Source organism: Alnus glutinosa, chromosome 11 (assembly GCF_958979055.1).
Source record: "Alnus glutinosa chromosome 11, dhAlnGlut1.1, whole genome shotgun sequence".
NCBI lineage: Eukaryota > Viridiplantae > Streptophyta > Magnoliopsida > Fagales > Betulaceae > Alnus > Alnus glutinosa.
In genome coordinates this window covers 10391694-10442500 of record NC_084896.1, presented here as the reverse complement: position 1 = coordinate 10442500, position 50807 = coordinate 10391694, and the positions used below count along the sequence as shown (strand labels likewise).

Here is a 50807-nt window from a genome sequence, read left to right as displayed (position 1 = left end):
ACTAATATGTTTTAATGCAGGTACATTTTGGCTAAGGAGCATACAAATCACTCAAAAAAAAAAAATATTTGTGAGTAATTTTAGCATTAATTTTTTTTCTTTATTTTTGGCTATAATAAACTTGGTGCATTTAAATTAATTTGTTTAAAATCTGTTTCTAATTTTTTTAATAGTTTCATATAATAATTGTGGATTTAGAAATTAATAATGGTCTATGCAAAGCTGTTAACTTTGTTGGGTTTGAATATCTATTGTTGTGTAATTTTATGTATTTTGATGTGGTTGGTCGTTATGCATGAAAAATATTCGTACAGTTGTGGTATTTTTTTTTTTTTTTTTTTTTTGTAATATGTTTTACTGTACTACGAATTGGTGTGTGGATTATTATTTGTGGTAATTATTTTATTAACTTCATCATAAAATCAATGATCCAAACCAATAAAATATAAATAACTATGCGGTACTATTTCAACAATTTTTGGGTTTTTTAAGAACAAAGAAAAAAAGTTTAATTGTTCATTTTCAGGTAATTTTTTTACAAACAAAAAAAAAAACATTTCAAAGTAAACTCGCTATCATTTTATAATAAAATGATCGTATCCAACGATTATTGGATAGATACAGAAAATTAAATTTGGCCACCGTCTACCATTTATAATAATTCTTTTTATTATTCAATTTATAACAAACATGTAAACAATAAACCCTAAACCCTAAATCAAAACCAATATAAAAATCCCTATGATCAAATCTCAAAACCAAACCCCTAAGCTTTATACTCTAAAAAACAAGCAAAAACCATAAACCCTAAACCCTAGCCCAAAATACCGTTCACCCTAAAAACCCTAAACCCTACAAAAGAGTGAAATTTTTTTATTACTTTTTTATTTTAGTTAAACCCTAAACCCTAACCTTAAAACCCTAACCCTAAAAACTAAACCCTAAAAACCTAAATCCGAACCTTAAAACCCTAAAACCTAAACCCTAAACCCTAAACCCTAAACCCTAAACTCTAACCTTAAAACCCTAACCCTAAAAACTAAACCGTAAAAACTAAACCCTAAAAACCTAAACCCTAAACCCTAAACCCTAACCTTAAAACCCTAACCCTAAAAACCTAAACCCTAACCTTTTTAACCCTAACCCTAAAAACTAAACCTTCAAAACCTAAACCCTAATCCTAAAACCTAAACCCTAACAACCTAAACCCTAAACCCTAAACCCTAAAACCTAAACCCTAACCTTAAAACCCTAACCCTAAAAACTAAACCTTCAAAACCTAAACACTAATCTTTTTAACCCTAACCCTAAAAACCTAAACCATAACCATAAAACCCTAACAACCCTAAACCCTAACCCTAAAAACTAAACCCTAACCTTTTGAACCCTAACCCTAAAAAAAGAAACCTTAAAACTCTAAACCATAAAAAAAGAAAGACGAATATTAAAAAAGAAAAAATTAAAAAAGGGAGAGATCTCTTTTTTTTTTAATTACTTTTTATGGTGAGGTAAACCCAAACCCTAACCCTACAAACTAAACCCTAAACACCTAAAACCCTTAACCCTAAAAATATTTTTACCTAAACCCTAAACCCTAACCCTAAAAACTAAACCCTAAAAACCTAAACCCTAACCTTAAAAACTAAACCCTAAACCCTAAACCTAAACCCTAACCTTAAAAACTAAACCCTAAACCTAAACCCTAACCTTAAAAACTAAACCCTTAAAACCGAAACCCTAAAAACTAAACCCTAACCTTAAAAACTAAACCCTTAAAACCGAAACCCTAAAAACCTAAACCCTAACCTTAAAAACTAAACCCTTAAAACCGAAACCCTAAAAACGAAACCCTAAAAACCTAAACCCTAACCTTAAAAACTAAACCCTTAAAACCGAAACCCTAAAAACTAAACCCTTAAAACCTAAACCCTAACCTTTTTAACCCTAACCCTAAAAACTAAACCCTAACAACCTAAGCCATAACCTTTAAACCCAAACCCTAAAAACTAGAACCCTAAAAACCTAAACCCTAACCTTAAAAACTAAACCCTTAAAACCTAAACCCTAACCTTTTTAACCCTAACCCTAAAAACTAAACCATAACAACCTAAGCCCTAACCTTTAAACCCAAACCCTAAAAACTAGAACCCTAAAAACCTAAACCCTAACCTTAAAAACTAAACCCTGAAAACCTAAACCCTAACCTTTTTAACCCTAACCCTAAAAACTAAACCCTAACAACCTAAGCCCTAACCTTTAAACCCAAACCCTAAAAACTAGAACCCTAAAAACCTAAACCCTAACCTTAAAAACTAAACCCTTAAAACCTAAACCCTAACCTTTTTAACCCTAACCCTAAAAACTAAACCCTAACAACCTAAGCCCTAACCTTTAAACCCAAACCCTAAAAACTAGAACCCTAAAAACCTAACCCCTAACCTTAAAAACTAAACCCTTAAACCCTAAACCCTAACCTTTTTAACCCTAACCCTAAAAACTAAACCCTAACAACCTAAGCCCTAACCTTTAAACCCAAACCCTAAAAACTAGAACCCTAAAAACCTAAACCCTAACCTTAAAAACTAAACCCTTAAAACCCTAAACCCTAACCTTTTTAACCCTAACCCTAAAAACTAAACCCTAACAACCTAAGCCCTAACCTTTAAACCCAAACCCTAAAAACTAGAACCCTAAAAACCTAAACCCTAACCTTAAAAACTAAACCCTTAAAACCCTAACCCTAAAAACTAAACCCTTAAAACCTAAACTCTAACCTTTTTAACCCTAACCCTAAACTAAACCCTTAAAACCCTAAACCCTAACCTTTTTAACCCTAACCCTAAAAACTAAACCCTAACAACCTAAGCCCTAACCTTTTAAACCCAAACCCTAAAAACTAGAACCCTAAAAACCTAAAACCTAACCTTAAAAACTAAACCCTTAAAACCCTAACCCTAAAAACTAAACCCTTAAAACCTAAACTCTAACCTTTTTAACCCTAACCCTAAAAACTAAACCCTAACAACCTAAGCCCTAACCTTTAAACCCAAACCCTAAAAACTATAACCCTAAAAACCTAAACCCTAACCTTTTTAACCCTAAACCCTTAAAACCTAAACTCTAAACCCTAAACCTAAACCCTAACCTTAAAAACTAAACCCTTAAAACCGAAACCCTAAAAACCTAAACCCTAACCTTAAAAACTAAACCCTTAAAACCGAAACCCTAAAAACTAAACCCTAACCTTAAAAACTAAACCCTTAAAACCGAAACCCTAAAAACGAAACCCTAAAAACCTAAACCCTAACCTTAAAAACTAAACCCTTAAAACCGAAACCCTAAAAACTAAACCCTTAAAACCTAAACCCTAACCTTTTTAACCCTAACCGTAAAAACTAAACCATAACAACCTAAGCCCTAACCTTTAAACCCAAACCCTAAAAACTAGAATCCTAAAAACCTAAACCCTAACCTTAAAAACTAAACCCTGAAAACCTAAACCCTAACCTTTTTAACCCTAACCCTAAAAACTAAACCCTAACAACCTAAGCCCTAACCTTTAAACCCAAACCCTAAAAACTAGAACCCTAAAAACCTAAACCCTAACCTTAAAAACTAAACCCTTAAAACCTAAACCCTAACCTTTTTAACCCTAACCCTAAAAACTAAACCCTAACAACCTAAGCCCTAACCTTTAAACCCAAACCCTAAAAACTAGAACCCTAAAAACCTAAACCCTAACCTTAAAAACTAAACCCTTAAACCCTAAACCCTAACCTTTTTAACCCTAACCCTAAAAACTAAACCCTAACAACCTAAGCCCTAACCTTTAAACCCAAACCCTAAAAACTAGAACCCTAAAAACCTAAACCCTAACCTTAAAAACTAAACCCTTAAAACCCTAAACCCTAACCTTTTTAACCCTAACCCTAAAAACTAAACCCTAACAACCTAAGCCCTAACCTTTAAACCCAAACCCTAAAAACTAGAACCCTAAAAACCTAAACCCTAACCTTAAAAACTAAACCCTTAAAACCCTAAACCCTAACCTTTTTAACCCTAACCCTAAAAACTAAACCCTAACAACCTAAGCCCTAACCTTTAAACCCAAACCCTAAAAACTAGAACCCTAAAAACCTAAACCCTAACCTTAAAAACTAAACCCTTAAAACCCTAAACCCTAACCTTTTTAACCCTAACCCTAAAAACTAAACCCTAACAACCTAAGCCCTAACCTTTAAACCCAAACCCTAAAAACTAGAACCCTAACCTTAAAAACTAAACCCTTAAAACCCTAACCCTAAAAACTAAACCCTTAAAACCTAAACTCTAACCTTTTTAACTCTAACCCTAAACTAAACCCTTAAAACCCTAAACCCTAACCTTTTTAACCCTAACCCTAAAAACTAAACCCTAACAACCTAAGCCCTAACCTTTTAAACCCAAACCCTAAAAACTAGAACCCTAAAAACCTAAACCCTAACCTTAAAAACTAAACCCTTAAAACCCTAACCCTAAAAACTAAACCCTTAAAACCTAAACTCTAACCTTTTTAACCCTAACCCTAAAAACTAAACCCTAACAACCTAAGCCCTAACCTTTAAACCCAAACCCTAAAAACTATAACCCTAAAAACCTAAACCCTAACCTTTTTAACCCTAAACCCTAAAAAAAGAAACCTTAAAACTCTAAACCATAAATAAAGAAAGAAGAATATTAAAAAAAAGAAAAAATTAAAAAAGGGAGAGATCTCTTTTTTTTTTAATTACTTTTTTATGGTGAGGTAAACCCAAACCCTAACCCTACAAACTAAACCCTAAAAACCTAAAACCCTAAACCCTAAAAAAAAAAATAACAAAACCCTAAACCCTAAAAAAAGAAAGAAGAATATTAAAAAATAGAAAAGAAAAAGGTTCGAGATCGCTCTTTTTTTTTTAATTTTTTTTTTATTACTATTTTATTTTAGTTAAACCCTAAACCCTAAAACCCTACACCCTAAAAAACCATAAACCCTACAAATATTAAAACCTAAACCCTAAACCCTAATCCTAAAAACTAAACCCTTAAAAACCTAAACCCTAACCTTAAAACCTAAAAAGAAAAAACCCTAACCCCTAAAAAAAGTATGAAAAAATGATACTTTGAGTTAACTGTTTAAAACAAACATTAAACAAACAAGCACTTTATTTGCTGTAATCAAATAACATATTTCGTTTCAGACTGTTAACTCGCGTACAAAGGAATATGGACAAGTCGTGGATGTCAGCACCTAGAGGTACGACACAGTATAACGACGGGTGTAGAGCGTTCGTGGCATTCGCCGTTCGTAACTGTAGGTCTGCTGATGGCAAAATTTAATGCCCATGTAAGTACTGCCGGAATAACCAGCGGCACCCCCCAGATTACGTTCTTGCCCACCTGACAGGGGGGAAGGGAATGTGCACGGGATACGGTTTCTGGTATATGCACGGTGAGACAACCCTAAACCCTGCTGTTCCTGTTCGGGGTCACGACCATCCCAGTGTCACAAATACGGCTGCATGTGGCATTGAACATGTAGAAGTCACAGAACAAGGCGGAGACCTGGAACAAGGTGGTGACATGCACGCCATGTTGCATGACGCCTTCGGCGTGCACGATGCATCAGATACCGATCATGTTGGCCAGCCCGGAGAAGTAAATGAAGGAACCTCTCGGGACTCCATCGCCCGTTACACCATCTCTTGCGGGACAATCGACAGTTGGCGAGGTCACGCCCGGGACTGCACCTCGTGATCCGCAGCGACGTCCTCCAGATTTGTAGATATTTTGTATTTTTTTTTGTTAGTAACGAATAACTTTATTAAATCAAGATTTTCAAATTTGTTGATATTGTTGTGTAAGTAGTTATTATTAGTAATGAATATATTTATTAGTACATGGTATTCGAATTTTTAAATATTGTTGTTTTGATTAATTTGTTCAATTTGATTTTGTGATATTTTTGGATGAAATAAATTTGCAGAATTTTAGTAAAAAAAAAAATATATAAAATAATATATAAAAAGAATATATAAAATATATATATATATATATATATATATATATATATATATATATATATATATATATATATATATATAAAGAATATTTATATAAAATATATATATATATATATATATATATATATTTTATACTGCGGCCAGTTGGCCGCGTGTACATTAATACACGCGGCCATCTGGTCGCGTGTATAATAATACACGTGGCAAATTGGCCGCGTGTATTAAAATACACGCGGCCAACTGTGCAGTTAGTGTCACATTGATCCGCCACGTGTATTTACGTGGCCACTTGCACGTGGCCAACAGTTCGCCACGTGTACAGTGACTGTACACGTGGCGAACTGCAAGTGGCAAAAAACAATTTTTTTTGTAGTGCTATCAAACTTCACAAATATATGCCAAATTGATGTATCAGTTAACATGTAGGCACTAATACAAAAAAAAAAAAAAAAAAAAAAAAATACAAAATACAAAATAAAAAACACAAAATACAAAAGTACAAAGTGTCTAAAATTGCATCCTACGCGCCCTTAGAGAAACAAAATCATCAAGTATCAAATCTGAATTGAAACTTTCAGAAATTTCATTTTCAATGTAGACAACTAAATTATCTGCAAGAAACTCATCCTCCATTTTGTTACGAAGTCTTGTTTTAACAATCTTCATAGCTGAAAACGCCCGTTCAGTAGTCGCCGTAGACACTGGAAGAGTCAAAATAAGACGAATCAATCTATCAATAAGATAGTATATCTCTGATTTTCCTGTCTCTATCAATCCTCGACATAATTCCGCAGTGGAAGACAAGTTTTTTAATTTTGGATGATTAAGCACATCAAGTTCAAAATGCTTCAACTGATATCTCAAATGAATTTTCTCTTGCTCAGAAAAATCAAGAGAGTAGTACTTCTCCACAAGACTACAAATATCATCAATGTTAAAGGATTTATAAGCATCATTTGGATTCAAAGATGAACTAAGTGTCAAAAGTTCTATTGCTCCTTTATCAAATCGACTGTTGAGCTCTTGCAATTGAAAGCCTATAGTAGCATTGAATATGTCAAAATGATAATGATGCTCGACCGTGATGTGATCCCGTTGATGACGACCTCGACCTTCAACATAACGAGCACTCAAATCTGGAATGTCAATTTCAAATTTCTTGGAGAAAGATACTACTTCCTCAAGCAAATTATCCCAATCTTCATCTCTCAATTTTTGGAGGAGTGTTTTTGTACTAGAAACTAGCTTCATAGCATTCAAGATGTCTTGAGATTTTTGCTGTAAATGTTGACAAAGACAATCGGTAGTACCCATGATTTTCATCATCAAATGTAAAATGAATATGAATTTGAAGGATGTAATCATTTTATAAGCAGCATTAGCATCCCCACGTTGAGAGTAAGTAGATCCTCCTTTGATAATATTTTCAAGCACTGAACAAGTAGGACCAAACACCCTTATTAGGCTACAAATAGAATGATAATGAGAACCCCATCGAGAATCACCAGCTCGTTTCAAAGTGCCAATTTGGTTAGCTCCTTTTCCAGTTTCTAGTTCATCAATAGCTATCAAATGTGCGATTTCTGCTGCTTGAGCTGCTTGTAGTTCATCATGACGTTTACATGAAGCACCAACCACATTGATAATGAAATTCAAATTTGAAAAGAACTCATGAACATAAACTACCTCTCGAGATGCAGCAACTAATGCTAATTGCAATCGATGAGCAAAACAATGAACATAGTATGCACAAGGACAATCACTAAGAAATAATGCTTGCAATCCTTTCCATTCACCACGCATATTGCTAGCACCATCATACCCTTGTCCACGAATACTTTGAATATCAAGACAATATCGAGAAAGAACATCAGATATATTATTTTTTAAGGTCAACGCCGATGTATCTTTAACGTGAATAATATCAAAGAAGCGTTCTTGTATAAATCCATCTTTGTCAACAAATCTCAAAACAATAGCCATTTGTTCTCTCTTAGACTCATCTCGTGCCTCATCAACAATAATGCAAAATTTTGATTTACCAATTTCTTCACGAATTGCATCTCGTACCCTCTTTGCCAAGACATGTAAAATCTCTTTTTGGACATGATGTGAAGTATATTTCGCATTTTGTGGAGCATTTTCTAAAACAACCTTAGCAACATCCTCGTTGTAAATGGAGATAAGTTTTATCAACTCAAGAAAATTGCCACGATTTAATGAATCGGGACTTTCATCATGACCTCTAAGAGCACATCCCTGAGATATTAAATACCGAATAGAATCAATTGAAGTCTTCAATCGCAATCGATTGTTCATTTTTTCTTTTGAAGTTTGCTTATCTATCACCTTATCAATATGTTGAGATTGATTCATCAAAGTGTCACAATACTTAACAGCATTATTATGAGGTGAACATGGCCCATTTCCCATATGGACCAAAAAAGCACAATTCATACCATCATTAACCTTCTTCCAATTACGAAATCCGTCAATAGTAAATGCATTAGCTCCAAACCGTCCCGTTGGCTTTTTACAAAATAGATAACAGGGTAAACAATAAGCAGCATCTTTTGTAGGAGAGTATTCTAACCAAGGAAACATTTTATACCAAGATGATTGAAATCTCCGACGATTTTTTCCTTTTCCTGAAAACGGATATCCAAGACTATCAGGAGGAATGAATCTATATGGACCGTCTTTAAGATAAGCATGTCTAATTTCATCCTGTTGATTAACAGGATATTCCCACATTTGAGGACGTAACCCTGGATCATGTTGTAGGGTAGAAATGTCAACTAACTCAACTTCTTGAAATTCAATTCTTGGCATCTTAGAAGCAACTTGCTCAGGAGCTAAAGTTTGATGATTAGATGTTGAGGAAGACGTTTTAGAATTTGAATCAGCATCTTTTTTCTTAAAAAATGCATCAATTGTTTTTGACTTGCTCATGTTGTAATTTAAGAGTTTTTGGAAACCTGAAAATTTATTTATCTATTAGTATTAAGACTTTTCACACTAAACAACTAATGGCCTAATGACACATACTCTAATGATATTCTAATAAAATTATTAGCATATTCTGATAGCTATTAATCTAACAAATTAACAAACAATAGCAAATAACATACCTGAGAGTGGCAAAAATTCTACTGAAACTTGTCACTTGGCCAGTTGAACCAATCCCAAAGTATAAAGAAAACCTTATAAAAAAAAAAAAAAAAAAATGACAATGTTGTTCTCATCAGAATAATAAATAAAAAACTATAATAAAAAAGATGAGTCAATAAAATTATATATGCTTCAAATTGCAATTTGCAATGACCGTAAGTAATAAAGAAAAGCAATACAAAGAAAATTAACTTAATAAAAAAAAAAAAAAAAATGCGGTTGTGGGCCTGACAAGTCACATGACTCACATTGCAACAATTCAAACAAAAAAAAAAAAAACCTGAAAAGAAGTCAACAAAACAAAAAGGCAAAAAAAATAAATCTGAAAAGTCAATAAATTAACAAAACAAAACAAAAAAAATAAAAAATAAAAATTGAAAAGTTACAGAAGTCAACAAAATAAAAAGAAAAAAAAAATATGAAAAGTTAGATAAGTCAACAAAAAGAAAAAGAAAAAGAAAAAAAAATCCTGAAAAGGCAACGTTGAAAAGTCAAGATAAGTTGGAAAAACAAAAGAAAAAAAGGAAAGAAAGAAAATCAACAAAACAGAAAGAAAGAAAGAAAGAAAGAAAAAAAAAAAATCTGGTAACGTTGAAAAGTCGTGAACCTCTCAACCACATATTTCGCCCCTTATCTAGTTATCTTGAAAGAAAAAAGCAAATGAAAGAAAATCTGCAGTCTATTATTCGTCTCATCCACTATGCCCATTGCCCAGTACTAGAAAAGAAAAGAAAAGAAAAAAAGGTAGATGGCTTGCTTAGTGCTTACCATGCGAGATATTGCCGACTGCAGTTTGCCGAGGAGCGAGGAGGTGGTGCAGATGCCGGAGGTCAGAGAAGAAGATTTGTATTATTGGCTTAATGGCTTCTTATGGTTGGCTTTTGCAGATTTGTATTTTTTTTTCCACAAAATTGTTCGTTCGACCGTTCCTTTTCCTGAGCAAGTGAGAATTTAATGATTGTTGTTGGTTTTTTTTTTTTTTTTTTTGATAAAATTTTCTTTGACGGTTGGTTTTTCCATGTAAATGTAATTTTTTTTTTCCCGTTTGTTATCAGCAGGAGGGGCGGGCTAGCATCAACATTTTTTTTTCTTCTTTTTAATGTAATTTTTTTAAAAAATATCTGTAAAAAAAAAATTTCTCAGCCATTTAGGTGGGGCGGGCGCCCCTGCCCGCCCCCCTTTGTCTCCGCCACTGACTGTGTTAACAGTAGTAGTACCAGGAACATAAGACAAAAGCCGAGTGTGAGGAATGTCATACACAGCCTCAAAAAGGGGTCATGCGAATGGAAGCATGCAAAGTTATGTTGTACCAATATTGCTTAGGTTGGTCTTGAGTAAAGCAACGCAAGTGGTTCTCAAAACACTTCTTCACAATCTCAGTTTGCCCATCGGTTTGAGGGTGATAACTTGTACTCATGCACAAAGTAGTATCCTGCAACCGAAATAGCTCTTTCCAAAATGCACTTGTGAAAGTAGGGTTTCGGTCTGAGACTATTGAAGTGCGCATGCCATGTAACTTGAAGACATTGGCAATGAAGGCACGTGCCACTATGGCTGCTGTATAAGGATGAGGAAGAGAAATAAAGTGACTGTATTTAGAGAGTTGGTCCACTTCCACCAAAACCATCGAATGCCTTTAAGAAGTAGGTAACCCCTCCACAAAGTCTAGACTAATATCAGACCAATTTTTTTTTAATGGGTACGTACCTGTTACCACAAGTCTCCAATTAATTAACTTTAAATTTAATTTTTACCTTCAAAAGATTTATAATGTTAGGTTTCTGATAAAATAATTTATCATAACACAAACAACTTTACGTACTTCAAACCGTGTTGTTCAAGTTCGCTCTTGATTCTATGCAAAAAAAAAAAAAAAAAAATCCCACCGCACAAATTTTCTTCTTTGAGAAATTCTTCTAACTTATGTCAAATTTTGGATATAATAGAGGCTCTTTATTTATACACTAGCTAAAAACCCTCAATCAAAATTTTAATTTAATTATCCCTCCCATAAAAGAATAAAACTTAATTCCCAATTAGAATTCCATTAATTATGTCTTCATGTGAATAAAATATCAAACACCTTCACTTTGTACTTAATTAAACTAGCTCTATACACTAAATCACATGTGTCATTTGGACCATACTTTAAATATTAGAGAATATCTTACATTTACTACATATATTATTATTATTATTCACAAGTAATTAAACCGATCGAGGTGTAGAGAATGTTACTACGCTGTGGCAGGGTCGATACAATAAAAATATATATCTTTTGCCTTAAATGAGTCTCTACTACTTCATCTCCTTGTTTCTATTTTGGTTTTTGCTTTCATTTATTACTTTCATCCTTTTTTTTTTTTTTTTTTTTGAACAAATGTATATGCCATCATATATTAATGAATAAAGTCCAAGGGTAAGGACAAAACCAAGAGGTTCAAGACCCCAATATCCTAAGCCAGATAAATCTGACTTGAAACAGCAACCTGAACAATACAAATCGTTACAGGGACAACAATGAGCCACTATTTACATTTAAAGCACAACTCACAAATAGAAGAGGACAGATCTAGCACCTAGGCCAATAAATAGTCCAGTAACTTTTAAGCATCACAAAGGTAAACCGTGAGAAAACACTAAAAAAAAAAACGAAATAAAACACCCTAAACCAGAAGCACAAATCGGGACCGGCGTCGGGTGGCGCCGTCGCCGGCGACGGCGCGTGTGGCCACCAGAGACCTTCTCAATAGCAAAAATCCGCTAGAAGACCTCGGATCCACTAAAAAGCCCCCAACCTCGCCGTGGAAGACAAGCTGTGACACACATGCGCCGGTCCAGGGAGAGACTTCCCTGGCGCGTGTAGGCCACGCGCTGAGCGTGAAGGACCGACACTGCCGTGGCTAGAGGCTGCTAGACCGGAAGAAGCTGGAGACCACTGTGGTGAGGCGCGTGTCTCGGAAGAACCCGCCGAAGTGAGCAGATCTGACACCAAAGAATGAAACTCAAACAAAGAAAAACAGGTCAGAAACTCCGCCGGAAAAAACACACTAGAGAGCCGCTTCCCAACCCAAATCCCGTTTTAGTCTTCTGTCGGGGAACAACAACCACTACCGGATCAAACCCGGGGGAACAAAAACTCTAAAAACCTAATGGCTGGAGGAAAACAAACACTCCACTGGTACTAGCCAGGGAGGAACGAAAGACCATCCCAGCCTAAAAGGGCAAGGGGGAGGGGGGGAAAAACACCACCGGGGGAGGGACGCGTGAAACCTCTCCCCCCCTCCCAGGAACAAAACTCTCAAATTTTTTTTATCTTTATATATATTAGGAAAAAACATATTTTACTCTATCAAAGTTGGACTATTTTTCTTTTATTTTTTTATTTTAATTTTTAAAAAGTGGCAATGTATACCCATTAAATTTTTGAAATTGTTAATATTGCCCATCTATAAGCCATTTCCGTCTTTTCTGATGGAAAATGACCCACATTTTAAGGGAAATGTCCCAAAAATGCCCATGGTAAAGTGTTAAAAAAACAATAACAAAACAGTTAAACCCTAAAAAAATTAAAAAACAGAAAAAAGAAGAAGAAGTAGAAATAGGGGGGGGGGGGGGAATTTGGGGTTGGTCTCCGACCACTGGGGTGGAGGAATATGACGGGACTCTACACTTGTGTTGAGATGGAAATATGATGAATTTGCACACCTTTTGTATGGAGATCGATAGAAAAAAATATAGGTACGTAAAAGATAGAAACCAAACATTTAATTCCTTAACTAATTACTAACAATTTAATTTTAACTAAACAATTTTTTTTTTTTTTTGAAAATCTGAGTTTTTATTATAACTCAAGAGAGAGCTGAAACTTGTTCATCAGTTACAATTTGCTGGAGAGGAGGGCAATCCTCACTCCAGGAAATATCAGAATTTGATGACAAGGCATATTTAGCCAAATAATGCGCAGCCTGGTTTGCTGTCCTACGAACATGCTGAATTGCCACGGATCCCAAGCTGCAAAGTCTTTCTCTAGTATCTTCAATTAACTGCCCCGAACGTGTCTAGCAAGAGCCTAGGGTCTTCAATGTCGAGACAGTATGCAGCGAGTTTCCTTCGAAAATGATATCCTGGAAACCTTGGACATCATAGAATTTTGCCGCTTGCCACGCTGCCGTAGCCTCCCCTACATCCGGGTTAGTAATTCTGAGTACTACATTCGAATAAGCTCCTTTGAGTCCGCCATTATAGTCCCTAACTAGCACACCCACTCCTATGCAGCGACGTTGTTTATTATCCGAAGCATCCCAGTTAACTTTCAGTCTCCCTGGAGGAGGCAACATCCATTTGGCGTGGCTAGGGGTCGTTGCCTCCACTGAAATTTGGGACCCTACAGAAGCTTCATTAAAACCTGCACATGACTCCATTGCCTGTCAAGCTACTTGGCTTGGTGCTGTAAAGAGGTTTTCAAAAACGAATATGTTTCGCCTCAACCAGATGAATCTAGCAACTGTTAATGCCAATTGCAGATTTTCACCCTCCAGCTTTGTCATCAATTCCTGCACCATACCAAGGCCATCTCTAGCATCCAAAGAGAGCTTCTGCATACGTTTAGGACACTCTTGCCAAACTGCAGTTGCTGCTGGACAATCCCAAAGCACATGGTAAACGGACTCCGGCTCCCTTAGACACACAGGGCATAAGTGATCTTGACCGATTTGTCTTTTAAATAAATTAACCTTGGTAGGCATAATTTTATGGCATACCTTCCAAATGAAGTGCTTTAGGACTGGGGGAGAAGGGAGTTTCCAAATCTGCCGCCACACAGATTTTGTAATTGCAGCCGAAGAGCAGTCCCCGTTGTCCCTTTCTCGACGACTCGTTTCCATATGATAGGCAGATCTCATTGAGAAGACACCGTTTTTTGTGCCCATCCAAATCCTCTTGTCCTCCCAAAGAGATGGGATAAGGGCCACACTTGTGATGACATTTGCTTCATCTGGTCTGAACACTTAGTGGATGAGAGGATAATTCCACCACCCAGTAGTATGGTCAATCAGTTTCGATACCCGAGCTTCTGCTTGCAGGACAGACACCGGAGACTGTACAGTGAAAGAAGGAAGATTTGGAACCCATTTGTAATTCCAAATGGATACTTTCTCACCATTCCCTACCTGCCAAGCCAAACCCGATTCCAGCATGCTGCGCGCTTGGAGAATGCTCCGCCATACATAAGAAGGCCTCCTTCCTAAACCTGCCTCCAAGAAATTTGAATTTGGAAAATATTTCTCATTGAGAATCCTTGCTACCAGAGAGAGTGGATTCTGTACAAGTCTCCATCCTTGTTTAGCCAACAGAGTTAGATTAAAAATTTCAAGATCCCGGAATCCCATTCCCCCTTCTTGCTTTGATTTCCCCATCTTGGACCAGCTTAACCAAGAGATCTTCTTGTCCTTCTGTTGGGAACTCCACCAGAACCAACCCATAAGAGAGTTCAGATTATGGCACAAGGTCTTTGGCAGTCTGAAGATACTCATACTATATGTTGGTATAGCTTGCACCACCGCTTTAAGCAGAACCTCACTTCCAGCCTGAGAGAGAAATTTTTCTTTCCAACCCTCTAACTTCTTGCAGACCCGGCCCTGGATTGCAGCAAATGTCTTCTTCTTCGATCTTCCTACCATGGCTGGGAGGCCCAAATACTTGTCAAAACTTAATGCCGCCGATTGCCCCACCACAGCACATATTTGATCAATGAACTCTTGCTTGGTATTTTGACTAAAAAAGAGGCTCGTCTTCTCCATATTAATTTTTTGGCCTGAGGCTAATTCGTAAATGTGCAGTAGGTGATGAACATTACTCCACTCTACGAAATTAGCCCTGCAAAAAAGTAAACTGTCGTCAGCATATAGGAGATGACTGAGCTTCATGCCTTTTGTGGAAACAAGCACCCCACTGATAGAGCCTTCAGCCTCAGCTTTCTGGATCAACGAGCTCAAGCCTTCCACACACAAAAGGAAAAGATAAGGGGATAGAGGATCCCCTTGTCTAATGTCTCTTGATGGATTGATATTTCCATAAGGCCTGCCATTGATGAGAACCGAGTAAGAAACGATCCTTACACAAGTCATAATCTTCACAGTCCATCTCTCCTCAAAACCAAGCTTCCTCATTATGTCTTCTAGATAATCCCACTCCACCCGATCATAGGCTTTGCTCATGTCGAGCTTTATGGCCATAAATTCTTTCTTTCCTTGTAATCGTGTAGCCATCGTATGGAGAGCTTCATAAGCGATGATGACATTGTCTGTGATAAGCCTCCCGAGAAGGAAAGCACTTTGGTGCTGAGAGATCACCAAAGGCAGTACCTGTTTGAACCTATTTGTGAGTGTCTTGGCCATAATTTTGTAAAAAACATTGCATAGACTTATGGTTTTGTGTTCTTGTGAAAGTTGACTACATTTGGCTGACAAAAGTCTCAAACTTGGTAATGATAATCAGTACTAACAAAGCCTTCTTGATGCGATTGGATCAGTTCGGGAAAAGGGTTAAAAAACAAAGATGGTCCAAATCTCCCCTACAACCCATCCACCAACTCTAGCTATCCATGTCACCTCTCCTCCTTGCCGCAACAATTGAAACCACAACTTAGCTCCCATTCCAATTAATGCATAGACGACGTCGAAAAGACCCGATCCGCTGGTGCAATGTCATAAAAGTGAAAGAACTGCTTTGCATGGCACAAGTAATGCTAGAGCTCCTTCTAGTGTTCTTCTGTGTCCATTTTTAGAAGGATATAAATGTAATAAAAAAAAATTAGAAAATTGCATCCATGTCATCCAGAATGACATAAATGTAATTTTTTTATTACATTTATGTCCTTCCAGATGGATACCAGAAGAACACTAAAAATAACTCTAACATTCCTCGCACGGCACACCCAACTCGTGGGATCTTTGTCACCATTTAAACTCATAAACTCCAGTCAAATGGGGCGGTTCGCTGAAGCTCGAGAACTCTCTTCCTCACCGCCAGATCCATTCAGTCCCTTGTGACATGACTCACCTAAGCCATGCTACCTGCCCTTTTCAATATTCTTGTATCCATCTGTACTCCTAATACAAATAGGTGAATCATGAAGCCTATGTTTGTGGCTGTATGAAGTATCCTTAATTAATATATTTCTAAGGTCCTCATCTAGAGGACTGCGTGACGTTACTAGAATATTGTGATACTATTTGTAATTATTGCAGAAAAAACGTTAGTTACATTTACGCTATTACTCAAAATTAAAAAACTAGTCAAGTTGTAATTAATTGTGAACCAATGTGAAATTTAGTACCAATGAATGCCTTTATAAACCAACGTGGTACTTAGATGATCATCTTTCCAATGTGGGAATAGGTAATATTACAAGATGAGAAATGATTCTTACACTCATTTCTCACAACAGCCGCACAACAGCGTACGTGGAAAGGCAGTTTTTTTAATTTTTTAATTTTTTTTTTTGTTTTTTTTTTTCTTTTCTTGGCTTGAAAACCTGTTGGAGGGAAATGATATTTCATTTCCCCTCCAACACAGCCCCCCCACCCCCCCGCTCTCTCTCTGAAAACTTTGTGCCGTACAGTCCCACGTCCGGTCGTCTCTTCGTCAGCTTTTCTCTCGGCGGTCGGCCTCCTCCGTCGTCCAGCGTCCGTCTCTGTCAGATTTTCGCTCTCTCTCCGGCAGATTTCCTCTCTCTCTCTGGCTCTGCATAGTCCGTAGCTCTGCAACTGTTACTGCGTAATCGAGAACATCGGATCTGTCTCCGGCTGGCGACGCTAAAAAAACTTAGATCACTTGGTGACGAGCGGCCTATTAGAAGGATCTCTCGTCTGAGATAAACAGCCGGATTTATACCCTATAAGTTCTCAAAACCAATATTTTTTTTTTCATTTTTTCCGGTCACAATAAGCCATCTCATATGTGAACAACTGAAGATGAAAACGTGAACGAGGGAGGACTGGGGAGCTGCTCAGGAAAAAAAAAAGTGGGAGTCTAGAAATGGCCGAAGAGCCGAACTTGAGTGAACTGGAAAAGTCGAAGAACTAGAACTAAGATTAAGATTCCAACTCAATGAACTGACGAAGTAGAAGAGGATTAGAGGAAAATTGGATTTTAGAAGAGGGGAGGAAGAGTGGAAGACCGGAGACCTGGAAGACCTGGGAGAATACTTAAGAAGAGTCTAGAGAGTTAGAGAAAATACAATAGAAAATAGGAGAAATAAAGAGGAGTAGAGGACTAACTGACTAAGGAGAAAAGAGGATTGAAAATGGAAGTTTGGCTTGTGCTCTAAGCAAACCAAACTGAGTAATGCTATTTGTTAAATGATTATGCAACTGTCTGGTAATGCTATTTGGCTTTGTTTTGTTGAGGTTGTAGTTTTGGTTTCTTGTTGGAACCAAGATTCCAGTGTTTACTGGAAAGAAAGTTGTACTGCCTTTGTTTGGTTAATTCATCCCAAAAAAATAAATAAATGTTCTGCTGGATAATTTTTGTCATGCTTGCTGCTTAGTTGTTTCTTTTGTAGTTTGTTTGGTTGTTTGTCTAGAGTAAGGTGTTTTGCTTGGGGTTGTCTCCCTTTGTTTCTACAGTTGATTTTTTTTGTCAATTAACCATAGGAGGACGTTAATTATGCAAATAAATTTCTATAATAAATTTGACAATAATTATCTAAATTAGAATCCCTTATGCAAGTAGATGTATGTATGGTTAGTATTACCATCTAAGCCTATAATGTGCAATTATATTATAATTTTGCTTAAGATTCGGTTTGTGTACGCTGGTAAGACACTTTTCAGATTAGATGTTGGCTTAATTCATCAAAAAAAGATTAGAGGTTGGCATATGCCTTTACTAATCACAGATCTTTGTCAGTAAGCATGGGGCACTGGATTCTTTTTGGACCTTCAAGATTTTCGTTCTAGAAGGATTACTGTGTGTGTTCTCCTTAATGGTTTTGCCATTGATCAAATACCTCTATCAACTTTGCTAGTCTTTATGTTTCAGCAATTCTTGGGGTCGATTGGAATCCAATGTAAATTTGAGTGACATAGGTGATTGCATGAAGTCAAATATATTGCAAGAAAAAGTTGAAAAGCTGTTGTGGGTTTAGTTGCACAAGTAGGTTGATTTTGAGACTGACATGTAGAGATTCTTTGTTGAAGGAACAAATCGTTGCACTTTGTGTGATTGCATATCATGGAATGGGATGCTGCTATTTCATATATTGCAAGTGATTTATTTGTTGAAGGAACAGATTGTTGTGCTTTGGCTGATTACATGGCTTGGAAACGTATTGCACATACTATTTTTACATATTTACGATAATATTGAGAGAAAATTTTGTGTTATGGCTTATGGATACTATTAAAGTGAAAGACAAATTTATTGATTGAAGGAACATATTGTGCAACTGTAAATTCTATGGTACTTCATTTATAGTTGTAAATATTTTTCTAAGGGTCTGCTTCATTTTCCAATCCCTTGGGCTTGTAATATTTTTGCTTCCTTGTAAATAGGAAGAATGGAAAGAAACCAGATTTTGAGGTTCTAGATTTTGAGGTTCCAGATTTTGTTTTCTTTTCCAAAGTATTGAACATCATCTATCATTATGTTAAAAGTTTAAAAGCATGAACTTCCTTTGTAGTTCAACAAAATCCAACAAATGTTTGTGTAATTGTTATTTGTAGTCTGTGGTTGAGGATTGGGCTGTGGAGGCCATGCCAACCTTTGTGTTCCTCAAAGAAGGCAAATTAGTGGACAAGGTTGTGGGTGCAAAGAAAGAGGAGTTGGAGCGGACTATAGTGAATCATGCCATTGCTTCTGCTTCTGCCTGATTTGTAATGTAGAGGATATATGAACCTCAGTACTAATTTGTAGTTTGTTCTTGTTGGACGAACAGAGAATGGTTATGGGTCTTGTGGAAGATCCGCAGTATGTGTGCGTAGGCTGCGTAGCTCACATATATGTGCATGTCTGTAGGGCTACATGTTACTTGCTTCCTTTATTGGTTTAAGAGATTTGAAGTAATCTAGGATGCTTTTTGGTGCAATGTTCATATCTTAAGCTTTTTTTTTTTTTTTTTTTTTTTTTTTTTCCTTTTTCGATTGGTTGGGCCTTAAAATGGGTAGCTGAATATAAATATAATGGTTGAACACTCTAGCTTGCACGGTTGTCATGACAAAGATGTAGTAGTGGAACCGTATCTCATTCGGATTTAAGATTTTCAGCAATTTGCATAGTGCTTACCATTTGCATGAAGATTAGGCGGTACTTACAATGAAATTTCTTTTTTAAGTGCGTGTATGTACAATAGTTTTATTTTTCTTTTCGTTTTTTTTTTTTTTTTTTTTTTTTTTTTTTTTTTGTACAAGATGTGATTATCTAAAATTGTCTAAAGTGGTGTTGATGGATTTTAGGTTTATGAAAAAATGATTGATGTGATAGAAAATTGAGAAGTGTTTTATAAAGAAGTTCAATGTGCTCTTTGTAGGGGTTGTATGGGGAGCATATATAGAACACTTGTTATTTAATTGTACATGAATTTAGCAAGAGACTTTATTTAGAAATAAACAATTGTTCTTTTTATGGCATCCAAAATATGGTTCAAAATAAACAATTGTTTAGAAATTCTTTTGATTAGATTTTTTCAAGGTTTTGGCTATTGCGGATAGTACAATGGTTAAATTTCATCATTTACCTCTTTTTCTTGTTGGGTTTGGCACTCTTTTTCTTGTTGAGGTTCGAATTTGCCAAACAGATGACTTTGCTAGCAGCAAATTCAATGTACATTCATATTAACTTGAAAAAGACTCGTGCTTTTGTATTAACTTGATGCATAAAATCTAGAAAAAGTCATTCCATTTGTCCCACCAATCATGTAATTGTCAAATTACAATTTGTGGCCTTTTATTGCGGGGTACTTTTGGCATAGTAGACTTCCGAAGTAGGAAAATCATATTTCACAATGATTTGTAGAAAATTGAGTTATCTTTCCAACGCCACTTGATTCACCTTAATCTGATACTTGAGCTGAAAGTTATGGCCAAAATACTATGACATATGCTGAATTTAAAATTTAGTCCAATCCGATTTTGACTCCAATTAGAGAAATTCTGATTTAGTCCTCTTCTTGATTTGGTTGAACATAACCACATCATCTAGGTCTTGTCAAAGTGTGCTTACTTTCACCTTAAATCTATTGTTTTCTCTCAATGACCTACAAAATACTAAAATACCAAAACTAACCAAAAACATTAGAAAATAACAAAACTAAAGGTTTAGTAAATGCAAATTAAGGGGTCCACATATGCAATATTTGGCACTCATCAACATTTTATGCGTAAATAACAACCAACATGCAGATCTGAGATTCGTTGATGTACAAGAAACAATAACCAATAGCACAGAACTCATGTTGCGACCTTGGCATCTTATCAATATGCCAAAAAAAAAAAAAAAAACATTACAATTTTAGACAGCCCAACATGCTAGTAAATAATTTGCTCTTATATTAGAAAGTGGTCAATATCTCTCTTTTCCAATGCCAACAAGTTGAGTCCTAGCAAAAATAGGAAACTGGGTCCAACAAAACTCATTTTCAGCTTTACCATATACTTGAAAATACAAGCTGCCATTCAAAAACTTAAAAACCACCACCTTCATCCATAATAGGTGCCTCCAAGCTAAAACATTTACCTCATGCTCAACTGTTGTACAGACAAAACCAATGGGTACCAAAAGCCTTTCAAGAAAATTGCCATAAGAAAATCACCAACTTTCTTTCAAGTACACGCCATTACCGAGTAGAGAAGCTGTGCTCCTCTTGAAAGGATGCTTGACAGCCATAGTAGTGTCTATAATCTCCACCCCACAGATATCACAATCCACACACACACGCACACACACACACACACACGCGCGCGCGCGCACACACACACACACACACACACACACACACACAGACAATGAAAAATTTAATGACACAGATAAGCAATTAAACACAGCATCACCTCCAACTAATGCATAATAAACCAGATTGGTACACACACACACACACACACACACACACACACACACACACACACACACACACACACACACACACACACACACACACACACACACACAGAGTGAAGAACTACCTCAAAAAACATATCAACATTGGTAAAAGAGCATCCTGCCTTGCATACTTGATCAAGAGCTACAACTCCAATAAACTTTACCTCTTAGTCCTTAGCTAATCTATAAACAAAAAAAATCAAAGGTCCCAAGCATGGGCGGAACTAAGATTTCTGGTGAGGGGGGACGAACTTGTATAATTTTTTTACATCAAAATACTCATTCGATTCGAGATTATAATTTCAAATTTTCATGATATCGCAAACACACAATAGTATAAACGACTAGTAAAATAAACTAAGCACAATTTATAAGGTTCAAAGAAAATGATATCTTTGAGCGTAGACCCTTTCTCTTAATAAGATCCCCCAAAACTCCCAACAACAACAATAATGAGAGTCAAATCATAACAATATTGCAACGTACAAAGCCTAAATGATAAATCAATTTAAAAGTCAAAACATATTTGACCAAATATATAAAAGACAAATTGAGAAATCACATGGTCCATAGAAAATGGCTACTCTTAGAAAGCACATGGTCCATAATTCATACTAAAACCACAGTATAGTTATTGTTTTGGTTTCCACAAAATAAAATCCATAGAGCTCTTTCAAGTTAAGATTTCTTGCTTGTATCGTATGGCCGTATGGGTCCATAATAGGACTTAAAATGTAAATTTCTTTTCAACTCCCACATTTTCCAAGCCAACAAAAAGTGCTAGTTAGAGAGAGAGAGAGAGAGAGAGAGAGAGTGATGAGGGAGTATTTTTGCTTACTTGGGTGCCAAATGATGAAAGATAAAATGAAAGAACCCTTAATTCAAAAATACACAACACAATCTTTGTCAAAACCCCAAAATTTCCTCCACTTTCACAGCCCAAAACCAGTACCTGAACATGAGGATAGTATTAATACAGAGATGGCCGTCTGCAGTCACGAGAGAGAGGTCCAGGTTTGAATAGAGGGCTTTGATAATCCATAGGAGAACCCAAAAAATGAGTTTTTGATAATGCTTTTTTCATTCTTGTGAGAAGAAGAAGCAAATGAGGAGAACGTGACTGACGACAAGACGCATAGGGACGCTATCTCTGATCTCTCACTCTCTCACACTCGCTCTGAGCTCTCTCTGTTTCAAGGATAAAAACGGATAAGAATTGGCAGTGCCAAATGAAGAGTAAAGTGCGGATAGTGACAAGGCGACAAAAAAGTTGGGATATTTTTGAAGAAACGGTAGAAACAATGGCTACTTTTGGTAAGAGAAATTTTTAAGGGGACAAAAAAAAATTATTTTGGGGGGACAAATTTATAGAAACAAGGGCTATTTTTGGTAAGAAAAATTTTTAGGGAGACAAAAAATTAATTTGGGAGGACAAATGTATAAATTTACAATATTTTAAAATGAATTTTAAAAATTTTGGGGGGACATTCGTCCCCCCACCCATGTATGTAGTTCTGCCACCGGTCCCAAGCTAAAAAATTTCATAAAGTGAAGCAAAAATATATTCAAGCTTGAACAACAACAACAAAATGCAGAGTATCTAATAAGACTTTCATAATTTTCATGCTCATATTGAACACAACAGAATGTAGAGGTTGCCACACTAACCTCTTCGAGGTGAAGAAAAAACATTCAGTTCTTTCGACTGAGAAATCTCAAAAGCCGACTGCCGCACTGAATTGTTTTGATCATCTGCCTCCTGAAAAGAACCTGCATTAGACCGTTCATTCGCAGACTCCTTTTCTACCACTGATTCATCAACACTACCATTCTGCCCAAAATCCATATCAACTTCTTGGTTGCTAACACCTTCTTCTACTAAATCTTTGACATATGATGAACCCCATTACTTCCCATTTGGCCAAGTGCACATCTTTAACAACTGAAACCCACTAAACCCACAACTCCCAGAACCTAATATCAATCTCCAATATCCAAATTCTTGAATCACCAATAATTAAAGCTGTAGATGTATAGTAACACATCAACAAGTAAAACTCACCAGCCCCAGAAATTCAAACCATTTAATACAGATCCCAATATCCAAATTCTCACAATCACCACAGACTAGGGCCCAGAAATGCACAAAACTACTAACCACAAAATTGCTCCTTCACAAAATTATTGCATTATTAGACATTCGGGTAAAGTGACTATAAAATGCACATCTCACAAACTTGTACAGTATAAAAGAAACACGGAAAACCTGTGTGGAAAATGAGCCTACCGTTGGAGATGCCGACCCCATAGTTCTAGATGGAAGATTTTTCAGCCCAAGCCTGCTCTAATTTTGGCTGTCTTGAAATCCTAGTCCATTCAGAGAGAACCCAGAACAAAGAAAAAAAAAAAAAACCAGGTCTCATTGAATGTTGAAAAAACAAATCGAACCCAGAACATTAAAAAAAAAAAAAAAAAAAACTTCGGAAAAACCTAACCTTGGTTCCGTCGGATTTGGACGGATCTGGTTCCGTCTCACTTGCCGGTGGAGATGGTGCCGGTGAAGGACGACTGGAGACACATACAGAGACAGAGAGAGCGAGAGAGAGAGAGAGAGAGTTATAACTAGATCTTACCGCTGGTGAAGAACGAACGAGTGGAGAGAGAGATGTAGGCGGGTGGAGAAGGACGGACCGCCGGCCGGAGAAGAGAGAGAGAGAGAGACGAGCTAGGAGGGGAAATGAACGATGCAGAGAGAGAGAGAGAGAGAGAGAGAGAGAGAGAGAGAGAGAGAGAGAGAGAGAAAGCATCGCCGGAGAGTACCTTTTTCAGCGTCGACGGAGACAGATTCGGCCGCCAAATCCACCGGAGACAGAACGCCGGTGAAGGATGGCCCGGTGGAGGGTGGCCGACCACCGAGAGAGAAGCCGACCGCCGAGAGGGTCAGTCACGACGGGTGAGCGAGCGAGTGGGAGAGGGAGAGAGAGGGGGGGCGGCGGTTTTGGATGGAGGAGACCGAACGCCGGTGAAGCAGCGCCGGGAAGGGGACGACCGGCTAGCGAATGAGCGGCAGCGCCGGTTTCGTACGGAAGTTGAAGAGACGGGAGAGAGAGAGAGAGAGAGAGAGAGAGAGAGAGAGAGAGAGAGAGAGAGAGAGAGAGAGAGCTGCGTTGGAGGGGAAATGAAAATTTCAATCACCTCCAACCAGTTTTCAATCCCAAAAGAAAAGAAAAGAAAAAAGAAAAAAGAAAAAATAAAAAAACTGCATTTCCACGTAAGCTGTTGTGCGGCTGTTGTGAGAAATGAGTGTAAGAATCATTTCTCTTACAAGATCTATAGTTTTGAGAGAACAAATAGAAAATAGATTAGCTACTTCAAGAGAGCCGAGGCCTCCTAAATTTTCATACAAGATGAAATTTGCTGAAGAAAATGGTACATATACGATGCCTCTTATTGATCAACAAACCTTGAATTTTATAAAAAAATCCCTTACAAGCTGTAAAAGTAATTAATTAGGGAAAATATCCCTAATTTTCTACACTATTTGAAAGGAAAGATACTCTCTAATTTTATCATAAAGAATTACATTATTTGGAAGGAAAAATACTCCCCAATTTTCTCCTATAGCTAAGAGATTGCATTATTTTTTCTAAAAAAATGATATTACATATATACTTTATTCTTGCCAAATTGAGCCATTTGATCGATAACACTAATAAACCTATAGTTTGGGCGAGATCGATATTCCATTGTGTCCAGGAAACTTCTTGTTTGTATTTGATGATCTTTTCTCTCGATCTTTCTTTCCTGTCTCTCGACGTTCCTTTTCTCGAGAAAGTTTTTTTGCGAATCTGTAAGGGAGGATAGGAGGAGTTCTATCTATATTCAGTACTACTGCAATAAACGTTAATGTTTGATGACATACAATTATTATGTATGATAACATAAACTTGTGTGTGTTTTCATACCTTTTAAGGGCGTCCTCATTAGTGCCACCATTTTCGATTGTTACAGTCAGACCTGTCTCCCAATCCACCCTAGATTCTGGTTTGTTCAATAGATCTTGCCCGATATCCACTAGGTCGTCCAGGTTCTCTTTTGTAGCAACATCGACTGAAGCTGTTGTCCCTTTCAAAGTATCATCCTGACCATACATGTATCCAAGAGCATACTATTATATATATATATATATATATATATATATATATATATATATAGTCAAATAATCAATGAAATTTTAACCACCTCCATTCAAATAATAAACGAGGTTTCTTTTCAAGAAGCTTACTTGAATGCGGATATAATTCTTGCTCTTGCAATTAAGAGTTCTGAACACCACAGAGATATGATAATCAACCATATCTGCACTTGCTTGTTGAAACACATCAACCAATGGGACAGAATCACCTTGATGTAACCAACCAAAGAGACTACCCCATTTGGCTGCCTTGTCAGCATCGTATGGTTGTTCTTTCTTTTCCGAGCCAGTCCCAATTGAGATTACTAGAAAGCGGCGAAAGTCCATTGGGTTGATGGAGAAGAAATCAGGATTTCCGTCAATCACCTGTTTGCTCACTTGGTTTAAGGCAACTAATGTCTGGATCATGGTGCCAAAATATATATGAACAAACTCATATAGGTTAGTTTGATGTTCTGAGACTTTTAACTTAATTAGAAATATACAAGTACTGTGGGTTATAACTACTATATACCGGATTATTTGCTGCCATTCCACCATCAACAAGATTGAATTCTTTACCCTTTCCTTCTTTATCTTCGTTAATGAATTTGTGGGGAGGGAGATAGGTCGGAGCTGCGGAAGTGCCAATGCAAATGTCGGACAGTCGAGCATCCAAATAGGGAATCTTCTTCAGCTGCACCAGATTATAATTTGCTTTTAGGAATTTTACAATAAATTTTTACTTAGGGGAAGCATCATGCATGTATATCTTTTTCAATGACTAACAACATTGAAAAAAGAAGTCCAAAATCCACGCATGCAAGACGAATTTGCCTGAAAGTTTGACTTCGATCACTCCACACACACACACACAGAGATATAGAGAGAGAGAGAGAGAGAGAGACCTCATAGGATGAAAAAATGGTAGGCTGCAAAAGCTTGATGTCAAATGTAGGAATAACAATATTGGTCAAGGTTTTCCCCAGTCGAGTTTCTCCTAACTTCTCTCTTAAAATCTGGTGAAGGTATTTCCCGTCATACTTGGGTCCTTTCACTAAATTGTATACACTTTCAAATTTTGGTGCAAGCACGCCCCTGCAATTGAAAGCAACAACCAAAAAAAAAAAAAATTGTCACTGGCTTAATATATAAGAGTGCCCAAAAGTTAAATCTCAAGCTTATTTTCATGCATTAGTATATCTTTGCTATTGGATGTGAGGAAAAGATTAGGAATCAAGTGTACCCAGATTACCTATCCTCTGGAAAAATTTTAGGGCAGTGCTCAAGATAGAAGGGCTTGATATCCTTGGCGGCAAAGAGAGGACGATTACTTTCATTTGGAGCAGTCAACATGGCAGTTACAAGACCGCCAGTGCTTGTCCCACCAATGACATCGAAGTAGTCTGCAAGTCTTGCATCCTCACCATCCAGCTCCTGCCACAAAATTATACCAATTTTATGGTAATTAAGTGCTTTTGTATTGTATATGGTTGCATGCATGTTATTTTATATCATGGAATATCTTATATATATATGTACATGCATGTTACATGAAACAAGAAAACATCAGAATTGAGAAAGCAAGAAAATATATGTAGTACTATATATCATTATCAAGTGTCAACTTATACTTTGAAAGCGACAACAATAATGTATACATGTGCATGCATTCATGGACATGTCACATGTATGTCTTCGAATAGACACTGAGATCGATCTGGCCCTTATATATACCTCAAAAACTAGAGGTATACGACGTACGTACCTGAAGTTTGGATTCAAGGAATTCAAGGATGACTGCAGGGATGATCCCCCTGATACCACCGCCATCAATGGTGAGAATGGTGATGTACTTCCCATAAGTTGGGGGCTGAATTTGTAAAGATGATGACGCAGTTTTCTCCATTAGGAAAGGGCAATGGAGCAAAAATGTTGCAACAAGGAAAGAATGCCTAGCTTGTAAGATATAAGAAGCTCAAGTTTTTATGTTCTCACAATTGATTGACCATGCGACCTATTTATAGCGGTTCATGCATGGTCTACAAGTGTACGTACGTACGTATTTTGTAGTTCAAAAAGGATACATGAATCTGCAGGGAAGATTCACAGGTTGCAATTTGTCCCTGAAGTCCACCCGCGCGCATTGAAACTTTCCACATATGGTCATTCTATTTCTACAAAGAAGAATTTTCCTCATGCATGCCGAGAAAACTTCTAAGATCGATGTAACTGCCATGACAAGTCGCTTATGCATTTATATATGTGGGACAGGCAAGTTTAATTCCTCATGACCTGTTCAAAAGTACTTAGGTTTCATATTAATTAAAGACGGTAATTAAGTCGTTGCTTATTTTAAGATGCATGCAAGCCTGATGATCTTCTTCTCAATTAATGCAGTTTCGGAGGTCGATGATTCATGTGGGGTAGTCATATATATCTTTTTTAATGACTCCTAGATTTTTCATATTTTTAGCCTCACATCCGAAACACTCACATAATCTTTTAAGAATTTGTAACAAATTAAACTAGATGAAGAACTTGTTAGATCATCATAACTGATGAGAACGTTAATTTGATGGATTTGTTGAGCCAAATTAAAGAGATCATACCTAATTAATTAATTCCATACATCAACTAATCCGGCCTCGATCGATCTTCATCCCTTTTTTCCACTAATTAATTAAGAAGCGCTTAAAAGTCAGAAAGTTTTGAAGACTTCTGAGCATTAGAACTTCCTTGTCCTCGTTCTCATTAATGGATGCATGCATGTCTTCATCCTTTGCCTCCTAAGTCAAATTCTTTCAAGAAACGGTCAAAGCGCTCCACATTAACCTGAGAACACCAATAGAATAATATTAGTAGCATATATTTAGTAATATCAGTACCTCTTTTACATGCTCAGTTTGTTTCGGCGTAAAATGGCTTCTGGAAAATGATTTCGGTATTTTTCGGTGTTTGGTAGGGGCGAAAATAATAGTCAACCAGAAAATAATTTCTGTTTGATCAAAAATGCTTAGTAAATTTTGGAAAATGATTTAAGCTTTTTAAAAATATAAATCATTTTCCGAAGATGGCAGACGCATTCGACCCCTATTAAACGACACAGTCGACCATCACTGAAATCTTGCTGGTACCGAAATCCGACAGCATCTGATCAATGTCGCCGGAATCCGGTCAGCCCAAATTCCGACGACCATATTCCGGCCATCTGGCCCGTTTGGCCAGACCTGGCTAGAAAATTCCGTCCAGAACGGCCGGATCCCTGTCGACAGGTCGGGATCTGGCCAGAACGGCCAAATTCCCGCCTACTAGCCGGATTCCAATACAACTGGCAGATTCCGACCAGTATGCCGGAGTCTGGCATTTTGGCCGGAATCCGGCCAACCCAAATTCCTACGAAACTGTTCGGATTCCGGCCTTTTTCTTGGTTTCTGGCTATAGTAGCCGGAATGGCGGAATCTGGTAAAAGTGGCTGGAATCCTGTCGGTCAGTGATATAATCTCGTCTTCAATAATTTTTATATTATTTTACATTAATATTTATATGTTTTGAATAAAAATATTAAAAATATTTGTGATTTTCCGTACGCGCCAAACACCGAAAAATGCTTTCAGCGAAAAATATTTTCTAAAAAAATGACTTCCTTGAAATCATTTTACGACGGAAACCATTTTACGTCAAAACAAATGGAGCATAAATTAAAACTTGTTAGGTTTTTAGTGTTGGGCAAATTCAATGTCAAACATGTTTAGTTGTAAGTTGTGGATTAGGGTTAAATCAGTGTAAAAGCTAATCCAAGACATAGAAACTCTAACTTGTGTATGTTGTCCAGCATAGACATAATCAGAGTAAAATTCCAACATCAAATTGTGGCAAGTTTGATGGCGTTGGAAATTTGAGGGCCCAAACCCAGCCTCTACAATTCATCACTTTTTTATTTTATTTTAATTTTTTTTTCCAGCATTTCTCATCTAGAAAACAGAAACAGAGTAAAAAATAAAAATCTTCCTCCTTGCCATTGTTCAATATATATATATATATATATATCCAGATGGTAATAATCAAATTAAAAACAGTACTAATTATAGTAGATAAACAACGAAGAATCATCTTCATATGATGTTGAGTGGGTTCCACGTACGCTTAATACCAAAGTCTTCTACCGTACCGAAGAAGCCCAAAAGAACATAGAGAGACGTTGAATAGATCGACGGCAAGTCACAGAGTTATGCAAAGAAAAGGTCCGTCAGACCGAGAAAATACAAGTCCTTACGCGTTATCGGACTTGCACCAAAGAAAGACTCGAGAAGATTCGTACCAATATTACTTGCATGTTATGCCATTTGATCTTTTCAAGTTGACCAAGTATACACGTACAGTGGTGGAGCTACGACTTTTGTTCAGAGGGGTCAAGGTTAAATAATATTATAACATAAAGTTAAGAGAGTAATGAATCAAACCCTTCCACATTTCATCGGCAGAAGTTTTTTATTATATATTGTTTATATAAATGTGATATTCATGATCGAGTGTGTATGATATCACATTCAACCACTTTAAGAGGTGAAAATTTTATGCAAACTTCAAAAATGTGTACTTTCATGAGCCTTTTTTTATTTTTTCTTCTTCTTCTAAGCACGTATGAGCAATAGCTAGCTTAACTTTTCTACTCTTTGTCTTGACCTCTAAAAGAATTAGAATGGATGATAATTAAGAAGATTAAAGGCATGGAGAATGATACTCTTTACATTCATTTATCACATTAGTTTTATATTGGTTGACATGATGTGTTTTAAATTGTTTTTCATGTTAGTCACTTAAAAAAAATGTTGGGAACTTAAAACACACATTACGTTAGCCTAGTCTGTGTAAAATAAATGTAATAAATAGGTGTGAAAAGTAGCATTACTATAAAACTATTAAAGAGTGGCCGACTGACAATAAAGACCTTGCAAGAAGTGATCAGAAGCTTTCATGCATTTACTTCACTCTATCACTAATATAATTCATAAAGAATTTTAGTTTTTCAAGATTCCCAATTGTAGGGAAGAGGGATCCCAATTCTGCTGTATAGAGTAATGCTATTTGTACATCAATTGGGTGTACGGCCAATACATTTTGATGTGGATCCATGAATAATGCATAGGAGACTGATATTTGTACAACAGGTTGTGCACAACCCACTCACATGGGTGGAATCCACCCAGTCAGATAAATCCCACTCATTTGCGTAGTTGTGCATAAATTGTGCACAACTTATTGTACGTGCAGCAAGCTTTTTCCTAATGCATATGCATATGATATGGGTTTTCTACTGTCCAAGTGCACCAGGTGTACACTGGATGTACACCCTGTTGACGTACAAATAGCATTAATCTACTGTGTATGGCATACTTGGTGCCAACATGCCCTATCTGGGACCCCACAATTTTACAGGCAAAAGCTTTCCCGCCATGTTAATTCTTTTGGGGGCACAATCACAGATTCACAGAATTACTCAGTCTTTCGCTTCATAAAACCCTCTCTCTCTCTCTCTCTCTCTCTCTAAATGCTCTGGTCTGTAATCGAAGATTAGGGGCAGTTTGGTAGTAGCTAAATAAAGCATTTGGTCCCCAGCTCAAACCTCGTATAGGTTGAGAAGCAACATGGGGATTCAGGGGCTGTTGCCGCTGCTGAAATCGATCATGGGGCCAATCCACATCAAGGAATTGGAGAGCTCTTGTGTTGCGGTTGACACCTATTCTTGGCTCCACAAGGGTGCCTTGTCTTGCAGCAGAGAGCTCAGCAAAGGCCTACCCACCACCAGGTGTGTACATATATAGTTAGATTTCGTAATTTAGTTGGAGGTGTAAATGGTTTTGTCAAATTTGGGATATGGGTTTTTCTTGGTAAGCGCCCAAGTAATGAATAACGTCTCTTTTGCGTAATGTAGTCGAAGATTTCGATGATTTTATTGACTTGGGGTGATTGTCTTCTTGTCTCGGGCATTTGATGCATTTTCCAATGCTTATTCCCCCAAACCTAAAATCAACTCTCGCACAATCTCTCTAATGAAAAGTTCCGTTGTTTTAGATGTCTCTTTGATCTGCCTCCAAAATATACAATATGGAACTTCCCTGCTGTTTGGCACCTTTCGTGTTTTTTCTTTACTGCTCTATGTACTGAGATCCAATGGGTTTGGACGTTTGGTCTTAGAAGAGACATGGATTATTGGACTTCATTGATAGTTTATGATCCTATCAATGAAGAAATTGTACATTTGTCCGAAATATCTGATAATGTTGGAGTTGATTTGGACTTCATAGGCCCATATCCTTTATTTGCAACTCAACTTCTTAGTCTAATTCTCTGCACATTTTTGCTCTAATAGTTGAAATGCTAGAAATCCTTGACATAGGATACATTGATATCACAACATACAGCGAAAGGCATAGCAGAAGGTGATCTTGATCCATTTACCAAAAATGCAGTTTCAGGTGCATCCTCTCTCTCTCATTTTCAAGGGCAGTTGCGTTGGGATTCTTTGTACAATTAATTAGGTGACCTCCTTTCACTTGTGCTCCAATTAGCCTATGTTGGAAAGAGAGGAGAAGAAAAGCATAAATGGAAAATTACTCAGAATAGAGAAAGGAAGATTTTAAGGGAGAGTTTCTCAAGAATCATATTAACTAATGGAGAGTTTGTTAAAATCATAATTAACTAAGTACTTGTACATGTGCATTCATAAGCACAAACTTTATGACCGGGCTTAATCATATATCCTGGTCTATATAACCCAATACAAGTGAATCAATTAGAAAGTGCAAGTCTTGTATCTTGTGTATGATAGTTAATCTTCTTTTCAGTCTGGTAATAGCTATGATGCCTAAGTCAATAGTGTTTAAGAGGAAAATTGGAATGCACTAAGTATGAGTTTTGAGCTTTGGGCCAAAAGTCCCTTTTACCTTGCTTGGACTCACCTTTTATAGTGGTTTTGATGTAATTGTCGCTTTGTTACGTTTTAGCCTAATCGTGGGGTTACCCTAACGATGGCCTAGGCTTAAGCATCTCGTATCCCATAAATTAGGAGTGTATCTTTCGAAGTGGGCTTGAGCATGGTTATTTGCTTGGAGCACATTTCACTGATATCGGAGTAAATCTCCTGCTACACGTGGCACAATAGAACTAGGTCTATGGATCGGTTTCGGGCCTTTGCATGTGAACTTTGTGGGCCATGTAGGTCTGTCAGCGTAATTTCCAGCAGTATTAATATAGCAAAGCAGAAAAGTGAGAACTTTCAACTTTCATTTTGATACCTATATTGTCTATGCTGTACTGCAATAGAGATGAAAATATTACTTTTGACTTGGGGAATTGAACTAATTAATTTTGTTACACTTTGCTTAAAGTTTGCTCCTCACTACTTGTGATTGTGCTCGACTTGTCCATCTTTTGACAAACAGGGAGAGAATGTGAGTGCTGACATGGTGCTTTACAAAACATCCCAACTAAACAATTTAATCCTGATAGCGCGAGGTAAAAGCTAGATTTGCCGATTCAGAAGTATCTCTTGACTAAGTATTTATGTATCCTTTGAAGCCCTTTTTTCTTGGCTTGGATTATTTCATTCTTTCTTTCTTTTTCCTTTTTGTAAGTTACATTTCACATTTTAAAAATTAAGTACACGAGTTTCTATATGTATCCTGCATATTTTTCTGGTTCATGCTTTAGAACCAAAAAAATGCTAGGAGCATGTCTTGTGATGTAGGATCATCCTGTAGAGATCTGGCCTGTATCTACCATTTTTCTTGGAACCACATTAGACAAAATTTCCATTTTCCTTTGCACATAAACTGCTGATATGTCCTACAGTTGTATTTGGACAAATTATAGCTCATTTTTGGGTCATAAATTCATCGAACAAAGTTCCTAAATGATGGTTTTAAGGACTAAACAGGTATCAGCATGTAATTTATGTCAGAAAAGGACATTATATTAGGGAGGTTAGAGTCTAAAAACTAAATAAAGGTTTATAAGTTGATGGCACCACTGAGCACCAAAGGTTTCCGTTACATTTTGTTCTCGTAATTCAATTTTCCTTAACGCCTAAAGGCTTTGCGTCCCTTGATGCAAAGAGAAAATTCAGGGCCCCACGAACATCACCTAATCATCCAATTCCAGAGGATAACTCTCCTCTTGTTTCGAACATATCACGTTGGAGGCTGCTGCATGTAAAACGAACTGCTTGCCGACATCCCTGCTTGACTCTGAAAACATTGGCACTGTTTCTCCTGTTGACAACCCTGTGAGTGATATGAACGGGAGTGGTGACAAATTTCAGTTGAATAGCACTTGATAGTTGATTGTTAAAATCTTCTTAGGCCTAATTTTGATGTAATAAATTAATTTCTTTTCTTTCTTTAGGCAGAAGATGGCTTTGTCACTGAAATTCCAGAATTTTCAGAATCTCCAACCCATGGTAAGGCTATAGTTTCCCTAAGATCTACATATTCAATGTTGAGTTCACGTGGTACTCACTTACTTGAATATTGATGAATGTAAAAGATATGGTGTCTGAAACAAGAAGTCCAGAACTAACTCTACAGCAACCCAGGTATTCAATTTATAAACCTTGTACAACATTGCATAAGGAGCATGAATGTAAGAATGTTCCGGATGCAGTTTAGGGCGAAACAAAGACAGGTACAAGAAAGGACATCATAAGAAGTTCTTACTTTCAGCATAAGTCTGAAAACCAGAAGGACGCGAACAATAAGCAAGAGAAGGTCAAGGCTGATGATGTCGTTATATGAGAATACAATACCCGAGGATGCTTCTTTCAGAAATAATTATCTTAAGGACAAAGTCATGAAAAGGAAGACCTCGTCAAATGACTGTTCTCAAATAGTGGGTGCTCTCACTCTAATCTCTTAGTTATGTTGTGATGGCACCTTGGAATAATCTTTGTACTCTTTTATTATTTAAACTGCTTCAGGAAAATGTGCAACCCAAGCAAAGGCGTACAGATGCACCTCTTCCTGATAATGGTATGTATCAATGTCAAGAGCTATTAATGAACTCTATCCGAGAAGTAAAATTTATTTATTGCTTTAATTTTATACCTTTCATCGAGCTGTAACTCTGTGAATTCTTTGTTTTCAAGTCTATGCTTTGCTAAATTAGACTTATGTGCTTATCAAAAAAAAAAGTATTTAACTTGTTTAAGCATAGATGTGATTGTTTGATCTTATGCTTGTCGTCTTGCTATATGAAGCTTTCTTTCTTCTTCAGTGAGTTTGAGTTTCTATTTTATTTTCAGTTGTCATTCATTTTTATGGCGGTACCTTTGAAACCTGTTATGGTCCCAGAGTACATCTATAACTGCTGAAAACATCTATTTAGTTTAGTGAAAAGCTATTTATATTAGTGAACTCCTGCTTTAGCTTTATAGACTCTCAGTTACATGCTGTAATCCTAGAACTTGACTCTTGACAATATGTGAAGAATTATTGGAGTTCTGTTTAAAGGAATCATTATATACCATAAAGTTACGTTGCTTGCTTGCAAACGTGTTTGTCTATTGTGGCGCATTCCTCTTATCAGAATGATCATTGCTGATATATATATGCATTCCTCTTATCTTTGCACATAAGATAAAAGGAATCCTTGAAGAGTCATCAGCTTCTAGAATGATTCATTTTTCATGATAGCATAAGATAATAGGAATGTATATATATTTACGATATTAGCGTCGTTGATGTTGAAGAATAGAAGCTCCCTTCATGTTGATTGATCAATGAATGCACATGAATTTCTTAAATGATGTCTGTAGTTATGGTTGCCGCAGTGATCTATCAAAGAAGGCTTAAAATGGTACAACAATTGCAAAGTGGCTGGATTGATATGGTCGGTCCTATCACTGACAAATTGTGGAGACTAGGGAAAGAACCATCTACCAGGAAGTTCGTTGCATTTGAGTTTGGGCTGCAAGTTAATACCTTGATCAACTAGCATCTAAGATATTGAACATTTGCAATGATGAAGGTAGAAATGATAATATAGAAACTTGTAATAGAAAGACATGGTGAAAAAATCTCCTGTGGAGGAATATAAAAGGGATGAAGAGGATGTGGTGTATTGTATGGGAGGATAAACCATCTGGATGAGTACTTAAATAAGGAGAATAACTAAATAGAGGATGGGAATTATATGGCTTTACAGAAACGTTTCTGAAAGGGGGCTGAGAAGGGCCTTAAAGGAATATGATCGAGAGACCACAGAGAGAAATGAGAAGCTTCAGCTATCAGATCAGGAGGCAATACAGTAGAGCAAACTATAGAGGGATGTAGGGAAAATAAAAAAAAAAAAAAAATCTAATGAATAAGTTTGTGGTTTGTAAGCACATGTTGACTTAGATACCTGAAAGAACCTGATGTTTTAATTCTTTCAAAGATTTCCATGCAAACAATATTCATAATCTATAATAAGTTATTTTATAGATCAAGTAATTTCTTTCAAATGGTTGAAATTAAAGATTTGAGAAATATAGGTACATGATTGCATGAACCTGCATTTGATTTTAAAGGTATATTAAGATTCTGTAAGTTGATTTATGTAGAAAAGTGGAGAAGGAGAAATAGATGTTCTTAGGGACAGTGGTAGTCAAATTAGGATTTGGATTCTTATTAATAAGTATATAATAAGAACCAATTACCGAAAAAAGTTAATGGTAATTAGTTCGAGTCAAATTAGTCGTCAAATTAGGAATCCCAATCCTAGTCCAGTCCAGTAAAGTAATCCTAGTAGATTAAAAGTCAATGTTCGATATAAATATGCTTAAATGTACTCAAAAGAGTTCAGACTTTGGGTAATGGAATAGTGAGTGTTTTGATATTAAGGCACGTTAGCTTAGTATACTACTCTCTCTCTCTCTCTCTCTCTCTCTCTCTCTTCTTTTTTGGCACGTATAATCGTATATTGTTATTGTTCAGGTTACTGTTCACATAGCCTCAGAATAGCAACAAACTTTTCTCTTTTCCTTCTTTATAACCCCTAAACCAAGCCCCTCTCCTTGCATCTACATACTTTACCAAATAACCAATCAAACCAATTTAAATTCCCAAAAACAGCCGTTGTCGAGAATTTTCTAGCAACCTATTTGCTTCAAACTAGGGGTGAAATAACCATCCTCTAATAATCGTTCGCTAACTGCTAACCATACAATCGCAAAACCGTTAAAACCGTTAGCCACAAATTGTAAAGTGCCCTATAGGAGTGGTTAACGGTTTTTACAAAGGCGGTTAGCTGTTATAACTGCTAACTACCTTTATTATTATATATATATATATATATTTTTTTTTTCTATATAAAACGACGCAATTTTAGTGCTAACACCAAAATGGCGTTGTTTTGGTCGTATAGGGTTTTAACTTTTAAACCTAAACATCTTTAACTCTCTCACTCCCAAAGTGCCACACCCTTCCCTGAGTCCCCTCTCTCTTGACTCTCACTCTCAATCTTCTCTCATCTTTCTCTCTCTACAACATGATCGTGTCGTCGATGAGATCATTGCCAACGATTAGGGTGACAGAATGAAGCCATCCTATGTTGCCTTTACCGATGGTCCGATACATAGCGTCTGGCGATGCGGCCAATGGCCACAAACCAGGTCGTCATGAACCCTATCAACACCATCTATAGTGAGATCTGAGCTCCTACAAACATGTTTTTGTTTATTACTTCTTAGATCTGAATATTTGTGACTTGATTTGTTATTCTAGGTCTTACATTTGAATATTTATGCCATGATTTGTTATTCTAGGTCTTACATTTGAATCTTTGTAGTTGACGATCTGAATCTTTGTTGTTTGATTGGCATTAATTGGGCACCACCAACAAAATGGCTGGGAAAAAAAAAAAAAGAACCAATTGTTGATTGCCGGTTTATAACTGCCAACCGCCTAGGTATAACTGCAACTAACCGCAACCACCTTTTCACCTCATACATCAAATAGCAATGCTCTTGCCATAACCATTTCTTCTAAAATTTCGAATCCTAGATCCATTAATTTATCCTAGAAGCAAGCCCACAACAGGCACAAATAGAAAAAAATCCAAAATAGTCCAACATCGACAAAATTGTGTCTCACTCAAATGTCCAACAATTAATGTCCGTTGCTGATAATATCAACATTGGTGGGTCACAAAATCACATATATGGACTATTGTTGATAAAGCTGTCGGGGCATATGTCCAAAGAAATTTACGACCACTCATAGTTAGAGTTGTATGTATGAATCCATCTTTTAAAAAATCTTGTACATACATATGTATGCCTTAAAAGTTTATTACATGCATCATAAATAGTCGTGATAAATTGCAGATACTAAAACCATTTCAAAATTAATTGAATTTATTTACTTTTAAATTGATTCAAAACCAAACTTAACTTCTTTCTCCATTTTTTTTTAATTTTTAATTTTTTAAAACACCCTTCTAACATGTAAAATTTATTGAATAATAATAATAAAAAATGTCAAATTTATTTTTAATGTTTTTTACATTGTATTTTTATCCACTATTTTGATTCTGTCACTGTCTTGTACATGTATGAATGATTTTTTTTTTTTTGTTTTTTCTTTACTTCGAATCAGTTTCTCTTCATACACAACAATACTTCTATTTTTTTGCCAGCACCTCATAAATAACATATTTCAAATAATTTATTTATTTATTTATTTTTTTTTTTAAAATGCATATAGTTGATAAATTAATATAATCGATAAATTATATACATTTCAAATAAAAAATGTATATAGAGAGAGTAAGTTATCGTACGGGCTGTCGTCGAAGCTGGGTAAAGTTGGGAGAGAGAGATTAGAGAGAGTGTGTGAGTGAGAGAGAGCTAAAGAGAGAGAGAGAGAGAGAGAGAGAGAGAGAGATGAAGATCAGAAAAGGGGGGCGGGGGGTTGTGTCGTGTGGAAATGCCCCACGTGGTGGAACAGCCCCTTAGGAACTTTTAGTGACGTGTCATTTTACTAATATATATATATATATATGTAGTATAAATTTGTACTATATATAGTATATAAATTTAAACCCTAAACCTATATACTATATATAGCACTAATATAGGGTTATGGTTTATGCCTATATATGTACGTTTCATGAATTTGATAAATTTATACGTACATATGGTATAAATTTATACTATATATATAAAGCTGATAAATTTAAACTCTAACCCTATATATTATATTTAGCACTAGTATAGCGTTAGGGTTTATATATATATATATATAAAGTTGATAAATTTAAACCCTAACCCTATATATTATATTTAGCATGTATAGCGTTACGGTTTATATATATATAGAGTATAAATTTATACTATATATATATAAAGTTGATAAATTTAAATCCTAACCCTATATACTATATATAGCACTAATATAGGATTAGGGTTTATATATATATTTAGCATACTATATATATGTGTACGTATAACTCTAACCATATATATATACACACTATATATACATAACACTAAAATAAACCCTAAGTGAATGGGACACAAACACCAAACATGCAACACTAAACCATGCATGCATAAACACTTAATAAATACCCTAAAACTGACAAACGCTAAACCCTAAATTCTATCTAGACCAAATAAACCATATTTATATAAACATCCTAAAACCAAACCGAAATGTAATTATATAACCCTATATACTATATATAGCACTAATATATATAGGGTAGGGTTTATACATATAATTATATAAACACCTTAAAACCAAACCCCAAAACAAAATACCAAATACGCAACACCAAACTATGCATGCATAAACTCTTAACAAACACCCTAAGACCACCAAACGCTAAACCCAAAATTCTATTTAGACCAAATAAACCATATTTGTATAAACATCCTAAAACCAAACCCCAAAAATCAAACCGAAATGCAATCAAATGGAATTAGGATAAAAATAAATTAGTGACGTGTAAATTTGGCACGTCAAGAATTAGTGACGTACCAAAATGACATGTCAGTAATTAGTGATGTGTCAATTTGACACGTCGCTAATAATTTAAATTTCAATATATTTTTTTTAAAAAAAAAAAATTATGTTGACTTAAAATTTAGTGACGTGGCAAAAAGCTGATTACTATAGACACGTCACTAATTGCTAAGTTTTTGTAGTGACGTTTCATTAAATTTTACATTAACTAAAGAAAAATTATCAACACACCCTTCTACTTTACTTAGTTTGCAATTAGTTTCATGCATTTTCTATTTTATCAATTATTTTCTTAAGCTTTCTTTCACTCCTAATTAGCTACTTTTATCCTTATATATTAATTTTGTTATTTTTATTAATAAAATAAGTGAAACTTCACTTAACCCTCCCGAACTTCATCACATTTGCAATATGACTCATTATTTCGATGAATCATTTCTTTGGACAAAGAAGATTATGTAAACACTTACTCGAAATCTTACTTATCAGATTCCATTGTGTAAGACACAATTTTTTCTGAAGAATTCGTCATGATATATCTGATCCATGCATAATATCATGAAAAATGAATACAACTTTTTGGCGGCTAAATATTAGCAATAGGTCTGAAAAAGTATCTCATCCCCCTAAAGTAGAAAACTTTCAATTTAGTGTATGAAACTTTTAATTTTTTGTAATCTCACCCCTTTAGTCATGATTTTGGGTTAAATCAAACTGTCAAATGGTCAAAATGACCCTTATACCCTTAAAAACATTATAAAATTACAAACTATTAGACCCAACAGACCATACCTTTTTTATATTTTTTGGATTTCCGAGCCCTTTGTTAGGATTTAATAGAAAATCTTAATTGAGAGATTATAATGCAAAAATTAAATTAAAAGTTGAATACATTAAATTGAAAGTTTTTGAATTTTATAGAAGTAATGGAAATTCATAAGAGTTGAGTGAATTTTCCCCATAAAAAGAATATAAATTTCTAATTTAAAAAAGAATGGTGCAAAAATGGGAGAAAAACAGAACAATAAAACAAAAGGAGCGTTCGATCAATTAATGTAAGGAACAAGAGAAACACAAAAGAAAAAGAAAGGAAAAAAAGAAGAAGAAGAAAAAAGAAAACCATCTAACTGAGCTTTTCGCTTGCTGAGAGAAGCTAGCTTCTTCCTCCTCTTCTTTTCTTTTCTTTTTTTTGGTAATTTTTCTATATTTTTTTTATAATTTAATTACAAAAATTTTATTCATTAAAGTTAACATGCAGATGGAATAAAGATGAAACGAAATTATTGAAAAGAAGAAAAAAAATTGATTAATAAAATTGGAAATCCAAAATTGAGAACTATTGGAAAACCGTCTAAGGGTGCGTTTGGCATTGCGATTTTATAGAAAAAAATAGCAATTTTAAACCAAGGCGTAGAAAATGAATCGTTTGAGATTGTGTTTTTAAAAAATTGCATTTTTAAATCGCATGCAAGATTAGAAAGTTAAACTGCGATTTTAAAGGTCAAATTGCAATTTTGTCAAATACTTAACTGCATTTTTAAAAATCACATTTTTCAAATTACACATTTTAAAATTACTATTTTATTGAAATCACGTTTCTAAATCGCATAAAAACTGTTGTAAAAATTACTAGGATCCAAGCAGGTCGTTGACGAGTAGTGAGTACTAATGTATATGACAGAGCAAAAATATCCTAGCCTTCCATTATACATGAATGCTCAGGATTTATAGAATTGTATGAGGCAGAATACCTTAATATATAATTGTAGATCGAGGATTATGCTACGGAAGGTAGCTAGTCGTGCTTCTTTTAGTATTTTTGGGAAGAGAAATGGTTCTTCACCACTTAAATATACAATTTTTTACAATTTTGTCTATGTGGCAAGGTGGTCTCCCACTTTATTTTATTTTTTAAAAATAAAAACTCTAAAGTTAGTAGGGGACCACCTTGCCACATAGACAAAATGGTGAAAAATTATATATTTAAGTGGTGGAAAATCATATCTCTTTTGGGATTTAAGCAAAATATCATTTTTCAATAATTTTCCTCAACTAATTTCCCATACACGTAAAATGATGTGATGTAGAGATAAGGTAGAATGTGTGGACAGAAGAAAACTTGCTGACTCTTACGGGAGAACTTCACTTATAATTTTTGATCTTTTATCATTTTTTTAAAAAATATATTTAATTTTTAAAAAGTGTCGATTTATGGTATTTATATTTTAATTTTAACCCTTCATTAGAATTTTTCGTTAAATCTTGTCAAAATTCTCAAAATATCCCTCATTTTTTTTCGGAAAAAAAATTGCTAGGATTTATGTATGTTTTGGTCAAAATTTATTGAAATTTGCAAAAATTGCAATGCCTAAATTTTGAAATTTTTAATTTTTTTTAAAAAAAATTAAACACAAGGTATTTTGAGAATTTTGATAATATTTAGCTAAAAATTTTAACAAATGGTTGAAATTGAAAAAAAAATTAAAAGATAAATATCGTAAATTAACACTTTTTAAAATTTTGAAACATTTTTTAAAAAGTTATAAAAGATTCAAGAGTTATAATTCACTATATATATATACAATCTGAATAATCTCTCTCCAATAATGTCACTTTTCAATAATTTTCCTTAACTAATTTCCCATGCACGTACGATGATGTAGTGATAAGGTAGAATGTGTAGACAGGCGAAAACATCGCCATGTGAGCAAGTTTTCCTCTTTCCATTGTATAGAGATTATTCAAATTGTATATATAAAGAGACTTATCCGGATCTTTAATCATATTTGAAAAAATTTATTAAAACTTTAAAAAGTGTCAATTTAAGATATTCATATTTCAATTTTTTTTCAACTTCAATTATTCGTTAGAATTTTCCGTTAAATCTTATTAAAATTCTTAAAATACTTTTTTTTTTTTTTTTTTTTTTTTTTTTTTTTTTTTTTTTACGAAAATAAAGAAAAAAAATGGCTAAAATTTATGTGTTGGTTAGAATTTAAAGGAATTTACAAAAATACTCATACTTAAATTTTTGAAATTTTTTATAATTTATTTTAAAAAAATTAAACACATAGTATTTAAGAATTTTGATAGTATTTAACGAAGAATTCTAATAGATAATTGAAATTGAAAAAAATTAAAAGATTGATATCTTAAATTGACATTTTTCAAAAATTTATATAATATTTTAAAAATAATAAAAGATCAGAAATTGTAAGTAAAATTTTCTTCCTTTTTCACTCTAGACCTGTCTCTCTCTCTCTATATATATATATATATACACAATCTGAATAATCTCTCACCATGCACAGCTTTCTCTCATTTTTGTGCAAAACCGGACCTCATTGAGACAAGTTAAGGTTGCTAGCTAGCTCTGAAATGGCTAAATCCAAGAGTACTGGAGGCCCTTGGTCAACAGGCCTATGTGCTGCTTCTCTGACATGCGTAGCTGTAAATTCCTTATCCTTTCTTCTTTTCTTCCTTGAAGAGGTTCTTTTCTTTTCCTAGCTCCTTCTTTCCATGACCTACATATAAAGAAAATCCGTGTGTATTGTGATGGAAATATTTGGGGTTCAAAAGTACTAAAGCTAATTCTGTCACAGGTTGCTTGACACTGTGGTGCCCATGTATTACTTTCGGCCAGATCTCCGAGATTGTAGATAAAGGATCATTACGTAAGTACTAAAAATGTTATTTAGAAGACTGTTATGTATATAATGAAAATGAGTTAGTAGTAAAAATTAGTGTTTAAATCAATAAAGAGTTGTAAAAAATATAAAATTATTGATGCAAGAGGAAATCAGATACAACTATAGAATTAATTGGTCTATGATGTGGCGATGAGATTCATTTAGCTTAACCAAGAAAGGAAATTGTCAACTACTCAAGAAGGAAAGAAGAGACCTTTGGCAATTGTGATTTAGAAGATATTTTCTATTGAGTTGTCAACATCCATCAAGAGAGAGACCAAGTAGGAAAGAATAGACTATCGACAAATCTCTTGATTTATCTTTTAAAGAATTTTCATATTTATATTTACGTTGTCGTCAAGTAATATTATTGTTATTATATTTTCCCTAATATGGTAATTCTTTGGCACCAAGTATTTCCCATTAATTTGGAGATATTCTTTAGCACAAAGTATTTTCATAATATGCTTATTTGTATTTATTTCAAGTCTTAGGAGCTGAGATTTATTAGGCTTTTCGAGATTTTGCTATTTTTGGTAATTTTTCAGCTATATTAGCCCGGCTTGTGGGCGTTTTTCAAGAGTTGTTGTTTATTGATAATTTTATCGAATTTAGAGTTTCTCTCGGTTTTTTTGGGTGAATTTCCTATTTTCTTCCTTGCAAACTACTTGTTAATTAGTCTGCAGAATAATCGCTATTCTGTCCGCGTCAATTATATATATATATAAAAGCACGGTCTACTAAATAACATTTTTTTTTTCTTCGTATGGACAATATGCAAAGCTAGTTTACATGCATATATGGAAATAAATATTGACTTTTAACGAGTATGTGCTGTTTTTGTGGCAATTTTCAGCTTGTGGTGGAAACGCGGCCCTCTTTTATTCGTTGAGTTTTCTTCATAATTTTCCTTTCTAATTATACTCGTGCTATTATCATGCTAAACTGCGAAAACAATATATGTTGGTGGAGAGCCCCTGTTGGGATTGCTGTGTTCATTTTTTCTGCCTTCGTTGTGCCTTGTGCCAAGAGTATCGTGAGCTCAAAGACCGTGGTTTTGACGTGTCTGTTGGTAAAATTATGTCTCTATCAAAGAAATACTTGAAACTAAACGTTTACTTTGATGGGTTATCAATGAATATTAATGGTTTTCTTGGATATATATATATATATATATATATATATATATATATATATATATATATATATATATACATATATGCTTAGGATGGCAAGGGAACGCGCACTTGCACAATCAAGAAGTGGCGATGGCTCCGGCTGTGGAAGGAGCCATGAAGCGGTAGTGCGGTGGTCGATCGGAAGATTTGTTTTGTAATGCTGAATTAATAAATAAAATCTGCATGCATATATGGGACTGATCGAGGAGTGTTACTGCATCTTTGTTAACTATGTTGTCGATCTGCTGGTTTATGATGTTGAATAATAATAAGTGACTATGTCGTACCTTCTTGGGTTTGATAATTTGTTGTAAAAGCCCACGGTACGGTCTACCTTGTAATAATTTCTCTACCTGTTGGGGTAATCTGTTGGAAGTAATAAGTGATCAAATATTTGATCTTTTACTTTTTGTACCACATCCAAACACTTTTTCAAATAAAAAATACACTAATAATCAAATAAAATACAATATGCAAGGGTTTGGCAAGATTTAAGTTTAAGTTGAATTTGGAAATGTTAATGCATGGGATACATTTTTCATAATAGTACAAAGCGAAGCCAGGAATTTGTCTTAATAAAAGCGGAATTAAAATAATAAAATATAATGATAAATAATTTTTTTTTGTTCTTTTTATATGTTATAGTTTTATTATAATATATAAAAGTATGGTAATTACAAAATCAAAATATAAATTATAACATGTATCACAAAAAATGTATCTATCAAACTTCATAAATATATGCCAAATTGATATATCAGTAAAAAATACAAAATACAAAATACTTACGAGCCCATAGAAAAACAAAATCATCAAGTATCAAATCTGAATTGAAGCTTTCAGAAATTTCCCTTTCAATGTAGACTTTTCACACTAAACAACTAATGTCCTAATGGCACATACTCTAATGATACTCTAATAAAATTACTAGCATATTTCGATAGCTATTAATTGAACAAATCAACAAACAATGTCTTAATGAAAAGAACAAATAATAACAAATAACATACCTGAGAGTAGCAAAAATTCTACTGAAACTTGTCACTCGGCCAATTGGCGCACTCCCAAAGTATAAAGAAAACCTTAAAAAAAAAATGACAATGTTGTTCTTATCTGAATAATAAATAAAAAAAAAACTATAATAAAAAATAAGAGTCAATAAAATAATTTATAATCACATTCGTCAAAAGAATAAATAAATAAATTGAATTCGACTATGGAAGTTTGAACAAAAATAAAAGTTATAATTTATTAAGTAATAAAGATGAAAGATCTTTGCAAATTTCAATGACAGTAAGTAATAAAGAAAAACAAAACAAATAAAATTAACTTAAAAAAAAAAGGGAAAAAAAAAAAGTAGTTGTGGCCCACATTGACAAGTCACGTTGTAACTTGCAATGACTGAAATTCTGAAAAGTATCTACAAAAAAAAAAATTCTGAAAGCAAAACAAAGACAATCTGTCAACCACAGATTTTCATCCTTATCCTGAAAATCAAAAAGCAAATGAAGAAAGAGAACAACTCAACAACCATTGTCTCACACGGTCACACTCTCAGCTCAGTAATAGAAAATAAAAAATAAAAATGTAGAAGGCTTACGGTACGAAAGATTGCCAAGGAAGAGGCGCAGATGTTGGAGGCCAAAGAACAAGATTTGTGTTCTTTTAAAAGATTTGTGTTCTTGGCTTCTAATTAATGGTTGGTTTTTCTATGTAGAAGTTCTAAAGTTTCACAAGATGGATAGATAAATGTAATTTTTTTTTTTTTTTTTTTTTTTTTTTTTTTTTTTTTCACAAAATTGTTTTGTTCCTCTTCTTGAGCATTTAATGGTTGTTGTTGTTTTTTTTTTTTTGATAAAATTTTCTTTAACGGTTGATTTTTCCATGTAATTTTCTTCTTGTTCTATTATCAGCAGGGGCGGGCATCAAGAACAGAATTTTTCTTCTTCTTCTTTTTGATGTAATTTTTTTTTTTTCAGATATCTGTAAAAAAAAAAGTTTCTTCAAACATTTAGGGCGCCTACCCACCCTTTGTCTCTGCCACTGAGTACAAGGAACATGTTTTCAAATTTCAACTAGTCTACTTAGAATTGGAACCAAACCCAAGCTATACGCCAATTCAAATGTATTTTTTTGGGGTTAGAAGAAAGATGTTATCCCTCCTAAATAGTCGCAAATATAATGGTTTTGTTGGTCTACTATACCCAATTTCATGTCAATGATTGTCCCGATTAAAAGAGAGGATTTTCATTTTGGGTGCAATGAAGGGCTTCTCGTGTTAAGGATCGATTGAATTGTACGTGAAAGTCAAATCCCTCATTCCATGATTTGATTAGAAAGTTAGCTGCCTCTCGGAGACTGATTGTCTAGTACTTCTAAATGTTGGTTTTGTTGGTCTAATTCTTACAAATTCATCTTAAATACCTAACTCAGTAACATAATTCTTACACCTTCTGCTGAGAATGTGAGTTTTCATACTAGAGATCTCGGGATTGCAAGGAATTGCATCATTTTGTCATTGTACATATATATATATATATAAAACACATTTGAAAAAGAAAAGGAAATGAAAAGACTAGCGCATTTTGTACCAAATCTCACTCACCTGCACCCAGAGCCTGAGCTACCTTCGAACCCTAGTGACAAAAGCTTCAAGCTCTCCCACAAATAGCAGATCTCCACCCGGTATGCTCCAAAAATAATTAATATTTGTTTTACTGTCTTTTAGAACAATTTTTAGTACAGTATGAACGACGCTTTCTTTAATTTTTCATGCTCTTTAAAATTATTATAAAACAACTAAAATTAAGAGATCTTTTCGGGGGCCGGGTCTCATTTTGATGCTTAAGGTAGTATTTGAAAGGAAAGTATGCTCTATGCATAAAATATTTAGTTTGTCGTTTGTACCTGAGGTATGAGCTTATTTATAAGCAAAGATATAGAGTCAAACTTTAATTAGATTTTTTACTCCCCACTTAAATTAGGAGTGTAGAAGAATTTGATTTGATCGGGAAGTCCTATCCCCATTCAACTAAAAGTTAGACAATTGACCAGATTCTTCAATGAGTCTTTATTGGCCGGACCCGAACTGGGACTACTAACCCAATTCAACTTGGAGTAGGATTATTCCCAACATTGTCTAACGCCGTTTGTATTTATGGTAATTCTTGTATTTTTTTGCCACATTGTTTTCCATTTTAACTCTGTTATAAGATTTATTAGTCGTTTGGGCTTGGCCTGGTTTGATTCTTATGCTGACAAAATGAAATGATATCTAATATATATATATATAGCGAGAAATTTGGATGTGTAATAGTTTTAGACTTGGGTTGCAAATGATTGAACTGTTAATTCTGTGTTATGAGTTTGGAGTTTAAATTAGAGGCAGTTAGTAGTGTGGGATTAATGCACACATTGTCCGACTCCAACCTCTGATAAGTATGATAAAGCAACAACCTCTGAGGCTTATAATGTTTTACACTATAATTTCATGCATTTTGCTAATGGGTGCCTTGACAGAACTCAATACAGAGAATTTACTAGTCCTCTACCTTTCTTCTATTGGCTTTAATTTCTTTGTAAAGAAAGTTGAATATGTGCGAAAATGTGTACTAAAGAAACCCATCCTACCATGGATTTGCGCGTACTGAGTGTGCAAGTGATGGTTTTTCTTGATTGAGAAGTGTAATATTTTTTTTAATTTTATTTTTTCAGAAAATTGTGGGAGATTCTTTTATATAATAAAGGAGTGTTAAATGTTTCTGGATGTGTGCCTAAGGGCACGTGTTGGAAGGGCCCATATTGTGTTCAATATTAGCAGATCGATGCAAATTATGAAAGTCTTATCTATTATTTCAATGAGATTGAAATTGGGAAAAAAATATAATTTAACCCTTCAAATTATCACACTTTTTTTTGGATGGTCCCTCAAATTATTAAGATTTGCACTTTGACCTCCCAAACTACTAAAACCTTTGAAAAATGCTCATTTTGACGAAATATTCACATAATACTCCTACCACGTGTCATTTTTCAATTAAAAAAACTTAAAAAAAAAAAATTAAAAACTGTTAGTTTTTGTGTTTGTTATATTCTGTTGAACAAAATCACTTATATGCAATGTTGCTGCTTTCACAGGAATGCTACTTTATCCAGAGTCTACTCTTCAGCTATGTTCTTCAAGAAGATTCTGTGAAGTTTTCAAGGAAGTTTATTTCGGTTCCCTGTCAGCCGTCCCGACGACATGGTATTCCGTCCGGATGCTCATCAGTCAGCAACATCCGTCAGGACGACGAGATTTTTCCGTCCGGACGCTCATCAGTGTCTAGAAGCTTTGAATAGTTCAAGTTTGCATCCATCCGGACATAATGGCAAATCGTCCGGACGCTCTTCAGAGTTCGAGAAGATCCCAGTGTTCCAGCGCATCCGTTCGAACGACGTGGTTATACCGTCCGGACGCCATTCAGTGTTTGACAAGCATTAGAGTTTCTGACTCAAGACATAGTTATGGGAAGACGGCTGCTGCCGTCCGGACGATGTGTGATCCTGTCCGGACGATGTCCTCCATAAGGCAAGTCGTGCACTCAAAGTTCAACCGTCCGAACGCTTGTCTTCATGGTCCGGACGATCAAACTTCATATATGGAAATTGCGTGCACCAGTTCAATCGTCTGGACGTCAGCCTTCAGGGTCCGGACGCTCAAAGCCTCATTATGGTAATTACGCACAGCTGAAGTCCAACCGTCTGGACGCTAGGGCAACACCATTCGAACGCGGCCTTGTTATGGAAGCTTTCAGTACTATTTTGGAAAGGCGGTTGCTGTTGACTGTCCGAACGCTCGGTCAAGCTTTCCGGACACCTTCCGGTATTTTGATCATAATGTTTTACTCAAATATCGGATTAGAACGAAATTGGCGTCGTTGGAAAGCTAACGAAAAATTCTGTAAATTGGACTATATGGACGGCAAATATTAAGGTCCGGACGGCCCCTGAACGGACGAAAACATCTAGCGTTCGGACGGCCCTATGAAAATTTTAGAATTGCTTTTCGGACAAGGAAAAAGTTTCTCGTCCGGACGCTCGTGCCAGAGACTCCGTTTTTGACATGTTTTAGGTATTCTAAAACCTATAAATAAGAAGCTCGAGGCATGCATTTGACACAGAATTCGGTGGTGAATTCCATACAGCATAGAGAGGGTGTTTAGGGAGATATTGAAGATCTGCTAGCTCTCTAGCTTTGCTAGTGTGTGATTTGATCAGCTGTGAAGTCTATCTTAGAGGTTGAACTAAGGTAAAAGATTTTATTGAAGACCCCTTTAGGTAGGAGACCTGGTTGGGAGGTGTTCGTGTTAGGCTACACGTTAGAGTGTAAGGTACGACCACTACATCAGGGGTATGTGAGTGCTACTACTTTGTAACTAGCTTTGTCTTCTGAATAGTGGATATCCTGGGTTTGGCTGCCCCGGAGTGGTTTTTCTCTTAATTGAGTTTTCACTTCGCCAACAAAATATTTGTCTCCTTTAATTCCGTATTTAATATTTTGTTGCACACTGTTCACACACACTTGTTAAAATTAGAAGTCCAATATTTTTCAAAAAAAAAAAAACTAAAATTTTATTTTTTTTTAAAATATTTCGATCGATCGGAGGACATATTGCTTCTTTCCAGCATCATCGTTGGGTACGATGCACGCCTGCAGCTCGACGAACTCGTCACTACCTCTCTGAACGCGGATATGGCTAATTTTCTATCTTTCGATGTCTATGATACTGATCTTTCGAAGGTTATGAATGGTTCGAATCTGAATTTTGTTTTGTTACAAACGGCGAGCAAGTCTATCATCGTCGTGGAAGACCTCGATCGGTTTCTGACGGAGAAATTAACGGTCGTGAGCTTATTCGTTGACGTTCATATCCATTTCTCTCTTTGTATTTTTTGGCATTCAAAATGTTGGCCAATAGCTACCTGGGGCTTAAGGATCACAAGCTTTTCTCTCAGGTGGATGATATTTTCTAGAGCGAGGTGAGCTTGAGCTCGATCGAGATCAACGAGCTGATGATTGCTAATCAGAACTCGCTGAGCCGGGTTATAAAATCGGTCATCACGGTGATCGGAGGGGTGTTAGGAAGATCGGTCGCGGTTGGGAAATAACGCCACCCCAAACACCCATCTTTTTTATAAAAAAATAAAAAAAAGAAATAAAATTTTAGTTTATTTATTTTCTTAATTTTTTTAATTTTTTAATTGAAAAGTGACATGTGATAGGGGTATTATGGGGATATTTCGCCAAAAGAGGCATTTTTCAAAGGTTTTGGTAGTTTAGGGGGCCATCTGGAAAAATAGTGGTAGTTTGGAAGGTTAAATTGTATTTTTCCCTCGAAATTGTTTATCAAATGGAAGAAAAAAAAAATCTAGAATATGCATGCCGTACAAAAAAAAAAAAAAAACTG

General features: G+C 35.3%; 2 protein-coding genes and 1 pseudogene across 2 annotated transcripts; 1 reads left to right on the top strand and 2 right to left on the bottom strand.

Annotated features, from left to right (window-relative positions):
• Positions 1 to 6548: 6548 nt before the first annotated feature.
• LOC133881096 (uncharacterized) lies at positions 6549 to 8993 on the bottom strand. The gene has a single exon (XM_062320058.1). It carries the CDS (start codon positions 8991 to 8993, stop codon positions 6549 to 6551), a length of 2445 nt encoding a protein of 814 aa, XP_062176042.1.
• Positions 8994 to 25029: 16036 nt separating this feature from the next.
• On the bottom strand, positions 25030 to 27394 carry LOC133881095 (patatin-like protein 2). The gene is made up of 7 exons (XM_062320056.1): positions 27254 to 27394; positions 26741 to 26922; positions 26394 to 26583; positions 26021 to 26182; positions 25597 to 25905; positions 25277 to 25452; positions 25030 to 25159 (listed from the first exon to the last, which is right to left on the bottom strand). The coding sequence occupies exons 1-7, from the start codon at positions 27392 to 27394 to the stop codon at positions 25030 to 25032; spliced, it is 1290 nt and encodes a 429-aa protein (XP_062176040.1).
• Positions 27395 to 42869: 15475 nt separating this feature from the next.
• Positions 42870 to 46107, top strand: LOC133881094 (cell number regulator 11-like; annotated as a pseudogene).
• Positions 46108 to 50807: the final 4700 nt, after the last annotated feature.

Coding starts and splice junctions, on each gene's coding strand:
- LOC133881095 (XM_062320056.1), bottom strand. CDS start 27,394: ATGGAGAAAACTGCGTCATCATCTTTACAAATTCAGCCCCCAACTTAT. Junction 26,923..27,253: donor TCCTTGAATCCAAACTTCAG/GTACGTACGTCG, acceptor ATTTTGTGGCAG/GAGCTGGATGGTGAGGATGC. Junction 25,906..26,020: donor GAATGGCAGCAAATAATCCG/GTATATAGTAGT, acceptor ACCATGATCCAG/ACATTAGTTGCCTTAAACCA.
- LOC133881096 (XM_062320058.1), bottom strand. CDS start 8,993: ATGAGCAAGTCAAAAACAATTGATGCATTTTTTAAGAAAAAAGATGCT.